General features: G+C 37.2%; 3 protein-coding genes across 7 annotated transcripts in view; all 3 read right to left on the bottom strand.

The window, feature by feature from the left end:
• Positions 1 to 6,259, bottom strand: part of LOC108713531 (chitinase-like protein PB1E7.04c) — a 13,155-nt gene extending 6,896 nt beyond the window's left edge. The window contains exons 1-5 of the mRNA XM_041591048.1: positions 6,214 to 6,259; positions 4,289 to 5,292; positions 3,430 to 3,488; positions 1,735 to 1,886; positions 1 to 1,001 (exon numbers count right to left, since the gene is read on the bottom strand). The exon at positions 1 to 1,001 is cut by the window's left edge and continues 450 nt beyond it. Coding sequence (XP_041446982.1) covers positions 1 to 1,001; positions 1,735 to 1,886; positions 3,430 to 3,488; positions 4,289 to 5,292; positions 6,214 to 6,259 — 2,262 coding nt within the window. The remainder of the gene's footprint in view (positions 1,002 to 1,734; positions 1,887 to 3,429; positions 3,489 to 4,288; positions 5,293 to 6,213) is intronic.
• A 9,956-nt stretch (positions 6,260 to 16,215) lies between these two features.
• Positions 16,216 to 39,034, bottom strand: LOC108713530 (thrombopoietin receptor). Of its 3 annotated transcripts, none has more exons than XM_041590425.1 (13): positions 38,694 to 39,034; positions 35,169 to 35,328; positions 28,847 to 29,016; positions 28,565 to 28,722; positions 27,851 to 28,004; positions 27,621 to 27,650; positions 26,728 to 26,827; positions 24,943 to 25,106; positions 22,507 to 22,649; positions 21,896 to 22,055; positions 21,126 to 21,213; positions 19,160 to 19,247; positions 16,216 to 18,065 (listed from the first exon to the last, which is right to left on the bottom strand). In XM_041590425.1, exons 1-13 carry the CDS (start codon positions 38,791 to 38,793, stop codon positions 17,799 to 17,801), a joined length of 1,782 nt encoding a protein of 593 aa, XP_041446359.1. In that variant the 5' UTR covers positions 38,794 to 39,034; the 3' UTR covers positions 16,216 to 17,798. The 3 variants fall into 3 exon arrangements, with proteins under 3 accessions (XP_041446359.1, XP_041446361.1, XP_041446360.1); XM_041590427.1 differs by lacking the exon at positions 38,694 to 39,034 and adding an exon at positions 37,419 to 37,535; XM_041590426.1 differs by lacking the exon at positions 27,621 to 27,650.
• Positions 39,035 to 41,447: 2,413 nt separating this feature from the next.
• Positions 41,448 to 71,060, bottom strand: tie1.L (tyrosine kinase with immunoglobulin like and EGF like domains 1 L homeolog). Of its 3 annotated transcripts, none has more exons than XM_018258298.2 (22): positions 70,543 to 71,060; positions 66,074 to 66,358; positions 64,229 to 64,339; positions 63,909 to 64,064; positions 62,599 to 62,730; positions 61,712 to 61,852; positions 60,384 to 60,512; positions 60,155 to 60,300; positions 58,901 to 59,045; positions 57,630 to 57,788; positions 56,394 to 56,531; positions 55,822 to 56,112; positions 52,060 to 52,253; positions 50,261 to 50,471; positions 49,504 to 49,614; positions 48,845 to 49,035; positions 47,838 to 47,951; positions 46,844 to 46,914; positions 46,404 to 46,444; positions 46,186 to 46,282; positions 43,954 to 44,053; positions 41,448 to 41,949 (listed from the first exon to the last, which is right to left on the bottom strand). In XM_018258298.2, exons 1-22 carry the CDS (start codon positions 70,601 to 70,603, stop codon positions 41,881 to 41,883), a joined length of 3,093 nt encoding a protein of 1,030 aa, XP_018113787.1. In that variant the 5' UTR covers positions 70,604 to 71,060; the 3' UTR covers positions 41,448 to 41,880. The 3 variants fall into 3 exon arrangements, with proteins under 3 accessions (XP_018113787.1, XP_041446357.1, XP_041446358.1); XM_041590423.1 differs by lacking the exon at positions 70,543 to 71,060 and adding an exon at positions 66,496 to 66,529; XM_041590424.1 differs by lacking the exon at positions 55,822 to 56,112.
• Between the last annotated feature and the right edge of the window lie 1,029 nt (positions 71,061 to 72,089).

Genomic DNA, 72,089 nt, shown 5'->3' with positions numbered 1-72,089 from the left:
GCTGATGCTTATTGTAGATTCAGATGTAAGGCTAGCTGTAGATGAAATGTTGCTTTTAGATGTTGATCCGGTAGATGAAGAGTTAATATCTTGAGTTGGGACAGTATCAGAAGAGTTGCATGTAGCTGATGTATTGCTTGTATTGGATGGATAGTTAGGACTTATCATTGTGCTACTTTGATCTGTTTGATTTTTAATGGTTGTAGGGCTGGTCTTTAATGGGCTGGTAGTTGGAAAAATATGTATTGATGTGAAATTTTGAGATGAAGACTTGGTTATGAGTTCAGTTCTGTATTCATCTGTGATATTTATAGTGACTTCAATGCTGGTTTGAGATTGGATGCTAATATTTTTTCTTTCAAATGCAGAACTATTAAAAGGTATAGTGACCATTTCAGTGGTGTCCTTGATTTTTGGTGAAGTGTTGGAATCAGATGAGGGACTAGTATGTTGCAGGCTGCTCATTGTTGGACTCTTATCAATAAAAGTGAATGTTTTAGAAGAAGCACTGATGCTAGTTGGTTCAGTCAATTTGCTGCTAGTTGATGCAGATATATCCTCTAATATGAATATTGTGGCATTGATTTTAGATGGACTGTTAGTATTTCGTAACATGTTGGTTTCAGATACAGAACTACTAGATGGTATGTTTTCATTCTCTGATACAGAGTCATAACTTAACGTTGCTTGAAATGTTGGACTGGTAGAAGGTGAACTGTCACCAGACTTTGCAGAAGTCAGTGAAATTGTGGTTTGAGAAAAAAAATGTGGAGGTGATACAGAGGCAGTTTCATATAATGTGCCGGTAGTTGATTGTAGTTGATGGTGTTTAAAGTTGGTAGTGGAGCTGGTACTTTGCAAGTTGTAGCTGGAGCTTAGAGCATCTTGAGATTCAGAAATAAGGGGTGCACTTGTATAAATTCCAGGTCTGGATATTGTAGGCTTTTCATAGGAGGCATTGGTAAAACTAGTGCTAGTTAATGCTGTAAATATTTTCTTTCCTAAAAATATAAACCAGCAATTAAATACATTATATTTATAGAAGCTAATTTAACTTGAAAAACTGCAGAAATATAAGTTTTATTTAAAAAAAATGCAAATTCCTTAGAAATCTATTACATTCAGACTGACCTGTGATGAAACATTAAAAGGCACATTTATCAAAGGTCAAATTTTGAATTCATGTTTTTAAAAACTCCCATGAACTCCCATAAACTTGAAATTTATTAAAAGAATCGCATTTGTAAAACTTGAATCGAATTCGAATCAGATTCGATTTGAGTTTTAAAAACTCGATTTGAGTATTTTCTCAGAAAAAAACTCGAATGTAAGGAAGATTGCAAACAACTCCAAATTGATCCCAGGAGGTCTCCCATTGACATAAACAGTAATTCGGCAGGTTTTAGGTGGCGAATAGTCGAATTAGAGTTCATAAAGGGCCATAATATGATAAATCTCGAAAAATTGAATTTGAATGTTAAAAAAACTCAAATCTAATTTTAACAATTCCCTAGTCAAATTTGACGGTTTTGATCATAAAAAAACATTAGAATTTGAAATTCGAATTTTCAATTCGACCCTTGATAAATCTGCCCCTTACAGTTCAGAGAAACACACATGAATGAGTAAATAAATGACAAATAAGGACTTTGCAGATCTCTAATAGTTATAACACAGATAAAGCAGTATACTGTATGAACCAACAATTGTATAAAAAGATCATTTGTAACTTACCATTAAATGTAATACTAGAAACATCCAACTTTAGGTTTCCTATTGTACCATTTTTGAAAGTATCAATTAGAACTTGAATAAAGTCTTTCCTCAATTGGGTATTTGTATGGATGGTAAACATTATGAGCATTTCCACAATCACTGATCCTTGTCTGAAACAGAATGTGACAGGACATAATTAATGCAGAAATGTATACATAATTGGAAATAGATGTAGTGATGTAGTTAATTTCTAGATCCCGTATATGTCTTTCTGCATATTAGGTTTGCAGTTTCCCCAAAGTAAGGTGGACCATATCTGTACACAGTTACTATGCCATGCTGATGTGCCTTCAAAGCACTTTGAAATGACCTGTGTGTTCAGAGGCTTCCAAAACAATTTCCTCCATATTTTCTACTGTGAGATTATCGCTAACTACAAGGATTCGCAGTGATTCTTATTCTGTATTGTAAAAGGCAAGGAAACTGGCGATTTATTACTAGTCTGTATGAGGGGGTAGGCACTTACAGGAAACAAGTAACACATATGCAAGTGTTCTAAGTATACAACCATACTGCTTGCCTGTACCATAGGCAAATGATTAGTGATGAACCAATTGTTTCACTAGGTTTGGATTTGAGGTGAAATTCTGCAGTTCACCATGACAATTCTCGCCCCCAAAATATTTTGAGCCAAAAAAAAAAAAGTTGCCACAAAACAAAAGGCCATAGACTTCAATGTAGTGCTTAGAATGCAAACACATGTACAATACTGTGGTATACAGTACATTCAGCCACAAGTGAGCCTGTTTGTACTGCTCTCATTGCCAGTATGGTTTTTATTATCTTGAGAGCAGGTTCTGTCAGCAGGCATTGCCGGTAGGGAAAGTACTTCTGGGGTTATACATACACTTCAGGTAATACAAGGTTATATAATATGAGTTAAAATGTGGAATAATACCAAATATTTAGAAAATATTTAGAAATAGTTTCTCTTACTCTAGTATGGAAATATGGATTCATTACAAATATGACACCATTATTTGACATAAAAACATACTAGGTACACAGGCAAAAGGGTATGTGCTTTTTAGAACTTTTTTATTGCTGACAATGCCCCTTTCAAGGTGAATAATAATCTAATAGTGACAGCCTTAATAAACATGAGTACTGCAATTATTTAACATATATTGAAAGCAGATGCTCCACATGGTTCCTTCCACACAGTTAATATCCTATCATGCTTAGGGACAAAAATACTGCATTTTTGCTACCATGTCTAGAGGATGAGAACTCCGTGATTCTGATGTAAAGCTACATTGCATATTCCTCTGCTGTGCAATCCACACCTTGTAATGGAATATAATTCTACCATTTGCTTCTTCAGATCTGAACATGTCCTCCCCACATGGTTTTGCATCACTGATAAAAGAAACTTCTTTTGGCTGCAAGAGGCTGTTAGCAGTGAGCCCAGAACAAGCCAAAATATATAACTGTTAAAGGGCGCACAATTTCCTGTTATGATAAAATAAAAAGCAGGGCTTGTCCATAATTATCACTGTTTGTATATTTTATCCATGGGCTCAAGATCTGGAAAACATGTCAAATTATTGTAATTGGATCAAATTGAATGTTTCTTCTTTTCAGTGATCTTGCAATTATTGCTTTAGCAGCTATCATGGAAAGGACTTTGCTTCTCTTACAACTTGTACTTACCTGAACTTAATTACTTCCACTATAGTTCCACTGTAGAGTGTTCGAAATTTCTCTTCAACCTGTCCGTAAAGAGAATAGGACTTAATAGGTTGGATATAAACCATTGTATTGATTACTTTATAAAAGCAGTGCTTTTCTATATTAGTGAATTCTCTACCTAAGTATGTCTTCACATGCAGGTGATAAGATGTCACTGCCCTTGCAGTATTCCATGATAATCGTGTTGCTGGCACTATGAGATAATGAAATCTATAAGAAACCAGGGATGCACCGAATTCGAGATTTGGCCAGGATTCTGCCTTTTTCAGCAGGATTCGGATGAATCCTTGTGCCTGCCCAAACCGAATCCTAATTTGCATTTGTAAATTAGGGGCGGGTAGGGAAACCACGTGACTTTTAATCACAAAAGAAGAATTTTTTAGACTTCTTCCTTTCCTGTCCCTAATTTGCATATGCAAATTTGGATTCAGATTTGATTTGGTATTCGGCCAAATCTTTCACCAAGGATTCAGGGACTTGGCCGAATCCCAAATAGTGGATTTGGTGCATTCCTATAAGATACATTGGAAGGTGGGGCCTGTCCACTGGTTAAACGGCTGTGATATACTGCACTTTAGTACAAGTCAAGAAATCTTTGTATGTGCACAAAGGAGTGCAAAATGGTTTCACTTGAGTTTGTAATCCAAGTTAACAATATTCCGATTTTTTTTGTTTTTGGCTGAATAGGAAAACCTCTGAAAGAAGTGGTAAAATATTTTACTATTTTTTTTTTTGTAATATTTTACTATTTTACAGTATAACATACTACCATAAACCCTCTAGTATAGTTAACTTTTTTTGCAGGAAATCTTGCACTTACCAGATTTTTAATGTACATTTTCAGATCCTGATATTCATTAGAAGAAGGATCACCCAAACTCTCTGAATAATTCAAGTTAAGAATTTTAAAATCCAAATAATTTGAATTCTCAAAACTAATACTACTGAACTGCTGCACATAACTTGATTGAAAAGCAGCACTTATTGCGGCAAATGATCTATTTGGCAGATATTTGGATTCAGATCTGGGAATAACAGGACAAGAAGCACTTGATTCAGATGGTAACATTTTTAAAGACATATCATGAGATTCTAGGTGGTATTTTATTGGGCTAAAACTGGATTCTACATGGAATCTGGTTTTTGATCCAAAATTGAATTTTGTTTGATAATGGTTGGCTAGTACAGAAGAATATTTAGATGAAAAGTTGAGTCTAAGCAAAAAATTTGATTGAAACTGGCTTGTGGGTGTGTGGGTAGAATTGGGTTTATATGGGTTGGTGAATGAAGAACTGGGTGCAAATAAAGAGCTTTCCTCAAACTGAGAATTAGATTTGCATGTATGTCTGGTTGCAGATAAAGAGTTCTTTGTTAGTTCCACAGTGAATTTAGATGATAATCCATTGGTGAAAACAAAACTTTGATCAGAAGAAGTTTGCGCATCAAGGTCATACCCAGAACCTGACAAGGCATTGCTTTTTAAACTGTATTTATCTTTGGTTATAGCTGTTGGTTCAGTGCTGAGCTCAGTAAGTGAGCTGCTTGTAGTTGGAGAACTTGATTGATATGTAAAATGTTGTATCTGAGTTGATTCTAGGAATTCTGTAGCCAAAGCAGTTCCAATACTAGATTCCACTGTGACATGAGATAAATCAGCAGTTCTTTCACTGCCACCACTATTAACCGAATATATTAAGTTGGAAGTGATTACTGCAGTTGTATACTGTAACTGTGCAATAGTTGCTAAATCAATTGTTATCACAATCGGAGTTGTGCTTCCATTTCTTGATGCCCCATGTGTAAATAGATTTGTTACTGGTGTATCTAAAGAAAAAAGTATATAAAAATGAAAAGTTATAAATGTTCAGTCCCTACACATAAGCGTATCTAAAGCTAAGATCTTAAGCAATCATCACTACATGCAGGAAACAGTGTTTAGAGTATTGAAATGAGTTGCCAGTCCTTTTTCCAAAAAAATGTAAAACACAAGCTGCTGCTATTATTAGATAATAGATTAGAGAGATTAGATAATAGATGTGACAATTCAGTTGGTTAGAAACCAGCTTTTTGCCAAACATTCCACATGCACTCGGATACAAAGGCACAATTCCAGAATATAAACCAGAATATAAGTTTTAGGAAACCTGTGTGAATTAGAGACTGATTATGGGTGGCAATTTAGACATTCTGAAGAATTAAATATAGTGAATAGGGCATTTTACTGCATTGACCAATAGTTACACTTTACAGCATTTTATCTCCAACATGCTCTATGAACGCAGGAAAAAATGTTCATCTGTCTTTCCTATGGGATTGTACTTGTCGTACAGGAAAATGCATTTTATGAGACACACCACTGCTTCCTGCCTCTTTTTTAGGAATGGCTGTCTGATCATCAAGTGTAAATCATAAATTTACATTCTAGGATTATTGTTTTTTGGCCAAGTGCTGCTGAATTAACATGCTCATGAACGTATTAACATTTTGCATGGTTAAAGATTCCCATCAATGCTTTCCCAGGTTGAGAATGCCATTTAGTTTCTCTATAACAGCCACCTGCAAATTAAAGAAGCATGTTTATGGACTGCAAGAAGAAATGTGAAATTACTTGTGCTACCAGTCATTGAGTTATGTAAGAAACTGGATAGAAAATGAGGAGTGGTTTTCTCACTGATATCGCAAATTAGAGTACCCCCAGTACTGCAATGTTACTATTATAACTGCCCAAAAAATGTTTTTTCTTACCTGTCAAAAACAGAAGCCACACAAATAAGTGTGAATTCCAGTCCATATTCAGAATAGAAGCTCTGCTTTTATTGCTAGGAGCCAACAGAATCTACACAAAGCCAATGGGAAAAAAGGATTTACAGGATAATTTTCTACATTTCTTCCAACTTACGATACATTACTCCTTTCTTATTATATAACACAATGCATTGATTCCAGCTTATAACAGTATCACACAAAAGAACATTTTACATTTACTGATAAAACCGTTACTATGGAGCCATTAATGAACAAAAACAAGACTTATTAGAAATAAGTCTAGAAACTATTTAAAATTAGATCTATTGCCACATATGATAACATTTAATTATCAGTATGATTTATTTACGCAATAAAGGCCAGGACGATATTGAGTATATTCCATGTAAAATGTTGATAACAAGGATTATACCATTATAATACACAAAAGCCATGAATATCCTGTAAATTATATCCTTATAAACGGTGAGTTCTGATGTCATCAGTTATAAACTGTGAGTAGTGATGTCATTTCTGTCACATGACTCACTGAAACTTGTGTATTATAATAAATAAAGTACCCCCAGTTGTAAGATATGAGGATATTAGAAGTTACCTCGGAGTTCCATGACCTGTATAAAAACACTCGGCCTTCGGCCTCGTGTTTTTATATGGTCATGAAACTCCTCGGTAACTTATAATATCCTTATATTTTACAAGAGGGGGTACTTTATTCACTATATATACATACATACTGATTATTGTATTACAGCTATAATATTGTTTGTCCACTTACCTGCCAGGGATGATAAAATCAACAGTGCTAACACTAAAGGTGTATTTACTTACCCAGCACTGTGTGGAAAATGCACAAATTGATTATTTCTTTCCCCCTTGAATTTCAGCATCATCCCAGCTATTCACTGAGTTATGCCCAATGCATCAAAACACATGAAATGTACTTTGTACCATGAATTTGGTGCAGGTTGCAATTAACATTTTCATTTGTTTGTCAGTCTGTAGTACCTATTAATACAACCCAATGAAGGTTCCCCACCCAGCTTGAATGGGCACATGTATGCACAATTCATCAGAAGTATGATGCCAGGGGATACTTTAACCCATTATAGTTTTTTAAACCTTTCCTTGCTCATTTAAGTAGAGATTTGTTCTTGCATAGCTATAAAGCAAAACACACACACACACACACACACACACACACACATATATATATATATATATATATATATATATATATATATATATATATTGTCATTTGGTGCTAGTAGTCCCAAAAACCAAGCATTCTCACATTTCATAATGAGTAAGGTACCTGAAAGAAATAGAACTGTTGGAGATACCTTGCTCCTGTGTCACCAAAAAAGAGATGGGGTTATACTGTGGCTTCTTGCTTTGTAGCATGTCTTTTATGGGCAAGAAATTAAATGTTCTGTAGACTTGCCAGTGAAATTTGTTTAACAAAACTTTACCTATTTGAGTCATTGTTTTCCTCTATCTTTATGCAAATTAAGAAAAGCTGGTGTATTTCCTGGAAAAAAATAATGTTTACTCTCCGTATTGGGGTCATCACCAGGATTTCTCTTCTTTTCAGCTTTCATATATATATGTGTGTGTGCCTTGTTCGGTAATGCTACAATTTTATTCTTATTGTTACTTTTTATTACTTATTCTTTTCAGAGAGTCTAGCCTTTCATTGAGACCACTGCTAGGCTGAGAGTATAAATAGGACAACTAATGAAAACCAATTGCAGATGATCTCAATAAATCACTGTCTACATCATAACAAAAATTTATGTAAAGGTAAATGACTCTATTAATACAAAAGAAAGCTTAGTTTACCAGGGAGGCTTGATTTTTTTCCCCCAGAAAGCTGTCATTCCTACCTCTGAGAGGGAAATTATAACACAAATAAAATATTTTTCATAAGAGAAAATGCAAGCGAAGGGCACAATACAAGCATTAATCAAAATGGAAGCCAAGTGTTTATGTTGTTTACCTAATACAAAGCATTTTCCAAAGTACAAATGTGCCATAACCACTTAGTTGCCAAAAAGATTAATAATGCAGTTCACCAAACACAATGGTTAAGGAAAAATTTGACTTGTGAGATTATAGCATAAATTTACTGTTAGCCCCAGTTATAGCCCTAGAAGGGGTTAAAGTAGCAGTGGATAACATTTTTTTCTTTTTTGGGAAGCTAAAAGTAACCTTGAAGCTTTTCTGCTTATGAGAACTTCATACATAAACATACAGCTGTAATGTTCCTGTCTAATCTGTATTCTTCTGTTTTTAAAACTCTGTAAATATTTTTCTTTTGCCCTCTCACCAGAAAGGTGTATTAAACGCCCCATTTCAGGGTATTTTCTTTAAAATGTCACTTTGTTGAATGTTTTCTTCACATTTTTACCCATTTGCCTGTTTGTTGATGTGCTGTATTGATCCAAGTTCGATTGCTTTTTCATTCTGTTTACCCAGAAATTAGCATTTCCCTGGGATTTTTCAAGCTCAACTGTCTAAAAGATTTGGCTTGCATCAAATAGATAACTGATAATATTCCTTAGAGAAAAGGAGGTCTACAGATGAAACATCCAGAATTTTTGATCAGGACTCATTCAGAATTCAGTTGCTTTATACATACTGCACTGGCAGACACTTCACTGTACTGTAGGGTGATCTGATCTTTGATCAGAAGCCCATATGTCCTGATTAACCAGCCTGCTGTGTGAGGATGTACATTCATGTGACTGCAGAAAACAGTGAGTCCTTGTTCTATGAATGGGTGATATCATATGTACAGGTAAAGTCATATTGAGACAATCTATTCCTGCATAAATGATTGAGTAAAAGAGGAAGGTAGTTGTTCAGAATAGCATTTATTTGTATTTATTACCATTGACCTTGGAGGAAAAAGGGAAATAAACATTGTCAGCTGCATGCATCAGACATATTAACATTTGGCAGAACCCTTCACTGTGAGATAATGCATAGTTAAAGAGGTCATCTTTCATGATGGGTGAGAAAAGGCTCCTTCCATTTTAAATAAAAAAAACACAACTTACTACAAGAATGTAATGTTAATGTTTTGTACTCCTATTTATTGCCAGTGGGGTGGGGGTAGGGTTGAAGGTTTCAAGGGCCTCAGCAAAAAAATGATTTATCACACCACATTACAACCTTAAAGGAGAAGGAAAGCTACGGAGGCATTTTAATGGCAATAGATTAGCTGCAATAGTGCAAGCTAGAAATCTATATTTATTCTGTAAAATGCTTTGCCATACCTGAGTAAAAAGCTCTAGAAGCTCTCTGTTTGTTTAGGATAACAGCTGCAGCTCTTGCCCAGGCCAATTAGGTTTTATAGAGAATTCAACCCTCACCCCGTAGACCCCCTCCCCCCAGCCTAACTGACCCCCCGGGGGAAATGCCCCATACCTTATACTTACCCCTCGGCACAGATTCTGGCATCGGAGTTCCACACAGCCATGCTGCTACCCTAATGTTGTAATAAACCTCATCTATACCTATCTGGAGTGCTGCCTGAATTGCTTATTGTGATCTATATCACAGCTGGGATGCTGGTGGCTGAGCACACGGAGGTTGTGGAGCTGACTGAAGGGACACGGCGTGGTGGGGTGAGTCTTTAGCGGTCACTATATTATTGACTTTTCGTTATTTATCAAAGGTCGAATTTTAGCGATTTTTTATACCTCAGTTGAACTCACAGCTCGAATGATTTCTAATTTAAGAAAAAACTTGAATGGAAAAAACTTGAATCAGTGAGTTCAGGGTTAGCAACCCAAAACCCCAATTGATCAAGTTTTCCGCTGGAAAAAACTTGAATTGATCTAGTTTTCGGGCAAAACTCTCTGAAAAAACTCGAACATCATGAAGACTGTTAACATCTTTAAAGGGTTCAAGGGACCTCTGCCATTGACTCCTACATGATCCTGACAGGTTTTAGCTGGTGTATTTTCGAATTTGAGCTATTTCCAGGATAGGGTATAATAAATCTAGAAAAAATGTAGGTTTTTTTTTTACCTGAAAAATTGATTTTTGACCAAAAAATAACGTGGAGAACTTACATTTTTGTGCAAAACACAACTCAACCTTTAATACATCTGCCCCATAATGTTCTTGAGGTGTCAGTAGCCATGGCAACCCCTAATGTTGCATAATATACTTAGGGGTATTCTCAGACAATCCCTGTCACTGTACATAATGTACTTGGGGTGTCTAGACAATCTCTTTCATTGTATATAATATTGCATTGCAAGGGATCCTATTAGGATATGCTATAAGGATGTGCTTACTATACCTGTAGCAATAGATTCTCTGCTTATTGTATAGTAAACTGTAATTTCTCTGTATAAAGTTTCACAAACAATTAAGTCTTTGTTAATACACAACTGCAGATTTTCGGCATGTGTAGGAATTGCAGGAGAATAGATTTAAAGTGGACCTGTCACCCAGACACTTAAATCGGTATAATAAAAGTCCTTTTCAAATTAAACATGAAATCCAATTTCTATTTTTTATTTAAGCATTCATAGCTGTTGTAAGCTCATTTAAAAATCTCAGCTGTCAATTAAATATTGTCTGCCCCTCCTCTATGCCCGTGGCATAGAGGCGGGGCAGACAATTACTTTCACTTTCCATTCAGCACTTCCTACATGTCACTGCTCTCCCCACATTCCCCCAGTTCTCTTTACCATATAATTGTGTAGCCAGGGCATGGGGATGGACATCGGGTCCCCCATTCTGCTGCACAAACAAGATTCTCAGATGATACAAGGCTTGTCTTAATAACAGTGTCCACAAAATGGCTGCTGTCTGCTTGTTATAATTCCCCTTTAATAGTACTGCTGCTGTAGTTTAGGGAATCATTTAATGTGCCTTTTGTATGGTCTAAGGGTCCAGCTGCTGTAATTTCCCTGCATGGCACAAACAATTTCTAAGAATTATTGCATACTTTTAACAAACAAATTCTGAGTTTTCTTATCTTTTTTGAACAACAGAAATGCTTACTACATGAGAAAATAAATATTAATGTTTAATCATGTGCATTTAGTAGTCTACTTATTTTAAAACATAACAAGTAGAATGCAATTATTAGTTCCCTTGGGCCTGTGGTTAAAGGTTAAAGCCAGTTGTGTCTGTTTGTGCTAGTCTAGTAACCTAATTATTCACATGTGAATGCAAGTAAAGTTAGGGAGGGCAAAGGTTGTGAGTAGTGCTTTTAAGGGGAATGTTTACCTTAAAGTTAACTTTTAGTATAATGTAGAGAGTGCTTTGCAGTTGCTTTTCATTTTAAATTTTTTGTAGTTTTTTAATTATTTAGCAGCTCTCCAGTTTTGCAATTTCAGATGTCTGGTTGCTAGGGTCCAACTTACCTTGGCAACCATGCATTGGTTTGAATAAGAAACTGGAATATGAATAGGAGAGGGCCTGAAAGATAAGTAATAAAAAGTACCAAAACAATACATTTGTAATACTACAGAGCATTTGTTTTCATTTGGGGTCAGTGACCCCCATTTGAAAGCTCGACAGGGTCAAAAGAAGAAGCAAATAATTTAAAAAACTATACAAAAAGAAATAATGAAGACCAATTGAAAAGTTGCTTAAATTGGCCATATTATAACATACTAACAGTTAACTTAAAGGTGAACCACCCCTTTAAATGTGGTATGCAAGGGATTAAATGTTAACTTCCAAGTATTATGCACTTCACTAGACTGTATAACAGAAGCAAGAAGTTTGTGAATTAAAAAAAATGGGATAAACGTATCGATATTATCATATAACATAATTAGTATACCTGTATACATCAAGAAGGGACTGTGACCTCTGTTCTCAACAGGTATTTCAAGTGTAACATCTGACATCTGTCAATAAGGGCCTTTCATGATGTAAAAAGGGAGGCCAATGACAAAATAGTGCTTAGTGATGAAACAAGGAAGCATATAAAGCAGATTACAGAGACACCACCTGTCTGCTACATACAATGCTGTTCTAACATCTGTACCCCAGCGGTTTCAGAACACTTTACACATCCATTCATGCAAATCTCACAAGTAACAGCTGTTTCTAGGAGTTGCATGATACCTTGGTAATCCTATCACAGTAACCCCACATAATCACACCACTGTGAGGTTCAGATGTCACTTCTCTGAAAAGTTACAATTGCCATTGTGATTGGATTAGTGGAAGAGTTTATATGTAGAGGATTTCCCACACCAGTCAGTTGAAACGAAGAAGCTGCTCGGATAAGTAGTGAAACGTCTTCAATGATTACTCAGCAAGTCCAGTTGTTTCAGAATTACTTATACTAAATATACCATGACCATTTCCCCAGGGGGGCAGCTAGGTTTGGGGGAGAGGAGGGAGGGGGTCTATGTAGGGTAGGGGGTTGGTTTTTTTTTTAGTTAACTGTTGAATTCTCCTTTAAGTGTTGATCAAAGCTTATTTGCTAGTTAAGCAGTTCAAATAGTTTATTCATTACTAAAGTACTGAGCTGTCAGAGGCAAAGAGGAGAAGCTCCTCTCTAAAATTGAAGCTGTGACTCCAAGTTAAGCAATAGCATTTGCAGGCTCAGTCTTTGGCCAGTTATGCAATATCTGTATTCCAAGGTCATGTCTTCCATCTAGCCAGCACTTGTGGCCTGAGTGGCAAGATACAATAGATGTCTAGCACCCCTTAAAGCGCACCTGTGGCATGAAAAATGTTTCTCGATGCACGTAGTCTGGGCTAACAAGAGAAGCCCCCTAAGAAGGCCCTCTCCCTTGCACTGTATGGGAGCTCCCAGTTGGCCATGTTGGGACACTCTTGCTCATTATGTGCATGCTTGTAACGCATCTGGGGAGATTTAGCTTATCCTTCATTCATTATTTATAGTACCAGTGGGATGCTACAAACACTCATCTGAATGATGTGTCTAGCTTCTGCACTGCAGTGGGAAAACTCCACGCAAAAGAGACTTTCATCACATTTAGTGGTCACATTTCATCACAAGTAGTGATGGGCTGGTCAGGAAAAACTCAACCCTCCTCCAACCCTATCTTGCAAAACTTTAACCTGCACCAGACCCTCACCTGAAAAATGGTGTTATTGTAAGACCCATACTTTTGTCTTCCTGCTCTCTATACTACACTACAGCACAGGCAGAGAAGAAGTTTACTTCCCCACTCTGAACTGCACCCAAACTCAACCCACATTTGTCACCCAGATTTCAACCCAGACCCACCAAATCTTTCCGGTCAGTGGCGTAACTAGAGTGCTCCACCCTCCCGTCCCACCCAGACTCCGCCCATGTCCCCCCCGACACCACTCACGCAACACCCAAGACTTTCTGTCGATCGGCGATCTTTTTTCTATTGTCGCTCGAAATCGCCTAGCGAGGCAATTTGAGCGACAGTAGAGAAAAGATCGCCGCGTGTGTTTTTACGCTGGCGATTTTTCGCGATTCCCCATAGACGCCAGCGCAAAAGTTTCCCCAGCGATTGCGGCGCTATCGCCTAGTGTGGCCTTAGCCTAAAGAGAGTGGCTGGGAGGAGGGAGTTTTCTTATTAGCTATTGAGGAAGCAGACCCCACAGTCTGGGCCCACCTGCGACTGTGGGGTCTTCTTCCTCCATAGTTATAGTTACAGAGATCAGTCAACAAATGTACTTTTAAGGTGATTGATTAGATTAGAAATCATATAATTTACTATTTACCTGTCAGACGGACAAATTATAATTATATATAATATCAATTAACTTTTTTTTTTTAAAAAAAAAGGGTTACTCTTTCTTATATATGGCATGGTTAAAATGCAAATTTCATGCCACGTAAAAAAAATATACTATATAGTGGGTATAAAATCAGCTTTGATCGTGCTCAGCATTTCACATTTTATGGATGGAAGTCATTAACTGTTCTTATTTAACTTACAGCATTGTCTTTAAATAGTTACACTGATCTCCTCTTTTGAGCAATATTTACAAAAAAAATCATGTTAATGCAGGAAAAAAACTGTTATGTCAGCAATGTAATGTCTAATACAATTATGGAAACATAAACATTGCCTAGATGAAGTTAGAGCCTTTAATTGTGTAATTTCCTTTTTATTAGTAAGTGACTTTTCTAACATCTTTCTTCACAAAATGTAAATTACACATAAAAAACACTGTGAAGCTCACTAATAAAGTTTTAACAACCGCTATGGATTTTACAGTTTGCCAATATAAAACCACAATGATCTATGAATCTACTGCAGAATGCTGACACATTGCAATTACGCTACAGATTTCTGATTAAATTACACTAACAGAATCCTGTTGTTCTAAAAAGCTTATTAATGGGTGGATATTGCTACATGATAAAGAATCAATAGTCATTCTACAAATTTTATTAATAGAATCCTGTTGTTCTAAAAGGCTTATTAATGGGTGGATATTGCTACATGATAAAGAATCAATATTCATCCTACAAAATGTTACCAAATGCATGTTATAAAAAGTAAAAATGCATCTACAGTATATACAGAAACACAAGTTGTACTTTCAGTCCTGACACCCTAAAACTGACCGCTTCATGGCATTACCTTTGAGATTGATTGAAGTCCATGAGGTTTTGGGTTAACTCACCCTCATAACTGATTCTCATGTAATCACATGGCCTGAATCCAAGGGTTTGATTGGCCAAAAATAGTTTATTACAGTAGGTGAGGCTGGAGCAGGCCTAGACAATTTATCATCCCTCCCAGGGGGAAATATTTGCTGTTAAGAACACTCATATTTATGAGTAATACAAAAAACTGTATTATTTTCTTTCATCTTAAATAATAGCAGGTGTATTTTGATATGTGCATCATGGCCAGGGTTGTCAAACTTTATATCTGATGTATCTTACTGGGTGAGGATAGTTTGATTATTAAGATGAAGTGCTAGTATTTCAATGACCAGATAAAATGATTCAGTCATTTTTTTTCTAATGTAGAGCAGGTTTGAAATTGTGCAAGAGGCATAAATATGTCATACTGACGTATATGGTCCAACAAACATTTGATTCTTTCGTCCAAAAGTAAGCCATAGAGTGGAAAGCATTTTAAGATGCTTTGAGGTCTTGAAAAGTCTATGAATATGATGTCTTCTTGGTAATTGGCATATGTTAGAGCAGTGATCCCCAATCAGTGGCTTCCAAGCAACATATTGCTCACCAACCCCATGTATGTTGCTCCCAGTGGCCTTAAAGCAGGTGCTTATTTTTTAATTCATGCCTTGGAGGCAAGTTTTGGTTGCATAGATCCTCTTATATGCTATTGTGTACTTCGACTAGGCCAAAATTCTATTTGAATCTAAAAAGAATTAGACTATTCGAATATCGAAATTTATCATGTACTGTCTCTTTAAAACTTCGACTTCGACCATTCGCCATCTAAAACTTGCCGAATTGTTGTTTTAGCCTATGGTGGACCTCCTAGAACCGATTTGGAATCATTTGGTGGACTTTGAAAAATCAAAGTTTTTTGGGGCAAATCTTTCGATTCGGATTCGATTACCCTAAGGGGCAGATTTATCAAGGGTCGATTTTTGAAGTAATGGGATTTTTTTGAACTCCCACCAATCGAAATTTTATAAAAAAAATCAAAGTTTTTAACTTCAGGGGGAGTATGGTTTTTATTCCAATCGAAGTTTTACCACATTTGATCGAATTTGAATCAAAGGATTTGCCCAAAGAACTTTACATTTTCAAAGTCCACCAAATGACTCCAAATAGGTTCTAGGTCTAGGAGGTCCCCCATTGGCTAAAACAGCAATTCCGTAGGTTATAGATGGACGAATGGTCGAAGTCGAAGAGACAGTACGTGATAAATTTCGATATTCGAATAGTCACATTTTTTTAAAATTCAAATTGAAATTTGGCCTATTCGATAGTCAAAGTACACAAAAATAGCTTGAAATTGGAATTATTTTGCTTCAAATTTTAAATTCGACCCTTGATAAATCTGCCCCTAAGTGTAATTTGCTTCTTATGGTTATTCATTCACGTGGCTCAAGCTTAATACTAAGTACTCTAACAGCTGGCTTGTGTATTTTTGAGTGTAGGCACAGGATTAAAACTCTCGGCATGTCATCATCTCATGATGATTTGACGCATTTATAAAAAAAAACAAAAACATTTATGGCTTTTATGGCATTTATGAATATTTGTCTTTTGTTTTCATTGTGAGACATTTAGGAATTGTTTAATACTGATGCTGCCATCTGCTGGAAAAATAGTTTCAGCACTATACACACACTAAAACACTGGCTTTAACATTAAGGGATGGCTAAAAAATCAAAGGTAGCAACACAACTGATGCAAATTCTATCATTGCAGCCCTGAGGATGATTTAAATAATCATATTCCTGCCTATTTAGCCACTATGTAGTTGTAATGTACTGTAGCAATCAGTGGCATAATTAATTAATTTCAGGCCCCCAAAATGTTTACAGGTTGACTTTGTTTTACCAATATTTATTGAACTTGGCATAAATGAGGTCCTCATGGGACCCGTATATCTCCTGGGCCCCCTGCTTCCTCCAGGGTCTGCTTTCTCTATGGTAGCAATATCACTGTCATGGGGTTTATGACTGGGGTGACCACAGGCAAAAAACACATATTACAAGGCTTGAACAAATGAACTTTAGGTGTGTCCTGGCCTACCAGGATACCAGGATTAGTCTGGCCACTCTGGACTGAGTGGGAAGGTATGGGCCCTTTCCTGGAGCATGGTGCATAATTGTTGCTCATTAGTTAGTTCAGGATCAGGGAAAAGGCAGATGCACATTGCATAAAAACAGGTATACTGCCAAAAAGAACCTCATTTAGGCTTGCAGTGCACATGCCTACCAAATCAAAGCACTTACTGTATTTGGCATCCTGGGGACCTTTTTTCAAGCTTGTGTTGCATCCTAACTCTTTTTACATTTGATAGCTCATGGGTAAAAAAAGGGTTGGCCCCTGCTCTACAGTCTGTCTGTATCACTGCATTATTTATAACAAACCACACACAGAAAACACAATTGTCCTAATAGCATTATTCCTGCTTCTGTCTTGCTAGTGGTTGCTGGGCTCTTGACATAAAATTTTCTTCAGGGCCTTTGCTGCCCGAGTTCAACATCGAATGTGTCTTAACTGTAATATATATATATAACTTACCTCTTAAAACCATGGTATAAACTACCACTCACCGAAGCTGAGAGAACACTGGTCATATACAGACGTCATAAGTTTCTAAAAACAATTCACATGGATGGTAGCATGTTTTTGGAATTATTTTATAGATCTACCATTTATATTTTTTGTATTACCAAAATAATAATTTGATATATAGAAAGTCTGGGTTAAATCTGAACATAACCAAAAGAACCATTACAATGCACTATGTACATGTGAAGCTTAAAAACACATTTTCATAAAAAAAAAAATTAAATTTTCCTTTCATAGTCTTAATCAATTCCACTGTTTCGATACTTGTGTAAGTGTAATAACACACTCTGTGACATGTTTGAGCTGGATAAACTGTGCTGTTTGCACAGATATGATTTCACTGGTTCCATGAAGTGGGGAAATAAGTCTGGTTGGTAATGCCACTGGAAGGCTGCTCGAGGCTCACTGTGTTTAGGTTTGGACTGAGTAAGAGCAAGCCGATTTTTGGCCAGTACTCTTCATTCTGGTAGGTCGGAGGGGAGAGCTGAACGTAATCCCGAGATACTTGCTGGGTTTCAATAGGAAGCACCTCATCGCCAAGAATCTCCAGACGTGAAGACTGGGGGGGTTCTTCTATAGGCTTCTCATACAGAGTAGAGCTAGGCTAGGGTCACAATAAATCAAAAACATTTGACATCTGAACTACAATTCACAAAAGGTTTGCACATCTTTATTTGTGTACCACTATCAATGAAAATAACACTGAACTAATGCCTAAGTTTGTTAGAGAGTTATGAGATTTAAGGGTCCCATAATTGTCAATGACTGATTTATATCTGATAGATATATCTTGTATATTGCTAACGTTAAACCTGTATACAAACACATAAGCAAGGTTTGTTTTTTTTCCAAAACACATCAGTTAATAGTGCTGCTCCGACAGAATTCGGTACTGAAATCCGTTTTTCAAAATATCAAATTCAATATTTAATTTTCATATCTGATCTGGGGCTAGACATGTTGTTTATTTTACATGTGCCCTCAGTCATGTGACTTTTGCTCTGATAAACTTCAGTCACTCTTTACTGCTGCATTGCAAGTTGGAGTGATATCACCCCTCTTCCTTTCACCCCCCAAGCAGCCCATCAGCAGAATAATAAAAATGCAACAAGATAACAGCTCATTGACACAAGACAACTGCCCCTTGGTAGATATAAGAGCATCACTAAATAGTAAAAATCCAAGTCCCACTGCAACTCCTTCTGTTACATTGAGTTGGAGATACAACAGTTTAATCTGATAGCAGTTCCATCATGAAATAATGGCTCAGATTAAAATTACCTGTGATGGCAGCCTACACACCAATATTACAGCTAAAAAAGAATATACTTGTTGGTTTAGGACCAAGATTTTATATGGTAGAGTGAATTATCTGTAATGTAAACAGTGTAATTTAGAAATAAAAACTATGCCATAAAAATCATGACAAAATCTATTTAATAACTGGCTATTATGAAACTAAAATGTTATCTGTTTTTGTACAGACTGTGACTTATTCCTCCTGCCCATTTGAAAAGCTGCTGTAGCTTTAAATCAAACCTGCAAAATCTACATCCGACAGTCGTGTCTCGTCGAATCAACGCTGCGACACCATGCGACAATTCTATCTCTTACCTTACCCTTATACTATCAGCTGTGTTGGTAGGGGATCATAGGGAATAGCGTTTACTGGATGAATAGACAAATGAATGTAAATACCTGGTACTGTTTCTGGATTTCTGTTAAGAAAGTGTCCAGGACACGGTGTAGATTTGGCAACGGAGGCCATAATTTATCCTTTAACTTTCTGAAAACCAAAGATAGAGGCAGAACATTCAAACAATGAAATACATTACAAAGAGAAGGTGCAAATATAGAAATAGATTTCATGTGGAATGCTGAGCTCTCTATAGGTTTAAGGAAAACTAAATTGAAAATCGCTGGCGACACCAAATGTTCGGCATCCCCAGTGATTTTAATTGCTTGTTGATTTCTTATTCCTCATCTGTCTTCTCTGTTCTAGACAGGCACATGCACAGTAAATTGACTTTTTTTGTCTAAGTTTGGCTTTCACTTTACTGAGCATGCACCTGTCTGGAACAGAGAAAAGTAGAAAAATGAAGAAGGAAATTCCCTACCCCCATATCTCAATGGCGGAGTTAGCTGTGCCTTTTGCTCTATGTTGTTCAAGGTTGCAGTGCATCCCACTGTTATTGACAGTCCCAATTTTGCAGCTCAATGCCCTATAAATGCACATTTCACTCAATTCATAGTCTTACTTCTACAGCCCCACAGTGTGCTTTTCTTCTTCCCATGAGAACTAGACATTACCCCCTTTGCACATTGCAAAAAAATGTCCCATAATAGGTACAGACAACATCTTAAAAATCTTTATTCACATACCACAGAAATGGTGTGCAAGGTGCACTTTTGGATGCAATCACCATGTTTGTATTCACACAATGCAGCATTTGTTTCAGAATTTCAGTGTTGTTGCAGTGGTCAGAGGGAGTTGCACATGGTTCATTTGCAGCCAATGTGGCAACATTTATGTAATTGCGCTCCCACTTCAACACAAATCAGACACAACTGCTCTGAAAGTTTTCTAAGTCTGGTTGTCACGCAGTCCCAGATTTGTGGGAAGCTCATGCAGGCCCAGACCTAGGCCAGCAAAGGGAGCAGCACGCTGGCTGCATCTGAACTGGAAACTAGGTGGGAGATTTTGACAGTTATTTGAATCTGTTGCCCACCTAGTCCCCAGTGGCAGCAAACAACACCAGCAGTAGCAGCGGGAGTAGGTGAGGGGGGTTTGAGCGGGGTTGCACACGGGGTGGTTGTGTGTGGGAGCGGGTGGTGTGAGGACTAGCCTAGGGGAGCACCACTTTTAAATCAGGCCCTTTGGTGTAGCTTTTTATTTAGAACAGGACACAGAGGAAGGCAGCAGTGCCAACTATACAAAAGTACATTGAGCGCATTTTGATACAAGTACCTGCAAACTGGGCTTTACGTTCAACTGAAAAATTATTGAGTCCACAACTGCTCTTGTGGTGTTACATATTAAAGGAAAACTATACCCCCAAAATGAAATCTTAAGCAACAGAAAGTTTATATCATATTAAGTGGCATATTAAAGAAACTTACCAAACTGGTCTATATATTTAAGTAAATATTGCCCTTTTACATCTCTTTCCTTGAGCCACCATTTTGTGATGGTCTGTGTGCTGCCTCAGAGATCACCTGACCAGAAATATTGCAACTCTAACTGTAAAAGGAAGAAGTGTGGAAGCAAAAGACACAATTGGCTCATGTGACCTAAGAAGTATCGTTTGTTTGGTTTGTTTGTGTGCACTGTGAATCGTACGATCTCAGGGGACGGCCCTTATTTTTTAAAATTGCAATATACTATTTATGATTACCCAATGGCACTACTAAAAAAAAAGTACATTATTATGAAAATGGTTTGTTTACACAAAGCAGGGTTTTACATATGAGCTGCGTTATGTAATATCTTTTTATAGAGACCCACATTGTTTGGGGGGTATAGTTTTCCTTTAATTGTACTAGTGTATTTATGAGAGAAAGTCAAAGGTCAAGGAGCAAATACATTTAATGCACTGATTTCCATCATCATTTTAGGTTATCTACATATATATATAATACCTATAGCTGGAGCAATCTCACTTACTTGAAACTGGATGGGAACACACAATAGGTAATCAGCGCAAACACAGGAATCAGTAATAGGGATATAGTAATTACGGGAATTATCCAGCCTGCAAAATGACCAAGGCACATATAAATAATGCATACCTGATTGAATCCATTTAATTTAACTTCCGATATTTGGATTTAAGATCCCCTTATTCAGGCACCGCATGGCCTCATTATCTTTAAACAGGGCTGCAGATACATGTGAATATAGCTTTATCGACTATTAAGCTAAGGTTCTATGAGTATCAAAGATTGCAAAAAAATAAAACAAAAATCCTTTTAAATCTGGACCTAAATGGCCTAGAGTCTGCCGTTCCTAAAATTACTTTTAACCCCTCTATGGAAAAAACAAACAAACAACCAATTAAGCATCTATTTATAAACACAATAAGACACAATGAAAATAATGCATAGAGTTATATAGCTGTGTAATGAATTTTGGCTGTGGTTTAATGGGATATAAAATTCTGGTGTGCAAGATCAAATACAAGGTAATGTTTTATTATTACAGAGAAAAACGAAACCATTTTATTTGTATAAAATGGAGTTTATGCGAGACAACCTTTCCGTAATTTGGAGCTTTCAGGCTAACGAATATACTTTCTGTCACTGCAATGTATGGTGTCCATTATGAAAAGTGAATCTTATAACTCATTTCTCTTATATAAGCAGGGGCTACATACCTCTCCCCACCTACCCCACAACAGGCCCGAGACAGTCATCATTATTTGAAACAATTCTCACCAGCACTTGCAGAAAGTTTTATGGTAACTGAAGGTGACCATGTGCCCCAGAATCCCTGCATTTTGTCTCCATCTGGCTTAGCTCTCATCTGCAGGGTGTATTGTAATCCTGGGGTGAGCTCGAGTATATCACACTGAATTCCTTGAGGAAACTGCAGAGTCTAGAGACAAACAGTAAATAGGTGTGAAGATTTTGCCTGGCTATTTACCCACTTACCCTCCATTTCTGTTTTTCTATTAGATATTCCCATATAAAAGTCATATATGGACCAAATCTTGCTACTTTCCAAAGTGGTATCTGGCTGAGTGCAGCCAGGTATTCATCCAGTATGTTTTCAAATTTGTTGGGCATAGACCATGTAGGGGGCTATTGATTATGTCCCCCTTCTCCCATTTGGTCTGCATAGGACCCTGTTAGGCGGATCATCTAAAGTTGCAATGATTTGCGTGATTGATAACCTGCAGGATGATTTCATATAATAGGGGCCTATGCAGACCAGTCAGAAAAAGACAGTATCAATCACTCTATATGTTTAATTGCATTGGAACTCCATATTCATTTGTTAGTAAATGAGCACAACTGTTAATTGATCTGTACACTTATTTGATTACCTTCCAGGTTGTGTTTCCACCCAATGAGTAGCGAACTTGATAGACCACATGTTTCGCTAGGCTGAGCTCAGAAATAGACCAGTTAAGTTCTAGTTTGCCACCTGACAGAGGTTTTACACTGAATTCTGGTGGGGGTGGAAGGACTAAGATAAAAAAAAAAAATATATTAGAAATAACGAATATTTTGTCATGCAACATAGTGCTTATCTGGACATAGAAACTTGTATTCAAACAGCAAGATATGTTCACGAAAATTTCAATATACAGAGAAAAGAACACTTATTTAACAGTTTTTTTGTGTTATGTGCTCATGGGAATTATTCTGCAAAGTATATAATGTTTGTTTAAATTCTGGAATACCTTCTTAATTTATATTTGTCAATTTTAATGAGAAGGATCTAGGGTTTTTTTTGTAGATAACAAGTTGTCTAATTCCAGGCAGTGTTATTCTGTGGCTACTAAAGCAAATAAAGTTCTGTCTTGTATAAAAAGGGCATTAACTCAAGAGATGAAAACATAATTATGCCTCTTTATAGGTCCCTGGTAAGGCCTCATCTGGAGTATACAGTGCAGTTTTGGACTCCAGTCCTTAAGAGGGATATAAATGAGCTGGAGAGAGTGCAGAGACGTGCAACTAAACTGGTTCGAGGGATGGAAGACTTAAATTATGAGGGTAGACTGTCAAGGTTGGGGTTGTTTTCTCTGGAAAAAAGGCGCTTGCGAGGGGACATGATTACACTTTACAAGTACATTAGAGGAAGTTATAGACAAATAGCAGGGGACTCTTTTACCCATAAAGTGGATCACCGTACCAGAGGCCACCCCTTTAGACTAGAAGAAAATAATTTTCATTTGAAGCAACGTAGGGGGTTCTTTACAGTGAGGTCAGTCAGGTTGTGGAATGCACTGCCGGGTGATGTTGTGATTCAGTTAATGCCTTTAAGAATGACTTGGATGATTTCTTGGACAGACAAAATATCAAAGGCTATTGTGATACTAAACTCTATAATTAGTATAGGTATGGGTATGGGTATATAGAATTTTTGTGAAAGTAGGGAGGGGTGTGTGTATGGATGCTGGGGTTTCATTTGGAGGAGTTGAACTTTATGGACTTTGTCTCTTTTCAATCCAATTTAACTATGTAACTATGTAATGTGGTTTAACTTGGAATGTTACCTTATCTTGGGGAACCTAAATATGGGTGTGAGGTTGTCAGGGCTGACCTGAGAGTAAATAGCACCCTGTGCTATATTTATTGGGTGTTACTTACAAGGAACAAAAACCACAAAAATGAAAGTTTATGAAAGTATTAAAATTATCATGGAGTGTTCCATGCACTGGTAAAACTGATCTGTTTGCTTCAGAAACACTACTATAATTCATATAAACAAGCTGCTAAATAGCAATGGTGGAAATTGAAAAAAAGGCTATATGGCACAGATTAAATAGTGGATAACAGATAACAGTATGTTCTACAGAGCTTCTCTGCTATCTTCTGTGTAACCTGAGCCTTTTCTCATTTGAATAGCTGCCCCCATGGCTACACAGCAGCATTTTTTGATGTTACTGGTCCACATAGGTCATATACAAAGTCTAGAAAGTACAGTTAGTAAAGTGCAGTATTCCTTTGATCTACTGTCATCTTGTAAAAGTAGTGCCCTAGGCATGTGCCTCTTCTGCCTACCCCTAGTTCCAAAGAAGCAAAAAAGTCAAGCAAAGAAGAAGCATTTGCCTAAAATTTATTCTGTAGGAGATGGTTTGGGTTTCTTGATAATAAATCTCCCTGTAGTACATTTTTCATATGTTTAGGTGGCCTTGCAACAGGTTATGTTGCTATGTTAAGCATATGTGAGAGCAGTGTGTGTGCTTTTAAGAGATGCTTAGTATTAAAGAGATGAGGGCCAATTTGTATATATGTAATATAAACAATATGTAACGATTTTTGCACTTTACACATATCCCCTCGGGATTTGTACCCATCAGCCATTCTGCAAGTGCAAGGGTTGGACCTTACCAGGGCTACTGAAAGCGGTAGCACTTGGGTGGCATGTTGTGTAACCTATATATTGTGAGTATTGTGCTCCCTACTGTAAAATGTAATGCTGTTGGGGGTCAGGTTGTCTATCAATCTCTGCAGCCCCCACAGTATGCTGACATTTCCCTTCTATGATCTCCCTATAAAGAATATATTTGAGCCTATAAGCATTATACCCAGCAGAGTGACTTGCCATTCTTGTACCAGTCACTTCAAATTTAATTCTAAGTCCTGGTTTCTACTCTATTTCTAGAGATTTTCACATACTCTGCATTGCATGCTACACTTTTTATAGGCATTCCCCAATGTCTCGAGCCACATGACACCCTCTGCCCAGGAAGTTTCCACCTTACCCTTTAAAAATCACATGGGGCAAGCTGTTTTAGGTAATTTATACTCACCAATGTGGTTAATCCAGAAAGGTTCCTTGTAGTACATTCTCCTTGGGTGATCAATGGATGATACATTCATTATCAAAGAGACTGCACTGTCACTTCTTGCCATGAACACACAGCTGCAGTTAATCATTGTAACAGATTCCATGCACGGCAGCCACTCCGATCCCCTATTATTAAATGTATAGTTATAATAGCTCAGAATGAATCATCCTACAATTAATTAAAGCAGCCATATTAAACAGTTATCTTTCTGAAAATACAATAGACACTCAAGAAAGCAATCCAATCCAAGATATTGTTGCATAACTGACAAACAGATGTAAGACTGATCATTATACAGAATGATGGATTGTTAACACGAAGACTGCTATCTTCTATATATTCTACAACCACCACCCAAGGCTTGGGTCCATAGGTGCCTATATATTAATATGGCCCTGGGATCAATTATCCAGGAACCAAAATCCAGAAATCTCCAAAGAATAGCAACACTATTTTCCATAGTGTCATGGTGAAAAAAAAACATTGTTTACACAAATGTAATAATAAGGCAGTACCTTGTACTTGATGTAAAGTAAACCAGCATAATACCATAATGATATTCAGGAGGGAAACTGAAGATGGAAATGCTGTATCTGTTGCATGTTTTTACTCTCAATTCTGCAAGTAGTGTAGTAGAATTCAAAATAGATTTTGGGGTGGCCCAAAAATGTCTCTGGTATTTCACTCACATACAACCATCGATTACCACTGCCTTGACCTTGTATTCACCCACTCTTGCAATATCCTTAACTTCTCCAGCTCATCCTTTTCTCTTTCCGGGCACTGTCTCTTATCTTTTAATATCACACTTCCTTCAGCCACCCCAATGGTGGTGCAATCTTAAAATGTCACTTGCAAAAGCTATGTAACATAAAGCTTTTTTTAAACTCCTTCCACTGCAGCCACATAGAGGCCTAGGGCATATTTTTTACTGCAGTCATATTTCAGAAGCATTATTGTAGCTAGATATCGCCCTAGTTCTGTTGCTGAAGAACATTCTCTTCATCTTCAAAATCAAACTTTTTCAAACCTGTTTTTGAAATTTCCCCAGTGTACATTCACCACATTCTCAATTCATAAAAGACACTAGAATGAATTTTCACCAAGAAAGATGTTTTAAGGTTGAGGCTGGTGAACTACCATTATAAAGATAGAACCGCCAATTTTGCAGCTCATTAACTACATCATCTTCTTCATGCTAATATACAACATAAATCATTAATATTTTATGTTGTGAATTCTTTAAATCATTTTCCCCACTACAATTGTTGTATTGCAACAATGTACTTATGATGTTTAATAAATATGAAATTTGTTATAAAAATACACCTGGTGAACTGAGATGAACTTTTGTGGAGTTAAAAATAAATAAGCCCCATAGTGGGAGGTTGACACCGCTGTCTTGGTGGATTATGACCTAGGCCCCTTGTATGTAGGATTCTAAACAATATTTACAATATTTAATCTATGCATAATAAATAATTAGCAGCTATATACCAATTTCTACCAATTTGGGTTTCTTAACACAAATGTACTGTATTTCTATAAAAATTCTTGACTTTCCCTGGTTGTTTTTTAAATGGATTACTAGAGTTCAGTCCACAGAGGAAAAGACTCTCAACAGAATGAGAATCCCAATGAGTGGTTTAGGAAGTGTTAGTTGACAACTTATTTTCTTTTTAAGTAATAGAAGCTATACGATAAATGTAACTTATAACAAGACAATAATACATTTTGCTGTCTTACCCATATTTATAAAAGAGTTGCTTATAATTTTCTGTATTTTTCCGCCAATTACAGCACACTGCAGACAGGTCTGGGGTAAAGCAATGTAACCCAATAACTTCTAAATAAAGCAGATAAGCACATTAGTGTGGCATACAGCAGGTTTATGATTTCATATGGAAGGCAGAACAATGACAGAGCTTTACAGTGGATTTTAAGGCAATAGCACAGGGTAAGAATTGTTGTCCACGATATATCACGAATCAGATCAGTATGACTTCAGACTATAACAACGGAGAGGAAAGAGAAAGAACCCCTCTTCTATCAAGTACCCCAAAGGTCCGTTTCAATTAATTGATTTCCAAATTTAACAACAACATTTCATTATCCTCTATGAATTATCACCAAGCTAGCATTGTGAATTAATTTATTGAATGGTAGGCAGATAATTAATCAGAATTTATTTAATCTGCTTTTTTATATGAATCTAATTAACTAGCACTTTTTAATTTACAAGCATTTAATTAATGGGATTCAATTAATTTATTCATGAATTGAATTAATAGCACTAGAACTTTATTTGATAAGTACAAATCCAGTTGGGGTGATGACAGTTTGGTGATAATTCATAGAGGATAATTAAATTTTGTTGTTAAATTTGGAAATCAATTAATTGAAACGGACCATTGGGGTACTTGATAGAAGAGGGGTTCTTTCTCTTTCCTCTCCGTTGTTATAGTCTAAAGTCATACTGATCTAATCAGACCTCGTCTTCTATTGAGGGGATAAATTGTAATCACATTTAAGGGTATCATTTAATTATTCAAATATCATGAGGTACCACAGGCAAAATTATGAACGTTGCAAGTATAAGGAAATAATAACCATATGGATGTAGATGCCAGTAGACTCACCAGTAAAGATGTTGGGGTTGGGTGTATGTGCTGTTAATAAAAGACAATGCAAACTAAAAAACTGTATGATGAGTCAAGCATTAACATAATTATTGCTACACATGTTTACTAGCTTCATATATCTCTTCTATCTTATACATTAGATTACATGTCCCATCTTTTTAGACATGCTGCAGTTATGTAAAATGCCAGTTTTAGTCAGTCATTTAACTGATTTTATTGCAAGCTACCTGTAGACTGTGGAGTTAAGAAACTGGCAAGTTCTGACCAAGACCCCCAAAACCCATCCAAAGGGCCATTTGGCTTGGTGCGGACCCGGAGATGATAGAGCTGACCAGGCTGGAGGTTATCAAGGCTGCAGAACTGATTTTCTGTTTGTAAGGTCTATTCAAGAAAGGAAACACAATGTTTGTTTATCTTGAAGATCATGAAGAGCTGACTATCCTTAAACACAATTGCCAAAGGAGTTGAAACAAACAACAAACTATATATACATACTCATCTTGAAACTATATTATGAACCAAATTTTATCTTGTTATTTTGCATTTCTATGATGCAGGTCATTGGAAGGCCAGGTGCTGATTTTTGCATTAAGACCAGATATACACAGTGGCGTAACTACCGGGGGAGCAGGGGATGTGATTGGGCCAGGTCCCGCACACCCTCAGGGCTCCCCGGCAACTTGAACGCCACAAATTCTGGGCTGATTCAGGGTGGTTCCGGGCGAATGGAGGGGGTGGGGGGCCCGGCTGCGCATCCCGCGCCAGGGCCTGTCCCCCTCTAGTTACGTTGCTACATATACCTGACTAAATGTAATGGTTTCTAAAGAATGATGTTTTGGAGCTAAATTGCTTATAGATTTTGACCTTCCCGCATGACCTTAAATCCGTATTAGCCTTTAATCTTTAAGCAGAGGTATTATTGCTTCAACAGAATGTCTTACTTGAATGTATTTTTCTGACAAACCCTCTGGCCAATATTGGACTTCATAAAAGAAGAAAACATGAAATTCATTATCTTCTGAGATCTTCCAGACAGCTTGAAAGGTATTGCCATTACCAGTCCAAAAAACATTGATATCTGTTGGATGATCTAGTAAACCTGAAGAAAAAAAGACTGCAATATAAGCATTCTAAAAAAAGTAAATGTATTTATAGGAAAGTGTTGCGATAGTCTTCTCCATAGATAGGCACTTTTTTTTCTGATCTGTAAATAATACACTTACCTACAGCTTCTACTGCTACTTTACGATTGTGGAGGGTTTTGTTCATACACATCTCCTTCACTTTTATAGTTAAATCATTAAACATAATTACATCCTTCTCTGGAAACTCACAGATATAGAGAGTGTGGTTTCCATTTTGTTTGGTGAGTGGACATTCACATTCTTCATCTCTGTGATGGGTATTGGAAAAAAAAAAGAATAGGTTTACTGAATCTAGCTCTTCTTTCTTATTTTAAGACTGATCATATAGGGTGTGGAATGTAAGGTTTATAATTGTCAGAAAAATATTCCATCCTCTAAATTTCAGAGTCGAAATCAACTAGGGCAGGGATCCCCAACCTTTTGAACCCGTGAGCAACATTCAGAAGTAAAAGGAGTTGGGGAGCAACACTAGCATGAAAAATGTTCTTGGGGTGCCAAATAAGTGGTGTGATTGGCCATTTAGTAGCCCCTATGTGGATTGTCACCCTACATTGAGGTTCTGTTTGGCAGAACATCTGGTTTTTATACAACCAAAACTTGCCACCAAGCTAGGAACTCATATATTAGTACCTGCTTTGAGGCCACTGGGAGCAACATCCAAGGGGCTGGAGAGCAACATGTTGCTCACGAGCTACTGGTTGGGGACCACTGAACTAGGGTTTAAGTGGTGTAAAATTACTTTTATTTAATGTATGTATCCATGACTTGTAAATGTCATCGGTATTATTAAAATCAATGCCATATTTGATGAATGATACACAAAACCCCAACCTACTAGGATCTGTTGTGAAGACTTTCCACTCTATGTTACTCAAAGACTGACCCCTGGCTAATTTTCTGCTGGATAGCCACCATCTCATCTGGTTCTTGATTTGAGGATGTATAAGTCAGGGCCAGGTGTCCTAGGCAACTTGGCTGACAAACTCACTCTACCCCCGCAGTTCCAGCCCTGGTATAATTATCCTCTTCGATTCAGTTCTATGTAAAATATTTCCACTGATTTGACTTCTGAATGCATATGTTTTAATATTTAGCTATATAAATATATTAGATAACTTGAAGTAAGTATAATCATAATCATCATTTATTTATATAGCACCAACAATTTATGCAGTGCTTTACATTGGATAACGAAAAGGGAGGCAGTAAATAACAAACAAGGGTTTATAGAGTACAATAGGATTAGAGGGTTAAGAGTTTAGAAACTAAAGGGTTAGGGTATAATTGAGATATAGGGATTTTAGAAACAAATTTGTGATTTATAATATGACTGATTAAGATACATTGAATAAGCTTCAATGGAGCATTAAAGTAGAAGCCAAGAGAAGTCTTGTAGATAAGAATGGGCTGAAGTCATGAGGAAAAGAGAGGCGAAGTTCAGAACAGAGCAAAGGTTGTGCGAGTGTATTTTGAAACCAGAGATGAAATATAGGGAGGGACTTCATTGTTCAGGGCCTTGAATGTGAGTATTAGTATTTTGAATTTGATTCTAGAGGAGAGTGGGAGCCAGTGAAGGGATCTGCATAGGGAAGCAGCTGATTTTGAGCAGTGACATAGATGAATGAGTCTAGCATCAGCATTTAGAACAGGCTGGAGTTGTGAAAAGCGACTTGGAATAGCTGCAAGGAGCAGGTTGCAGTAGTCAAGGTGGGAGATTATAAGAGACTGGATAAGTGTTTTGGTTGTATCTGAACTGAGGTACAGCTGGGCAATGTTGTGCAATTGCATACAACAAGATTTTGCGAGTGTTTCGTTGTGTGATGAAAAAGACAGATGAGAGTCTCAGATAATTCCTAGGCAGCATGCCTGTGTGGTCGAGTGAAAGGTGCTGTTGTTAACTATGATTGAGATCTGAGTGATAGGGGAGGATCTTGTAGGAAAGATACAATTTAAGGTGGCGCTGTGACATTGAGGAGGAGACAGCAGAAAGGTTGTCTGTAATTTGGGAAAGGACAGAAGGAGAGAGATCAGGAGTAGATAAGTAGAGTTGAGTGTCATCAGCATGAAGGTGATACTGAAGTCCAAACGACCAAATAAGTTTTCCTAGCGAAGAAGTATAGAGTGAGAATAGCAGAGGACCTAAGACAGAGCCTTGAGGAACTCCAACAGAGAGAGAGAACGTAGTAGAAGTAGAGTTAGAGAAAGCAACTTTAAAGGAACAGTCAGAAAGATAAGTTGTAAACCATGAAAGAGCAGTGTCACGAATGCCAGCTGAGTATAGAATGTGTAGGAGGAATTTGTCGTCAACTGTGTCAATGGCTGCAGAGAGATCTAGAAGGATGCATATGGAACAGTGACCTTTAGAGAAAGGTAAAGGTTGTGTAGGTTGCTAAGTGCAGGAGAGAGTGTATCAGAAATTGGATAAATGTGTTGAAAAGGTATGGGGTCATGGGAGCAGGTTGTGGGTTTTCAGCAGGCTAGTATTTGCTAACTTCATCTAGTGTTGCAGGAGTGAAGGAGTGCAAAGTGGATGTGAGTGGACTGCAAAATAATCTGAGATTGTTGTCAGATGATTTGCTCATTCTAATGAGATATATTTTTTGAGCAAGATCTTGGGCAGTTACATTAATGGGTAGAGGGGGCATAATAGAGAAATAAATGTGGCAAACAGTTGTTGTGGTTTAGAGGACAGAGTGGAGATTAAAAAAGAGAAGTACAGTTGTTTGGCTCTTGATTGTAGCAGGAGAGCATGAACCTGAAGTGGATGAAGTCAGGATCAGTTTGTGACTTTCTCTACTGTCATTCAGCTGATCTACTTCATCTTCTGAGGTACCAAGTTGAACTAGTGTGCCAGGGTTGGGGTTTAGCTGGTCTACTGTGATAGGTGGTAAAAGGAAGAAAGGTACAAGGGAGTCAAGAGTTATTGAAAGAGCATTGTTGTAGCATGAAGCTGCCATATTCAGACAAGAAAGGTTGTTAATGTGAGAGATCCTCTGTGCTGCTACTGTTGAAAATTGTTGTGGATCAAATGTGTTGAGGTTTCTGTACGTGTTGGTGGAGAGAGATGGTCCTGATAGCGCAGATAAAAGTGTTATCTGAAAGGAAAGTATGTGATGGTCAGATAGTGGGGAGGGGGAGTTAGTATGATTGCTAGGCTGAAACTAGTGGCAGAACATAAGATCAAGAGCATGACCCTCAATGTGAGTAGGAGAGTCAGTCCACTGAGAGAGACCAAAATAAGTTGTCAGCGAGAGGAGTTTAGAAGTATCTGAAGAAGCAGAGTTGAAAATGAGAATATTAAAGTCACCTGAAATGAGAGCTGATGTGCCGCTTGAGAGAAGGTATGGAAGCCAAGCTGCAAAGTGATCCAAGAAAGTAGAGTAGGGACCAGAGGGACAATATATGACAGTGACATGCAGAGAGATTGGAGAAAACAAGTGAAAGAAATAAAAGATGATGTGGCTAGAGTTTGAAACCTACATTTGGAGCAGAGAAGAAATCCAACCCCACCACCATAACAGTCTCCCGGTCTAGGGGTATGACTAAATGAGAAGCCTCCATAGGAGAGCACGGCAGGTAAAGCAGTGTTGGTAGGAAAGAGCCATGTTTCAGTGATAGCCAGAAGGTTACACGATTTGGATATAAATAGGTTGTGAACTGCTGTGTTTATTGCAAATTGATTGTGCGTTCCAGAGGGCACATGAGAAAGGACAAGAGGGTTATGGCTTTATGTGAATGAGGTTTGCAGGATTAAAGTGCCTATGGTCTTAGAGATTGGAGAAGACATTGACAAGTGCCTGTGTTTGGAAATAGCCGAGTGTAGGAACGATGAGAGAGTGGGACCAGGGTTTGGGGAGATATCCACAGCTGCAAGTAACAGTAATAAGGAAAGTGACACAAGGTGTGACCTAGATTTGAAAGTACAAGCATTGTAATGTTTGATGGGTTGAGAGGGGTTATTGAGTTAACAATGCAATACAGTGTGCTTAGACTGAGATAGCCTGATGGGAGCAGTGAAGAGCGGATTAGAATTTCATGATAGTTAGATGAATGTTGGAGGGCTGAGGATATATGCAGAAGTATACAGGAGAGAGGCAAACAGATGGCAATCAAATTAAACTTGGTGAAATGGATCTTGTTTACAGAAGTAATGAAGATAAGCAGTGATGACTGGATGCGATGTCCAATGCTTGCTGGGTGTCCCCAATGCAACTACTGATCCAACTGATTTCCAACTCTGTCTAACTCTATCGGGTTATTTATTAAAGGTCGAGTTTGTGAGTTTTTTTCTACCTCGAATAAACTCACAATTCAAACTAAATTTAATGTTTTCTTATTTATGAAAAAATTTGAATGACAAAAACTCAATTGAATGCAATTGTGTAAAAAACTCGAATACTCAGAATTTATCATATTTATAGGCTAAAAACCTTGAATACCTCGAATATATAGACTTGTTGAAAAACCAGCATAAAACACCCAAAAATCATGCCGGAAAAAAATCTTGGAAAGGTTAAAGGGACCTCTGTCATTGACTTTTACATGAATTCAACAGGTTTTAGCTGGAGTATTTTAGGATAACTTTTAGCAGCTTTAGGGCATAATATCCAGTTATCCAGAATGCCTAGGAACTGGAATTTTCCAGATAAGGGGTTATCTCTAATTTTGATCACCATACCTAAAGTCTACTAAAAAAAAATAATTGAAACATTAATTGAACAAGGATTGTTTTCCCTCAAAAAAGTATTCATCAAATCTTGGGATCAAGTATAAGGTACTGTTTTATTATTACAGAATATAAGGAAGTCATTTTTAATAATGTAATTATTTGATTAAATAGCTTTCTGGATAACAGGTTCCGGATAATGGATCCCATACCTGAATATAGCTTGTTTGGAATTATCCATACAGGCTCTAAACACTTGTTCACTGCCGTATTTATTTTTGTCTTATATAATATAATATTATTATTAGATATTAAAAACTTTTATAACATTTTTTTGCACTATTTTTTGGAATGAAAGCATTTTTTTCACGCATAATTTTTTTATATAGGCACATAAGAACTTTAAATGCACATGTCACTAGATACTGGATGTCAGCAGAAAGACAGGTTGTATAATATAAAATACTTATAAAATGGCAGTATTTTGAATGATTTTTTATATTGCACTAAAATGATGTCCATTGTATTTTTCTAACTATACTTTATTTTTACATATTGGCCTTTATATATTGTGGATACAGTATTGTGGTTTTAGTCTGACTGGAAGATTCATAATTTAGTCTCACTGTTTATTTTTTTTATATAGTTGTGAATAAAACTAAATCGTAGAAATGTCAACTGACGCAGAATTCTGGGGGAAATGGTGCATGGTGGGAAAAATATATGCTGATTGCATTCAAAATTGCACTAAATAAAAACTAGATATGCTGCAATATACTTATGGGCAGATTTATCAAGGGTCAAAGTGAAAATTCCAATTTCTATTTAAGAATTTTTGATTATTTATTTTAGTCTAATACAACTAGGGAATAGTTAAAATTTGATTCGAGTTTTTTAAAAAATTAGAATTTTGAAATGTATCATGTACTGGCCCTTTAAGAATTTGAATTTGACTATTCGCCACCTTAAACCTGGCGAATTGCTGTTTTAGCCTATTTGGCGGACGTTTTGGAATCAATTTGGAGACATCCTGAAAATCACGTTTTTTTTGGTGACAAAACTCAAATCTAATTTTATTTGAGTTTGTGAATTTGAAAAATTTCATTATCATTTTTCATTTTTTAAAATTTTGATTGGTCGTTTTTTTCAAATTTCGAGTTCATTGGAGTTTATGAACTTGAAATTGGACCCTTGATAAATCTGCCCCTTGATGTAGCTTTTGCAGTTATAGTGTCATGGAGAAGGTTGGGAAATAGGAGATAAAAGCTGCAAATAAGTGCTCCAGGTCTTAATGGTGAGGGGAAGGACTGGGCTAACTGACTATTTAGAAGTGACATCCTACACCCCCTCCTTCCAATTACAATTCATTTATCAACCCTGGACAAATTTGCCCATGGGCAGTTACCCTTAGCAACCAATCAGTGAATAGCTTTTTAAAGCCAGATGCAAGTAGAACAATGAATGCAGCAATTTGATTGGTTGCCATGGGCAAATATGCCCAGTGTTGATAAACGACCCCCAGTATGTTCCGTGCATTGCTGCTCTTCAGTGGCCATGGCCCACAGCATCACACCCAGTACCATTGCTTCATGTCCACTCTCAGCTATTTTCAAGAACATTCAAGGCTTTTCATTTTGATAAAAGCATCTTCTTGAATGACATATGCATTGGTCTAACATATAGATTGTGCCCGAAGTGGTAACTGTACCTGTCATTAGTCTCTTCTGCACTTACCCTCGTGAATAGAAAAAGCCATAAGGGGACGCATTATTCCCGTCATATTCAGCGATCATTTCATGTTTGGTATTCTTTACTTCCCAAAAACATGTAAGGTCTTTAAAGGACCGTGTAAAGCAATGAGGGATGTATGGATCACTGGATAACAGATCAATATCTGAAAAAGAAGAAAACATTGACTATTGCAAGCATTAGTGTTGTGGCAGGAAGACATTTCCAAAAACAGTTATAATTATAATCTGCAGCTCAAAATATTCGTCATTTGCACTCTATTACAAAGCCCTAACATCAGCAAGAAGATCTAATCCATTCATGTGTTAACTGCAATGGCATATATGAACAATGGAGGTTTAGAAGTTTTGCAGACTTCAGCATTGGTAGATTTTCAGGATAGCAAAGATAAGAAACATTTCAGTTTCAGTGCAAAATAAACAACTGAAACATTGCAAAGTTTGCAGATTAATATCTTTGTTTATAAAACACAATTTAGTAATAACTCAGATTACACTCAAATTAAAGTTGAAGGCACGCAGCACCTACTAATTTAATTGCAGACAAGTAATTATTGGCAACACATTTAATAAAGTGGCTATCCCTTACTTCTTGCCCACATGGTACTGTCCAGCCAGAGGGGCCCTTTAACTAACACTAGAAGCAGCTATTGGTGATATGGCTTTGTTTCTCCCTGTATGGTGAGCAATCTGGCCTTGTATCAACATTACACTCAGTAAAAGTAAATGTATAAAGAATTGCATAGATATAGAACTTTAGATACAGTATGATAATAATAATTCGAATAATACGAGTCAAAGAGATGTCAATCATATCAAACAGCGATGTCAGCAAAACACGTACGTTGTTTCAAACCATCCTATAACCATGGAAACAGAATACTCCATAACGAGAAAAAAATATATCACACAGGGTAAAAATCATATACATCAACAATATCAGCCTCTGTAATACTTACACACTGCAATTCACTGCAGACATTTACACCATAAGCAAAAGAACAATGTAAGGCAAGGTATTGGTAAACATACAAAGGGAACTTGTAGGTGGCCAAATTATTCAGTTTCAAATTCAAATTTTTTCAAATCCTGGATCCGAAAAGGAAATTGCACCTAAACTTTATTTTTCTCGCTATCGTGATTTTGTTTTCTTGATGGTTGCAAGATTTAGGAAAAACGTGTATCTTGTAATTGCATTGCTCCATGGATTTTTTAACAACAAAAGAACATGCAGATTGAATGCTGCAGTTACAATTCAGTTGCCAAATTTTTCATTTTTTTTTATAGATTTTTTTCTTTAGATAAACTTGCTCCTCAATATACTATATTCATATATAATTGTGTACCCTTTTTATAGAGAAAGGAGCAGTGCAGTTACCAAAATGATAATCTAATACTTTAGCTCTGTAAACACAAAAAAACACAAACTGTACAGCTCTCATCTGAGACGTTTATAATGGCATCAATCTAAGGGTATTAATGAAGGAGAGAACAGCTAATGCAATGCTGCAAGTATGCCACCATTGAGGAGAAGAACCTGAATGCCTCTCGTTCAGTTGAAGCGATAGATTGGCACCTATTGAAAATTCTCCACTCCACAAGGAGAACTTTTTGGCCAGGTTTGTTTTTCTGATACCATATTAAATATGTATATATAGGGGTAAACAAAACAGCATGAATCTAATTTTCAGGGAAAATATTAACTCCATTTCCCAGAAAAAACTCTTTAAAGTATTTTAAAAATGCAGCATTTTGTTTTTTAAAACATAATTTGATATTTCTTATACCTCAACAAGAGAATAATTTGCCTGAACTTCTGTGATCTTGAAGTCTTTGGGAGATTATAACTTGACTGCTGGGTAAAGGATCCCTGCCTGAGAGATTCATGAGCATTAATAGATGCATCTACAACTGGAAGTGCATTTCCTATTAATATCAGATGGAAGCAGTTGCAGATGGAAAAGGCATAGTGACTGTATTAGGTGTCCCTGAGAGCTACACATCAGTCAAAATGTATTTGTCACAAGTTTTTGGAAATATAGTAATATAGTATGGTACTAATAATAGTCTATTTGTATTGTTTCTAGCATAATAAACAACATAACTTTAGTGTTCTGCTACCCCAACTTTATTTATCCGCTACACCCATGCACACAATGATATTACAAGCTCTTCAGAACTGAGAAATAATCTATGTGTTGACTGACAATAAAAAACTCAATTGCAATAAACTCACTGAAAGTTTAGTCAGCCCCAGATCCTTCCAGCAGATGCAAGTACAAGTATGAGACCTGTTTCCAGAATGCTCTGGACCTAAGGATTTCCGTGGTAACAGATCTTTCCGTAATTCGGATCTTCATACCTGAAAGGAGAAGGAAAGTCGTTTAGCACTTGGGGTGCCAAATATTAGGCACCCTTAGGTGATTGTATTTACTTACCTGAAACCCTGGGCTGGTGCTCCTACCAGCAGAAAACTGCACCGGACCAGGGTTATACCAGAGAGCACCACGGATCAATCATCTTCCGGCTTCTTCCTTAAAATTTCCCTGGGAAGGAGCATGCGCAGTAGAGTGAAAAAGTAAACTTTTTTGTTAAAGTTCGGCTTTTTGTACTACTTTGCATGCGCAGACGCGCGAAGAAAGAAGAAGCCGGAAGAGGATCGCTCCATGGAGCTCACTGGTATAACCCTGAGCTGGTGCAGTTTTCTGCTGATAGGAGCACCAACCCAGGGTTTAATCAATACAATCACTTAGGGGTGCCTAACATTTGGCACCCCAAGTGCTAAACGACTTTCCTTCTCCTTTAAGTCTACTGGAAAGGCTTCAGCTGTTTTTTCTCCTCTCTCTAACTCAGCAATTATGCAGGTTTCCTTTAGACAAAACGGTTGAACTTGATGGAAATGTTTCTTTTTTCAGCCTCATCTACTGTGTTATGTTATATTAGTTTTATTTCAAATAGCTGTAGCTTGAGATAGTCGCTGGAAGAAAAACTCGCAGGCATTTTATCAGTACAGTAACCTGAAGCCACAAATCAGACGTTTGCTTTAATGAATAGATCTGTGCTGGTCATCAACATGTTGTCTGGTTGCCAGGTTACTGGACTGGCACAAAACTGCACCTGTGTTAGTGAATTGCCCCGTGCTTTTCATATCCCCATGCTACTTGGTAAAATTGTATCTTCATTTTCATATTGGCATCAACAAGAAGTTTTGAAATATTAACAGAAGAAAGGAGGAAGTAAAAGCATATTATATTACAGCATTTATGGCACTCGCATTTCAACACGACAACATTTACCTTATACCAATCTGTAAAATATAGATTTATTTAAAGGACAGTAGCCAGAGGAATTTCCTATCTTTTTGAAACACAATATATAATCAATCCCATAAGCTAATTAGCGTTTAAAGAATTAACATTGATTCTATGATAAAACTTTGGAGGACCCTATAATAAATTCATTTGGCATATACATTGAACAGCGTCAGCATAATAAAAACACATTTCTGTACCTTGTTCTGTAACAGGTGACCGAGGTGTGAGCTGCATGGTGAAAGGTAGAAAAACACACACATATGGCATTATCTTTTCACAGGGGTTGTGGAATACCATCTTGCTGGAGAACCTCCTGTCCCTTTGGTTGCTTTGCTGGGCTTATTGCTCTGCCAAGACTTATCTTGCCCCTTAACCTGGAGCCTCAGGAAATGTATTTCTTGAGAGGTGGGAGGGGGGCCCAAACCACCAGTGTGTGGTGAACTGCATCTGACAATGACATGACCAGTACAGGCAGTGCATCCTGTTGGTGGCGGCCGCAAAGGCTGAAAGTAAGGAACTGTAATAGCAGGAACCAGGGAGGGGAATAAAAGACAGAGACATCGGCTGCCAAGGATAAGAGTGTGAATGTCATTTTTCTAAATTCTTTTGTTACTACAGTGATCCCGGTTGCCTATAGCCCCTCAAAAAGTTATTTTTACTTTCAGAAAGTTCTGCAAGCATTGAACAATAATGCTGCAGTAGGAGAGGAGACATTGTTAGCAACAATTCACAAATGTGCACACCCACCTATAAGAATAGGCACACCCTTTTTTATAGTAATAGGTGCTGCTAAAGATCACAAGTCTGGGTTACTGTTACAGCTGACCCACAGGAAAAAAGATAGAGAGAGAGAGATGCAATTACAGGAGTGTTTTAAAGGCATAGAGCCGTTTAAAGGGGAACTAAAGTCTAAAATAGAATAATGCTGGAAATGCTGTATTTTGTATACTAAACATAAACATGAACTTAGTGCACCAGAAGCCTAATTAAACAAATGATTTATGTTTTCAAAGTTGGCCACAGGGGTCTGTCATCTTGTAACTTTGTTAAACATCTTTGCAAGACCAAGACTGTGCACATGCTCAGTGTGGTCTGGGCTTCAGTTGGGAGGTTAAGTTTAGGGATTGTCATAAACTATCAAAAAAGCATAATTTCTGCCATAGAAGCCAATACAGCAAGACTGTTTAATAATCAGAATATACAGACTGAACTGGGTCTGTGGATACAAATCTCTACATGATCGCCAGCTGCTTTATAGGGAAACAAACAAAGCTGCTCGAGTTCTGAGAAGTAAGGTGGGGGGGCTCCCCGCTGCCATTTGAAAGTATGATCAGTTTCCCTGCAGAGCATTTAGGGACTGTCTGAAGCTTCCTATCTGCAGCTGTCAGAGCAAGTAAAACGAAGGGGGAATTTCACTGCATACAATCAGGTTTATTATAAAAATGGTACACATGTTTTATATTAAAGAATATTGGAGATAGATTTCTTTTTCCATTAAAGAAAGTAAAAATGGGATTTTATTTTCTTGCCTTTACATCCCCTTTAATGTAATAAGATATGTTGGAACTTAGATGGCAATGCAGCAACCAGTGTACATTGCAGAGCTTATTATACTGTCTGTAAATTAGATTGTAAATTCTGCAGGGGCAGGAGTCTCCTTTCTCTTGTCTCCTAACACTTGACACCTAATTTTGAATGAAAGTGTATTTTTGTATTTATTTTTATTGTACTAGCTAAGGTATCTAAGAAATGTTAAAATAATAGGATTAAAAAAAAAGCACTCTGCATTTTAAAGTGATAGCACTGCTGAGGAGTCCTCTAATGCTATGGACCAGTGTCATATATCAGATATGATGCCAGGGCCTTGTAACAGAGCTCAGCATCTGTAAAAAAAAACAAAAAACCCTAAATGTATGGTTTCTCCTTTGCAGTAAGGATCTGCTGTACTCATGGAACATTGCAATCTGATTGGTCGATTGGGCAAGCATGTGATTGCAGGGTAATGAGATGACAGATTGAAGCTCAGCTCAGGTACATGTTTTGTTGCATTTGGATGTACCCTGTGGAATGCTGATATCTGGTAGGATGGTGGGCCATTTTGTCAGGAGGATTAAAGTTTTGCATAGTCACTGATTTTCTCCAAGATTAGAGGATTGTCCCTGAAAACTTTTGTTGCATTCTGTGTACAAAACAAAGATATGTGGTAATATAAAATAACAAGTGGGGACAGGTAATCGAGATATGTTTTTTAAAACAAAACTATCAGTACAAGGAGCGAATGATACCCAAGAAATGTTGGTCATACCATGTTCAAACACCCTACAAACCCTCTTGTTTATACATAAGATTATTGTATTGATCCCTGTCTATATCATTATGGTATTGTTTTAATGCTGCTGTGTATACAAGCAGCCCAAAATAAATAATAATAAAAAAACATACATTTTTGCACGTCATTGAACATCCCTTAAAAAAACAACTTACCATAAACTTACCCTAATTTAGTTTGTAACTTAGTTTAATAGTTCTTTCTCACAGATGTGTTAATTCAACATCAGCTGCTTTTCACATAGTGAATGGTTAAAGCCACTATTTGTTTTATCTCCTCCAATATAAAAGAATAGCCCACATAGTGAAGTTCTGTGGAACTCCAGGCCCCATGTGGATTAAAAGCCACTTACAGAAGATATTCAAGTCACATGCACAGCAGCAGTGGGGTTAAATAATCACATAATTGTTAGTTGTAGTTTTTCATAATGACATAAAAATAAAATACATTTTTAAATACAATGATATGGTCCTTGTGATCCCAAACCATGACATTAAACCAAACTTAATCCCAACATCTTCAACACCCCAAATTTATAAACTTATTTATACACCAGATTTGACACTATTTTCTACTGATATTGCATATTCCATTTCCAAAGAATAGAAACAAAGACACTGGATACAAAAAGAAATTCACTTTATTCATACAATTAGTACAAAATGAATACGTAGTGCTGAAATGTACTTGATGCCTGTACATGAGGAGCGGGGGAGGAGGGGTTAAAAAAAAGACCAATCAAGAGTTTGTACAATATAAACCTTGTTGTTTGTGGCAGTGTTGAGCTGTACAGGAGGGATAGCCACACACGCTTATCGCACACTTACAGACACTCACACTTTTAATAGACACGCTTACATAAACAAAGAGATATGGGCTGTTAGAATTGACATGTTCATGCTTTCTGAGTTCATTGCCCTAGTAAAGTGACTTTATAGGAAGATCACAACAAAAGCCTGTGAATCCTGCCATCAGCTTTGTTGTGCTGTACAATCCACCACACAGTGGGTGAAGATTCAGTCTATGTCTCATCATTTTTCACATATTGTAGATTATTATTCTTCCGCTGTGGCATCAATTCCGGCATAAGTAAAATTCTCAAAGAGTGCCATGTTTACATATGCCTGATAAATGAGAACAAAAGACAACACAATGACAATATGTAAGTTTAAACATGGCTATGTACTAAATTCCTCCCCCCAGTAATTGTAATGTGAATCAGAAATTTTCAAATATTTTGATGCACCAAAGATACGAAAGTGATAATTATTCCTTCAAAAATATGTCTTTACTTATATTTAAACTGGGTTAGACTTGTTTTCAGGCTTTTATTTGCATTCATTGTGACCTTTAATGGAATGTATGGGCAGCTTTAACCCTGCTCAAAAGAAATCGGAAGTCTCTCTGTTTTTTATTCCCTGATTTTCAGAGCAAGACACTGCACTACACTGTTTCTGTTCTGGAAAAACCAATAAAAAGAATGTAGAACAGTTGAACTTCCCTGACAAAGGAAGCCCACTGACCCCATAAAATGTTACAAAGTGTGTGACTGAGTTTATTCATTTTCTTGTCTGGTAGTTCATTAGAAAAGGTTCAGCATCAGGTTCACTAGAAGTGTGTCTCTATGGTTTATGTGTGTGCAGAGGGGCGCACTTCCTGTAATGGCCAACACCAAGGTCTTTGTTACTGACCAGCAACTCCATGGGGGGAATTCACAAAAGTGGAGATAGCCCATTTTTGGAGTGAAAGTGGTGGTAAACGGAAGTAAAATACTTTCTCCATATTCACAAACGGAAATCCGCCTAAATTCCGACTCAAATGCCACTTTTCATATTTTAGTGAAAGAAAGACAGTTTATAGACACTTTTATGAATTTGTCTTTCAAACTACATAAAAATAGTGCAAAAACGACATTTAAACAACATTTCCCTGACATTTTAAAAATGGAGTAAAGCTCAGTATAACTATTCCCAGTGTCTCAGATCAATTCTAAGATAAATTGCGTTGCTTTATTTCACCCAGTCTTCATTTCACACCTCTTGTAGATGCCCCATTAGGGATGTAGCGAACCGCCGATAATGTGTTCGCGAACGCCGTTCGCGAACACCGGCAAAAAATGCGAACAGTTCGCGAACAGTTCGCGAACTTCGAACATCCGAAAATCGTTCGATTCGAACGATCGAAGGATTTTAATCGTTCGATCGAACGATTTTCGTTCGAATCGAACGAAAATCGTTCGATTTTAGCGACCGAATGGTCGAATGGTCGAACGATTTTGACGCGAACGCCTATTGGCGAACGTCGCGCGACGTTCGCCGCAGAACAGTCCGCGACATCCCTATGCCCCATTGGGGAATTATTATAATATTAATAGGGATTAGCATTTATAGTCAGGGCACACGTTTCTCTTTTTCCCTATAGGTGTAAAAGCCTCATTAACAAAACAAGTAAAACACTGATTAAACAAAAAAAGTATATTTTATACAATTTGATATGCAAAACGTTTTTAACTCACGTGCGTTATTTTACTAGTTTTAGCTTAATAAATGAGGCAATATTAGCAATTTGAGCAAATATATTATTTTAATGAAAAGTAAAGACTCCCAGCCATTTTTTTTAGTTTTAGCAGCAATTAGACACTTGTCATGAGATAATAAAACTTATTTCTGATACAAATCCCTAAATTATGCAAAATAGTATTTATTGTATTTAGACCCTTATATCTTGTTACAGAAGTGGAATTCACAAGTGGAGATAGAGGTTTGTGAATTTGATGGCAAATCTGACACTTTTATCTCCACTTTTATTTTGTCTCAATATCACCACTTTTGTGAACTCCCCCCATGTCTCTTCATTCAGCTAGGTGGAAGGTGAACTGATAATGCTTGTACATGTGGCATAAAATATATACAGAGGCATATAATAAATAATATAACAAGAGGCTAATGGAAAAAAACATGCAAGCAGTATACCTGTCTGGGCTTCAGCTTAGAAGCAACAGTAGGTCCGTTACAGACAAAATAGTTTTTTAAGAATGACCCAAGAAATTATTAATTAACCAGTCCTTAAAATGTGTTGCCTAAAAACATTCTGGATAACTGATAACCAAGATATTTTTGCACACATACCTTTCTGGCATCTAGCATGCGGGTAATATGTATTGATATCTGACTGAAAGTAGGTCTTTCATATGGACGGTCTCTCCAGCATTGCTTCATCAGTTCATACCTAATTCAAGGAAACATTTAGGTTATTTACCAAACTCTGAATACAAAAATCATGGAAAATTCAGATTTTTTTTTTAACCAAATTTTTTCGAAATGTATTATACCCCGAGGCTGAAAAAAGTCTGAATCCAAAAATCGGCCATCTCCAACCTGTCGGGTCCTGTAGATGGCAAAGGTCCCATTTCAATATCATGGTCCGCGCTGAGTTTCGGCCAAAAATCTGTTGTTTTTTTTCAAATTTTGGCACCAAAAGTCAGATTTTGGCAGGAAAATCTGACTTTTTTTCAGATTTTTTGCCCGAACCGATTTTAGCGAGATTTTTATATGATAAATAAGGTCCAATCGGAGTTGAAGTTTAGAGTTGGAGTTTTTAAATAGAAATAATGAGATAAATTTGGACTTTGATAAATAACCCCCTTATTATTTATCTAGACATAGATAGAGACAAAATTACAGCAATGCCATTGCTTCTTTTAGAGAATGTTTATTACTGTAAAAGACAGGAATTTACAAACATTACCATAGTTATACCATGTAAAAAAACCACAACCTATTAAAGGAGAATTCTCTCCCTGAATCAGTTGTACAGGCTGATACATTAGATAGCTTTAAGACGGGGTTGGATGGCTTTTTAGCAAGTGAAGGAATACAGGGTTATGGGAAATAGCTCATAGTACAAGTTGATTCAGGGACTAGTCCGATTGCCATTTTGGAGTCAGGAAGGAATTTTTTCCCCCTCTGAGACAAATTGGAGAGGCTTCAGATGGGTTTTTCTTCTGCCTTCCTCTGAATGAACTGGCAGTTAGGCAGGTTAAAAAAAAGTTAAAAGGTTGAACTTGATGGATGTGTCTTTTTTCAACCTAACTTACTATGTTACTGTGTTAGTTGTAAAAATAAAATATGCCTCAAAAACAGTAATATTGCATTAGCAATGATGATTTTGATAAAAAAAAATATTTATATAGTTCTTTTAAAAAGCAAAGGGACTTGTACGGATTGTATGACGGAGTGCATTTTCTAAAACTGTGGTTACTGTTTACTTCCATGCATTATATAGAACAAGCCTAAAATATTTTTGTTTAACTACTATGATTAGTCATGCTACATAGGACTTGGGGTGTGTCAGGTATTATTGTTTTTAAGAGGCAGTACCAGTGGCATAATGGATGGGCCCAGTGCACTGCAGCTCCTAACCATCTGTCTCCACCCACTTGCGTACTACTCCTGCCCCTCTCTCCCAGGCAGCTCGCTTACCTACTTCAACACAGGGGGAGCGGGGGATGGGAGCAGGCATGCGGGTGGAGAAACGGCAGGTAGAAGCTGCAATGCACCAAACCCCTCAGAAATATATATGTAAGGGGGCCTGGTGCGAAATTGTTATGCCACTGGGAAGTCCCATAGTCTGCCCCCCCCATTCCCAGTACTCCCCCATGATCGGAGGGGTCTGCTTCCTCTATAGTTATGTCACTGGGCAGTTTCTCCCACATAAAAGTCTTGCTTTTTTCCCTTGGCAGCTTTAAGTACTTGCTACACTCCCAACCTCCCCACCCCTGTCATTCTTATGAATGAAAAATGAAAAACTGTTTGGTTTTTTTAGCTTGAAAATGCTTAAATGTGCATTTTTCAGCTGAAAACTGAATGTCACAGTTAGTGAAAGGTGGCTTTGACTCATATCAATAAGAGGCACAGAGTGTACTGGGTATGTCTTAGTTTTCTGGACTGCTTAGGTGCAGAATTACAAAGAAAAAAATACCGGCCTTCCTATTTTTATATGGATTTTCCCTATTAATAACATTGGGATCAGACTTAATTTGTACCAGCCAGGCCTTTAAAATAATGGGCAGGTGGCAACCCCACATGTACTATGGATATCTGCTGGTTAAGGAATCAGTTTGGGCAAAAGAGAAAGCCAAACTATTAAAAAACTAATAAAAATAGCAAAATGAAAATGAAAACCAGTTGAAAAGTTACACAGAACAGGCCAATCTATAAGAAGACTATTATCTGCAGCTGGTTCATAAATCGTATTTATGTTTTAAACTTATTAATGGGAAATTAAATTAATGGGAAATATAAATGTATTGCATTCTGTCTTTTTTTGCTATATAGAATAGCAGGAGGGTGACAACTTACACTTCATCATCACAGTTCCTTGGTTTCTCCATTCTGTATCCCTGGGGAAGATTCTCATACAGTTCTGCACAAGTCATTCCACAATAAGGGGTTCCACCTGTGAAACACAACAAAGCAAATGTTTAGTAATTATCCAAAAAACTATATACTGTACTTATACCTGCAAGAATTCCAACTCCAAGTTTATTTAAATAAAGTGCAGTTTCCAAGTGACTTACCTAAACTTACAATCTCCCAGAGAAGAACCCCAAAGGACCAACTGCAAAATACATGAAAGCTATTAGACTGCAGAAATAAAATGTTTCCCAAAAGATAACAATATATGCCTATATGAATATGTAACAGTGCTTTGTTTCAGGTGCCACTGTGTGCACAGAAGAATTGGAAGCTTTAGGAGACCATTTTCTGTTGTTAAACAGTATTGGCTTCTGTCAATCCCTTATAAGCATTGAAACTGTTTTTACATCATGATTATGACCAATAGTGTTTCTCAATGTAAGTAAAATATCAGTAATTCTCAGTAAACCATCAGAGGAGGTCAGCCATTTTACTTTTTTTTAATATATCATTTAAATATCAACCCTGACATGTAAGTGCAGATCATTTTATCAGAATAAATATTCCTGCTAGTTTTTCGCTTTCAAAAAGTATTACTTACACATCACTTTTTGTAGTATAGACGCTGTAGTTAAGGGATTCAATGGCCATCCAGCGAACTGGCAGGCGTCCCTGGAACAAAAAATAAAGCTCCAATTCAACCTACAATGAATTTATGCCATAAGCTCTATTTACAAAGAAAACATTTACATTCATGAACAGAGCATAATTAGGATGTATAAGAGTGTTTTGTTAAACAACTGAGGGTCCCTCTGTCCCCACAGCCTGAGTCATCATCTTGCTGCAACAATGGCATAAGAATGTTTTTGTGAAGGCTTTACGTGATGTCATTATAATTTATTACCTACTTTTTTAACTCCATGTGCAGAAATAAAATGGCTGGCGTTTGCCTCTAAAATACTGCTATACAAAATTTGTAAACTGTTTAATGTTTATCGATTTTTTTTTAAACTAGGGATGCACCGAATCCATTATTTGGGATTCGGCTGAATCCCCGAATCCTTGGTGAAAGATTCGGCCGAATACCGAACCGAATCCTAATTTGCATATGCAAATTAGGGGCATGAAAGGAAAAAGTGGAAAAAAATCTCGTAATTTCCCTACCCGCCCCTAATTTACATATACAAATTAGGATTTGGATTCGGTTCGGCCAGGCACAAGGATTCGGCCGAATCTGAATCCTGCTGAAAAAGACCGAATCCTGGCCGAACCGAATCCTGGATTCGGTGCATCCCCAATTTTAACCCCTTTATGTTTTTTTTTAATACGGCAACTATGGAGTAGGGTTAAAAGTAAGGTAATACTTTTATAACTTGTTATAGCTTAAATAGCGAGAGCGATCAAGAAATATTTCAGTTTATACACACGGAAGAAAATGAATGCAGAAATACAGCAGTTGATGCATTAGTAATGCACTTCATGTTGCATACTGCCACACTATTCTGTGTTGTGCAGTGGAAACACCCTTCCACTTGCCAGACATTCTGAAGGAATCAGATATACAGGACTCTAAGCCATAAAAGTATAACCCATACCATAGTTTTTTTCACGTACACCTCCTCTCCTCTTGAAAGTCCAAAATCTGCAATTTTTGTCACTAAATTCTCCCCAACAAGAACATTTCTGGCAGCCAGGTCTCTGTGAATAAACTTGAAAACAACAATGATTATTTGGAAAATGAAGATACTATTATGCAAAAGATGCTCATGTTTTATGCCAATCTAACAATCACGTAATCGTTAATTATCGCCATGTATGTCAATGATACAAACTCCATCTCTTATGTATTCTAGGAACCCCTAATTAAAATGTACAAGGATATGGCATGGAACTCCTAACTACAGTCTCCAGTATTCCTCCAATATGACACAAATTAAAACATGTAAGTACGTAAAACAAGGAATTTAAAGGGGACCTGTCACCCAGACATAAAAAGCTGTATAATAAAAGACCTTTTCAAATTAAACATGAAATCCCAAATCTTTTTTAATGAAAACATCCATACCTGTTATAAACTTGTTATAAACTTGTTTAAAAGTCTCAGCTGTAATAATTTATATTGCCTGCCCCGCCTCTATGCCTTAGGCATACAAGCATGGCAGGCAATTACTTTCACTTTCCATTCAGCACTTCCTAGATGTCACTGCCCTCCTCGCATTCCCCCTCCCTCCTCAATATCTAATTGTGTAGCCAGGGAATTATACATCAGTTTAGATTAAGGATATTTAGTTGTACACATCTAAACCAGAATCCTATGACCTGCAAAGGCAAAGTCTACTAACCTCTTGGATGCCAAATATCACACATGGATTCATTATAAATAAATTTTATGTTGATCTTCGCCAAAAATGTTATAAGGGTATTATGGGAGTTGGAGTTCTGTAACAACCTAATATTTAGGAAACGTCTTAGTGACTTCAGTTATTCTTATAATTTACCTATAGAGGAGCATTATGACTTTAAAATGTATGTTTATATCATCAGTAAACTTAGATATTCTGCTAAGTGCAATGTACACATTCAGCTCAGAAGAATGGCCTACCTGTTTTTCGCTGAGGTACTGCATTCCTTTTGCTACATCAGAGGCAAACTGAAGTAATTGTTGGGAGGTTAGTGTGGAAGCCGTCCTATGCTCCTTGGCAAATACAGGGTCTGTCTCAAGAACTCGACTCTTCCGTAAGAAGTCAAGGAGGTTCCCATAAGGAGCATACTCAGTAGCAATATAGAGGTAGCCTGATTAGAAAAAGCAAACAAATTGCTAATTTCCATTATTTTCTGATAGATAAAACAATGATTATTTAGAAAGAAAATCTCACAGACAAAATAATTACATTATTTTCAAAAATGTAATTTTTAAATAAAAGCCTCAAACTTGTCCTAAGGAAAATCTATGCATGCTGTACACTTAGTAGGCAGCTCTGTATTGTCACCTGATCTAAAAACATCATTACATAAAACAGGGAATGGTGTGTACAAAATGTAGCTCTCATGGAGACCTGTGCACTAGATATGGTCCCACTTATGTTGTGTTGCTTGGTAGAAGGCACAAACCCTCAAGGCAGGTTCGTACTAGTACTCCGAGGTTCAAGTAGGAAGACCTCCAAGACTAACAAGACCATGATCATTGCACAGACTGCCCATTCTTTCCAGAAAGCAGCTGTAGTTCAAGTGCAGGTGAATGATAATGATATGTCATATTACCTCTGTTCTCACAGGCTCCCAGAAGGTTGATGACATTAGGGTGATGACCCAGTTTACATAAGACTTCCAGTTCCCCTGCAAAGTCCCTGTGATCATTTTCAGATGCAAATTCTGGAATAATGACATTTATAAAATGTATTGATGAAACAGAAAAATATGAATTGTCATAAAGTTTATAGGTAAATGTATAATGCAATCTCTAAGTGCTTGTTTTCCAAGTGTAAGTCACCTATTTTCCACCACACCAGTGGAACTGCCACTTATCATGCAAGCTTAAAGGAACTGAATGCTACATTCTTGCTACATGTCCTGCTACTGTGAAGGGTACTATGTCAGAACTTGAGTGTTGTGAATGCGTCCTGCACACTGCATGCAGAAATTACTCTGATGAAGGATGGCTTGACTGCACAAAACATTGCACAATTGTTACACTCTCTATGGACCAAATAAAATTGGGAAACACCAGTTTCATTAATTTGTGTGTGTGGTTGATGCATACTAAGCCAGAACTGCATCCCTTTTGCTCGCTGAATAATCCTGAGGCTGTAAGGAAAAAGGCCCACAGGATAAATGCCATTCTTACTTAATATATATATAACAAGGGAAACCCCATCCTGCTATATTCCAATAAATAAACTGGACAAAGATTCATATTAGTTGAATTGTGACACTTGGGTTCGATTCAGGCAACCTTTGTGTCATATAATCACTTCAAGCATTGATTCTGCACAATGATTACACTGGTATTATTCCATACCTTTTAGCATTTTGACAGCTGCATTCATCTTCTGTCCATCCTTTTTAATCATGGCTTTAATGACTTGACCAAAATTCCCCTCTCCGATTACATCTTCAAATTTGATGTCCTCCCATACCAAAACAGGATACGAGAAAGGCTCTATCTGGGGCCTTGGGTGACGACTGAGGGTCAGTGTTCCAGAACTGAACTGCAAAATGGTTTCCTCTCCCTTTCCATAAAATATCAGAGATGCTAATCAGCATTTAAAGACTATGGAGGAATACATATTAATTTTAACATACCTTTTTTTCCAGTACCAGCCCTTTACTGTTTTATTTATGTGCAATAGCAGGTCATTTATTTTCCATTTAAATTACATATATGTCGATATTATTTATGTAACATAGGAAATTTCATACTTTGCACCTAAAAATAAGGACACGTCTTTCTGCTTCTATTAAGCAACATAAACTACATTAACATTATTAAGCAGATTAAATCAGTTTTAAAGGGGTGGTTCACCTTTACGTTTACTTTTAGTATGTCATAGAATGGCTAATTCTGAGCAACTTTTTAATTGGTCTTTATCATTTCTTTTGTATAGTTTTTGAATTATGTGCCTTTTTCTAATGAATCTTTCCAGATTTCAAATAGGGGTCACTGACCCCATCTAAAAAACAAATGCTCTGTAAAGCTACACATGTATAGTTATTGCTGCTTTATTACTCATCTTTCTATTCAGACCCTCTCCTATTTATATTCCAGTCTGAAATCAGTGCATGGTTGATAGGGCTATTTGAACCCTAGCAACCAGATTGCGGAAATTGCAATCTGTAGAGCTGCTGAATAAAAAGCGAAATAAATCAAAAAACTTAATTAATAAAACATGAAAACCATTTGTAAAATCTCTCAGAATATCACTCTCTACATCATAAAATAAAAATAATGAATAACCCCTTTAAATTATTTGATATTACATTTTTCTGTCCAGTCTTAAACCTGAAAAAAACCCATTTAGCAAATAAATGTTGCCTTTACATCCAAAATAAAAACTTTGCATGGAAAAAAGATGTTAATCTGAGGACAAGAGATGACATTTTCTTCTATATTGTAGAACACACCCCTTATATATTCAGCAGTTTTCTGATATTAAAGAAAACATTTAATATATGTAAAGGCACTTTTGATATGTAGCTGGCACTATGGCTTTGTATGTGGTCTTGAACTTGAAAAAACTGGCTGGAATTTAGAGATTAAATTCTAACATTATCATGCTTTATAGTACTTTAGAGAGAGAAGAGAGAAATACATAAACAAGACAAAACAGTATGTTAGCTCCCTCTAAATACTGGGGCTCATTTATCAACACAGTGCAAATTTTCCCATGGGCAGTTACCCATAGCAACCAATCAATGATTAGATTTTTAAAGCCAGCTGCAAGGAGAACAATGAATACAGCAATCTGATTGGTTGCCATGGGTTACTGCCCATGGGCGAAATTGCCCAGTGTTTATAAATGACCTCCACTGAGTGTATTATTCCGGTGGCTGCTGTATGTAATACAGTACCAGTGTTGCTTTTATCTTTTTACCTTTGCTGACAACATAACATCATTAACATCATTAGAGTAACATAACATCATGCCCCATATTAACCCCTATTTGCGAAAGGGGATACAAACTGCTATGCAGCATTTAGCTAACTTTTTTTTTTTTTCATTTTTACACTATTGGTACTATTTACTTAATTTGTAAGCGGAATACTTTACTACAAGTATAAATAATCGTTTTTTTTATTGAAAAAGAAATAGCACTTACTGATCCTGACTGGTAGGTGAACATTCTTCTACGGTGGAAAAAATTCTTTTTAATACAGAAGAGAGCAAGCAGGGCGAGGATGATAGTGAAGCATGTGATTGACACAGAGCCAATTATGGCCAGGATGAGCTGGTGACCTGACCCAGAAGGACGAGGGTTCCGGCTTTCCATGCTTGGTGGTTGACTCCCTATCTCTAGCAAAAGAAAGGGAACAGAGGGTTCATGTATTTTCACAGAGAACAGAGCAATAAACATGTTCAGCTGCAGGACATGTTGGTAAAAATAATACACATAGGGGGTTATTTATCAAAGACCGAATTTATTTCAGTATTCTCTGCTACAAACTCCGATCAAATCTGCTTGGGTTTTTTACACTTATTTATTATTACATTTTCCCAAAAATTTGCTTTGCAGTAAAAAAAAAACAGGTTTTCACTTTTTTGGGGATTTTTTCATCCGATTTTCACAATTTTTTTGGAATTTTCACCCGAAAACTTTGGGGTATTGCACGAAACCCATCACACATCGACAAATCATTGGGACTTCTCCCATTGACTTATATGCAACCTCAACAGGTCTAAGATTCTGGATTTTCAGATTCGGACTTTTCCATCCACGGGGTTTAATAAATTCCGAAAAATTTGTGATTTTTCTAAAGTCTGATTTTATTAAAAGAAATCATTGTGTTTATTGCATAGTAAATAACCCCCATACTGTTGTATAACATACCTTACATACAAGTAATACAGCTTTGAAAAAATAGTTATAACCGTTACAGTAAGGTTTTTTTCCCTAATTACATAATATGGGGCAGTTTAGATGGCATGGTGGAAGATCATAGCAGGACCATGCTGGCACTTATGTTTGCACATATGTAGAATGTTAATGTTTTTTTATTTAATTTCCCTCTGCTAGTTTATCTCCCTGATCTGGGCTGTGCAAAACCAGATCTGTACTTCAATATCTGAATAGGAACCCAAATAAAATGGCAACTGGCATTGCCAAATAGTGGTAAATAAGACCTTTTATCAGACTGAAATACAAACTTATTTAGACCATCCTAAGCCAGTGATTAAGTCTGTGAGTTTATTGGTTATTTTTACATGTCATCTGCATCTTCAGTATACAGTATACCCCACTTTAATTGTACAATGCTGTAGAATATGTTGGCTCTTTATCAATATGTGGTGTTATTAGTAATAATAATGCACATCTTTATTTGAAGATTTCCTGCTGACTCGTTTCATACGAACACTTTCACTGCTAGGTGGCGCAGCAACTCTTTCATAGTGCAACTGTCAAACAATTACCTTTTTTTCCCATTTAAATATATGAAGCAAAAAGTGTAGAACATTTGGTCAGCAACACAGGTTCTACAGTACAAACAAGGTCCAACAACTCTAGGAAATAAAAAACATTTAGAAATGATTTTAATTATAATATTCATGTCTGAATAAAGCCTGTTATTTGCCTGAATTTTGTAATTTGTGGGCAGGACCTCACTTCTGTCTGACAACAGCTGGCGCCCTTAGGCGGCTTACATGATGTCCCTCCCTGCACTTACCTTTCCTGGGGGGGGGTCCAGGGGTTTGACAATCAGAAATTTGCCTCATAAAGTTACCAGGAGCAGCTTTTTGTTGCCCCTGGTAACATGTGAGGCGAGTTTCTCAACTTGCCTCATTGTTGCAACCCCTGTCAAGCACTAAGGCCTCTTCTGATTTGGCCAGCTTGTGCCAAATAACATTTTTGGGCCAAAATCTTGGGGGAAATGCCCAGCAGATTTAGAGAAATTTCAAGTATGTCAGTTTTTTTAGCATTTGGTTTATTTTACAGAAAAATATTGTAAATAATTTTATTTCAAAGAATCTAGAGGTATAAAAAAGATAATGGAGCACACCAGTTACTGAATAAAGGTATATCCTTTGACCCTACTGCATTAAGGTATAAAAATGCTCTTACCCACACTGTGCGATGTCGATTGCACAGAAAGGCTCCAGTCCCCAGGTACCCTTGAATTTGCCCGTACTCGAAACTGGTAAAAAGTGCTGGCATTCAGGCCACTCATAATAAACCAAGTTTGATTCTGGTTTTCAGTGTCTGCCCACTGAGGCTCCCCTGGAATCCCTACTGGACGGCTCTCAACTGTATAGTTAATGATACCACCATTGGGGTCATCAGGGGGCAACCATCTTAGCTTTATGCTATCCCTGGAGAAAGCCTCAGCACATAGGTCCTTAGGTGGAGACGGACCTGCAGAGATATTGGCTGTTACTCTAACTCTGCCCCTTGCAGTTAACAATTAATAAGCTGTACAGACTGAATCACATGATTGCCAACTGTAACATATTTCCAGTGACTGTCACTATAATTTAGCTCTTTGTTCCAGGAAATGTTTTACTCTAATATTCCAAGTTTACTATGTTGCGAGTGTGACATGTGTATTAGCTTTACATTGGCATACATTTGCGTCTTTTTAATCTTTTCTATACTACACCAATTGATGCAGCAGCAATTTTAGCATCTCATTATCTATGTCATGATATTTGTGCTAAATTGCTAATATACCAGACACACTATTGCTTTGGTGTTAATTCACCTGCACATTTTCTCATTACTGTTGTATGGAAAAATATGCTGATGTAATTATGCAAAGTATTTACTCCAGCAAAATTGTGCCACATTGTGCTCTCAATGGCATAATTATGACGGTAAGTAAATATGCAAGGCTGAAGCTAAAATACACCTGACCTATAGATGCAAAATTTGGCATAGTCAGCCAAAGAAAAAGATGTGCACTTTAGTAAATATGTCCCTATGAGCCTTTGGTCTTGACAGTCACAATATTTTTATTATTGACACATTAATCAAAGCTGATACCCAAGTCACATTGTCAGAATGTGTTTGAAAAACTATACAGCATTGTACACTAAAGGGCCAGCTCGAGCAATCATAAAGCAAACCCTGCATGAGTTAAGGAACTTACATGGGGTTTTAGGGAAAAAACCTCATTAGTTGAGGTGCTGTATTTTTTTCCAAGATGGCTTTCTTAAATAAGATAAAGGTTAGCACCTTATAGCTGCTGAGCTTTTTATTATTTAGAAAAGCCACTTGGGGAAAAATATTTCAACTACTGAGGTTTTGTTTCCCCAAAACCCTGCATGATTTCCTTAACTCAAGCTGGGTTTTCTTTATGATTGCTCAAGCCAAAAGACTTGAGCAATCATAAACCAGCCTCTAATACTCCATGATATGTATCACATGTGGGGAGAAAGACAATTATTTTGGATGTATTTGACGAGTCGTTCCAGTGCAGAAAGTAAATAGCTAAATCTAACTACTTTTAACTCTACGATGAGGGGCATGCATTGTTACCACTCATAAAGAGTTAACGATAGATGATAAAACTGTCCTTAGGAGTATTTCAAAACAGTATGAACCAGTTTTATTGCTAATGCACTGTGCAGGGCTACTGTCAGTAATCATAGGACCACATATTACTAGGTTAGCAGGGCTCGTTCGCCAAAGGGTCTTTATTAATAGCCCTGTTGACAAGGACACCAATGTAGAAAAATTCCCCGTGCATGCATGGTAATGCCTTGATCTTCCTGGCCACACCATGCAAATTACACTTTTGCTTTTTCCCCTTGGAGTATCCCATGATTGCAACCATTTCTGATGTCTAAAGACATATATCATCAAAGAAAACAATCCTATATGTCTTCAACAGTTCTGCAATTTGCTTTAAGTGTATGTCTGACTTACCCTTGCTGTTGATGGTGACCACAAAAGGTTCTGAAGGAGGCCCTAAATTACTGCAGTGGTATATGAGGACCCTCAAAGTGTATTCTTTATTGGTGCTTAGGCCATAGACTTTTCTAGACAGCACATTCATATTTGTGATATTCTCCTGCCGAATAAGATGGTTTTCTGGATGATAAATTCGCAGCAGGAAGCCATTACCAATAACTGAACTTAAAGGCAGGTTCCAACTGATGTACAATGTATTTGTATCTTCCACTGCATGACCCTTAATGACTGGTTTCACTGTTGGCTCTAATTAGAAAATAAAAAAACTTAATTGGTATTGCATGAACCTGATAGCTTCAATTTATAAATGATCTACATCTTTTCATTCAGGATTATAAACCCAGGACAGGGTAACTTTATTTAGTAATAAAGCTCTTATTTCTGCTATAAAGTAGTTTAGGGTAACAAGTAGTGGATACCTTGCCAAATTCTTATCTGGGATCCTATAGGCCTATATTTACATGCTTTGTCCAGCTCTTCCATTGCAAGGCTCATAAACCTACCACAAACTGTTGCTTAACTCTTACCCTGGCAGTCAGTCTCCATGACAGCCAATGGTCCTAATGGGCCTTCTCCTCCTGGACCTGGCCGGCTCAACTGTGCTTGTATCAGATATGTGGTTACAGGTTTCAGTTTCTGTAGAGTGATATTTTCTTTCTGTTTCACTGTTGTGAAAAATACAAAAGTTGAATTTAAGACATTTCTGCTATGCTGTAATCTAAGCAATAGAAGTACAGTGTCAATTCAAACACCATATTCTCTGTCACCATATTTTTCAGTATTTAATACCTTTCAGCTCTATGTTATCATTTACATCAGTCCCATGGCATAAGCAGTATTTTTTATTTACAACCGCTGTTATGTTTTTGTTTTTGGAATATTTTCCTATGCACTTACCCTTTTTCCCCACTGCCACATTTCTGCTGCCTGTTGCAACTCAGCATGCACATTTATGTGGAAGTAATAACAAAGTTTATCCCAAGTTAAGTGAGATGGCTGCTTATTGGGCATTTGTCTTTAACATTTTATCTGCAGTCAGAAATATTTGACTGGTGTGGGTTGCAGGCACTTTTTTGACACCAAAGATATACCTTCATTGTACCATGTTATACCACTTATTTCAAAATCTGTATTTGCCCTGACATACTGCAGAAAAAAAATATATCATACTCCAAATGCACTATGTTGGTGCTGCAATGAAGAAATAGAATCTATGTTATACATCTGGTGGAGCTGCAAAAAGCTGAAAGAATTTTGGGACAAGGTGTTTGAGGGAATTAATATAATATCGGGGGTGCCTATAGAGAAAAACCCAAGTATTGGTTTATTAACAATGATCCCAGGTTCAAAGACAAAGTATAAATATTCTCTAATTGGGTACTGTTTAGGGGCTGCAAGAATGGTGATACCTAGACATTGGAAATCTATATCACCTCCCACATTTAGCAAATGGATTTCTGAAATGGGGCAGGTAATGCGTATGGAGGAATTATTATCATATTTACATGATAAAAAAACTGTATATGTCAAGACTTGGGCAGCACGGGTTATGTTTTGGGGATCAGACACTATTAAAAATATATAAATGGACAGAAGCAATCTTTTAAAAGAGTACATATTGTAGAATACCAGAATGAGCAATAAGGTGAGTTTGGCCTAGTACAAGTTTCTTTCTTTTCTTTTCTGTCTTATTCCTTCTTAGCAAATTATTATTTATTTATTAACTCAGAAATTAGTAGTATACAGTATTTGATGTTTCTTACCTATAATATGCTCCCATGGAGAATCACTATCCCTAGATTTGTAAAGTAGTTTGATTGATTTGATGGGTCCATCACCATAAAAAGTGCGCAGTGGAGCAAGGGTCAGTTGTTGACTCTGTCGATCCAACAAAAGTGGTGGCTCTATAGGCTTAGGCGGTACTAAGGAATGAAAAAGACATAGTATAATAGGAGGTGTGTGTCGGATTTATCCTCCTATAGTCCTCCAGGGATATAAGATTCTCGTCCACGGTGAGTAAGTTCCTCTTGGATTTAAATAAATACTTACTCAAATCGAGCCTGGCCCCGAAATTCCCCCTGGGCCTGACTTGAACCAAACAGATTCTCTTAGGAAATTCACCAGACAGCTTTATTTGAGGTATATATTAATACAGAGTATTACAATACAGAGTATTAAATAATAGCTCACACATCCTGAAAGCTCGTGAGGACATTGGGGGACATTTCATTAATATTACATACAACCATTTAACCATTTCTTCCCTTGTGGGGCTGGTCCTGTGACATCCAATCATCGTCCTTGGTTTAACAAAACTATGCCTCCCTGTCCATTTTAAGTATAATCCTTCCTGACCCAAGTATAGTCCAAATAAGTACATCTGCAGTGCTAGCACGGTGTCCAGAATGGTATCTGTGCAGTGGGTGTGTTTTTGAGGCTATAAGTATCTTTCTCAACCTTGCACTTGTGACTTTGAGCATACCTCCTAACTGTCCCTTTTTTGGAGGGACAGTCCCTCTTTTGACAGCTCAACCTGCAGTCCCTCATTTGTACTGGAAAGTCCCTATTTTCTCTGCACTGAACAGTCAGAAAAAGAAACAAAGTTTCTCACTTAATTGGCTTTTAGCAGAGAGCACAGAACAGCTAACAGGTGCAAATAAGATACTTTGAGACACAAAAAAACAGTTGAGTAGATAAGGAGAATTATTTTCAAACTTTCATAACCTGACAAATTTTGTAAAATGAACATGGTAATTAGGGAGTGTGGCTACAGAAAGGGGTGTGGTCAAAAACATTTGCTGTGCTACATGCGGAAAATTTTTTTTGTCTCTCATTTACTTCCAAAATGTTGGGAGGTATGCTTTGAGGCAACAGATCTATTCCCTGTTCTGTGTAAACATTCTACAACCCTAATTAGTAAATCCTAATCTAAAACCCTGATATCCACAGTGTGCATGAAAGAATGCATTCACTTCATTACAGTTTATAAGCAAATAAATAATTTATTTGTTTAACAAGAAATGGCTTCCCTTACCTTTAACATAAACTTGGAATTTGCGACTGTCTTGTCCACCAGTAGTGAATACACGGCATTCCCACAACCCATTGTCTGTCAGAGTAAGTGACTGCACAGTGAACTCACACGTACTGCGCTCCCGATCTAACACTGCTTTACTAGCCTGAGAGAGTGGTGGGCCAAAAAAAATGGCAAAGTAAACCAAAGAGTGGACTTTGTACATAAATAATGAAATGAAACATTTGTAGAAAGCAACCTTACTAATTAAAACAAAAGTATTTTCGTGACCCTCGTTTGTTGTACTCTACTGATATATCAACTAATCGAGGTACTGCTACACATATCTGGAAACTAACTTGGCCAATAAATGTTTGATCAAATCTATAGGAGCATAATGAATAAGAGTGAATATATAAATTACTTTTATGGTATTGCACTGCTATGCCATGCCAGTAAATAAACCCTTTAAACACATTTACTTGGCCTCCTAATGCACCTCAACCACTTAATCTTCTCTGGCACAGCATATGCCACCCTGGTGTGCAGGATTCTAATGTGCATGAGCATCAAATTCCTTGGACTGTAAGAAAGCATAGTGCCCATGTCTCCTCAAGTCCTGGATGCAGAGGAGGAAAGTACATTTTGGAAAAACAGGGGGTTTTATGTTGCTATAGGACTGTAGGCCACTGTGGCACCGCTGGGAAAACATTGAACCTTTAAGGATCTGCTTTTGTGCAATACTGTTAAGAACAACATACAAACACATGCAAAAATAAATGAGTGCATAACATTTTAGGGGTCATTTACAAATGCCCTAACTGATGGATGTGGAATTTTGAGGGGGGGGATGAGTAGGGGACAGGATAGGAAACTGTGTGAACACTTGCATCCAAGGCATACCTTCTCACCTTGCATTGCACAAGTTAGTTATGGGGCAGGATCTGTGTTACTTCTGTTGCTCCTCTCACTTGCTTACATGGACAAATAGCACAAAAGTAACATTGTACTGTATGCCAGGTCAAGGGCAGGAATAAGTATGGGAATCTTGTAATCCTGACCACTTGAGCACCACTCCACACAGAAATGTTGTGCCCACATCATTAAACTAGAACCTCAGTCTTCACTTTTACTTTCCTACACCCCCATTTACTTGCGTGATCGTCAGACTGTTTCACATCAATGTCTGGAAAATGATTCCCTAAATTTTAATACAAATGATTACCAATTCTTCTGATTACTAATAATTATATAAAAACGGAGCAAATAACTCACAGCCAATACAGAGCCATCAGGACGGCGAAGCTCAATGCTTTCACGGGAGGGCTGAGGGTTGCCAGAAGATGCACAGGTTAATACCGCAGTGGAATTCAAATTAAACTCAACTGCATTTGGAAGATCTATGATCTTGGGTATCCTGTCTGCAAGGTACAATACACAACATATCACCATGGTCCCAATTACATAAACTTGGATACTGGATATAAAGAGGTTTCACTGTTACCTGATTTCTCACAGTGCTGTCCATGCCATCCTGAAGGGCATAAACAGCCACTAAAACTGTTGCAAGAGCCACCATTTTTACACTGACAATGCAAGGCACAATTTGCCCCATATTTCTCAGGAGGACAAGCTGTAATTACAAGATGTCAATTAATGCATGAATGGTGGAATAAGCCCTGGTCAAAGCTGATATAGAAAGGGCATCTTAATACACTGGATCAGATTAATATCAATTGAGAAAAATATTATTTTATGGTTTATCACGTGAAAACTAATAGACCAAATTTGAGAATAAAAATAATTTTCTAATAATTCAGCTGTTGACTGAGCTACAATCACTTGTGCCCAGCTTTATAAACAGATTTAAGAAAGCCTGATACATACAAAACACAAGTAAACTGTTGATTTTACAAGAAGGGAGTAGATAACATCCCATAATTCCCAGGAAATAAGGCTGTCTAAGTAACTAAAGGGGTTGTTCGCCTTTAAGGGTATAGCCACACTGGGCGTTTTGGGGAGATTTGGTCGCCTCGTCTTTGCGGCAACCAATCTCCCCAAATGTCATCCCTCACTCTGCGCCGGCTAAAATGAAAAATGGCCGCGATAATCACACGCGGCGGTTTGTGCCTCACAAGGAAACTTCGGGCGACTTCGGAAAACGAATCGATGCGTACGATTAGCGCCAGCGATTTTTCTAGCTTTCAAATGGGGGTCACTGACCCCATCTACAACAATGCTCTGTAAGGCTACACATTTATACTTTTCACTCCTTTCTATTACTTTACTCATCCTTCTTTTCAGGACCTCTCCTATTCATATTCCAGTCTGTTATTCAAATCAATTTATGGTTTTCTAGGGTAATTTAGACCCTAGCAACCAGATTGCTGAAATTGTAAACTGAAGAGCTGATTAAAAATACTAAAAACAAAAACTACAAATAATAAAAAATGAAAACCAACCGCAAATTGTCTCAGAATATAACTCTACATCATACTTAAACTTAATTTAAAGGTAAACAACCCCTTTAAGGATTAAATTAACCTTTTTATTCATTATTGTACATATTACATAAACATATAAATATGGTTTCTTATAATATAAAAAAATTCTACCAGGATGCATAAACCCTTTGTTACATTTTATCGCACACAGGTGGCTTGGGATTTTATTTCTTTATCTTTTTTAAAAGAGCCCTAATTAGTGGTGTCTTTATCCGGCTGGACTATGTTCTGCTAATTGTTATAGCTTACTTCATTAGATCAAATTTTTTACAAATTTGAGGCCATAAAGTTTCATGTGGCTACTGGTAACTTATGAAATATTTCTTACATTTCTGACAATGTGAACCTGTCCAACCACTTCCACAGGAGCAGCCGTATGGATCTGGAAGACAAAAGGTACGCCCTCTGCAGCCATGCTCCCCCTTACACATTTCCTGGCAGTTTCTGCCAAAGTTTCCTTCTCTGCAGGCTAATAAAAAAAACTTTATGCAATACAAAGCAGAAAACTATTTATTATTGAACTCTGTGTCAATGCATAGTTTTTACGTGGAAGGTACAACATACAGAATCCTTGTGCAAATGTTCAGGCACTGATAATATAAAATTGACTTTAAAGTACCTGTTACAATAACAGAACATTTCTTAAGCCATTATTGAAGCCATATGTAATAGCATTGAAGGGCGACATTCAAAATGGTTATCTTTTTGCTCTTTGCCATTAGCAACAACCATAAAGAGTAACATGACTGTATGGAAACTACACGGTTTTCTTTAGTTAATAGAAAGGGGTTTTGACAGACACCTTTATCACTTTTTTCCTTGCTACAGGCATATTGTAAATATGTAAAAAAAAAAGGCCTTGAAATCATTAAGAAATAAATACAGAAATGCAGTTAACCAGATGAAAATTCATAATACCAACTTGTTATTTTCTCAACTTAAGCTCATGGCAACAGCAATTTATGTTTATGGATCTGCACACACAGAATTTTTTTGCAGTGTATGTTAATTGCAAGAGTGCGGTGGATTTAAAACACAACTTCAAAAGCTCATGGAACATATTGCATTTTCTCTGCTTGTGGAGAAAGCAAAGATGTGGCCCTGTTTTTTGCCCATCCATTTATGTCACAAATATGCCCAATGTTTGCATAGACAGACATGAGAAGGCCAAACCAACAGGGAAAATTATGGCAGAGAAAATATCAATGTACATACCCTTCTCACATCGTGTTCCCATAAAACCTGGAGCGCATATACACTCTCCACTGCTGTCGTGACATATTCCACCATTTAAACACTCACGACAATCCTTCTGACAGGATGGGCCCCATTTATTATCTGGACATCCTATAAAAAGAGGAAAAGCACAGGAAACTGTTGTTATACAGAAATCTAACAATAAACAGCGAATAAAAGCAGCTACTATACAGATGATTTGTGCCTAACATTTGGCACCGCCAAGTGGAAATAAATTTATAGCAACATCTATTCTCTTAAAAAATGTTTCGTGTAAAACAAAAAGAGCATAATTTAATCACAAACTACATATATTTAAGAAACTCCTCCATGTCTACTGTTTTCTTAGTTTCTACTTTGGTCTAAGAACTGAATTTGAATTTGTTTTAAGGAAAATTCTAACAGAATACTTTTTTTATGTGTAGGGTTTGGGTCCTAACTAATTATTCCTCTTTTTTTAATCTTTACCTTTAATTTATTTCTTGAATTTGTCATAAGGAACATGCCAAGAGCTCATCACAGGAAACGCACCCACTTTTCGTTAATGCCTATGGATTTTTAGAAGCATATTTATTGATGGGCGAAAGTTAAGAGTTTGCCATTTGATAAATACGCTTCTTAAAATCACATAGGAATGAATAGAAAGTTCACCATTTATGAAATGGTGAATTGTATGTAACTTTGACCCATAGAAAAATATTCTTCTAAAAATCCCATAGGAATAAATAAAAAGCGAGTATGTATTTCTGCGGTAAGCTCTAATTTTCAGAGTTTGATAAATCTGCACCTGCGTGTCTATGAAGGGTTTCAACTCTTTCTTATTTCCCTTTCCTGTCTTTCTTTTACCGTTGACTTATCGCATTTTTTATTCCTTAACTTCGCTGTCCTACATTATATAATAAAAAACAGGCACCCTCATGGTTTGTCAGAAAAGCATTTTATTAAAATTTAGTGATTGATAATGTTACAGAAAATTGTCTCCTGATAAAATTACCCATATCTGTGTGTGTACAGAAATGTGTCAGTGCTATATAAATACCAGAAAATAAATAGTTAATTGCGTATGGAAAAGAAATGGGCTTAACCTTCCTTCATACCCTCTCCACTTCTGTATCCATCTTTTTTTGCCATATGCATTGACGTTGCATTTTATAAATAAACATCTTATTTAAAAATATGGATTGTTGTTTTCTTAATTCTTCAGCCAAAGCATTGTGTTCATTGATTTATCAATAGAACTCTGTTACTGACAATTGGAGAGAACAAATACAGTACAATTCTTTTCTGACCTCTGACAATGAGCCGAAAGAAGGCATTGTTGAGAGGGCTTGCTCCCATGAAACCAGCACTGTAAATCCCTGCATGAGATACTTTCACCGCCTGCATGTTTAGTTGGGCAGTTTTATCAGTCACTTCCCCTTTGTAGGTGGTGTGAAACATGGTTCCTTAAATATAAAGATATGATGTTGTTACATACATAAACTATTCACCTCAGAGAGAATTTTCATTAACGTGTATAATTGTTTGTACATTACAAAGCACCTTGCAAGAAACAGGGTACAACAAATAAATTAAGACCCTATTTGAAGCTATAAGGTAATTTACTTACCATTGTATTTCCATAAGATGTCTGCAAGTTCATGCCTGTTTATCTTAGCTTCCAACGTTACATCACTGTTTACACTTACTGTCACAGTAACTTTGACTGGAATCAGATCAGCTGAAGGTAAAGATGAGAACAGTTGTTTATCCTCTGAGTAAGGGTAAGCTAAACTGCTGACGTATAGGTTTATTTATGGTGCATTGCATGTAGTAGGTCTTGTTGGCATATGTATAGACAGTAAGGATCTGCGGTTTTCTGGATAATGGTTGTAACAGTTACAACTTTTAAATATACAGTAATCCCACTTTAAAATCTGAAAAAATGCCAGCGTTTTGTCTTTTTTTATGACTTTTTGGCATACAGGATATGATGTCACTGACAAGATTGTTGAGGATGTAGCTTCATCTTATCAGTTTGCCAGGTATAAGTATCATTCACCTGAGTGAAAATTCGCCTGGCGAATACGGCTCAAAACTTTGTTAGAGCTGAGCTCTTTCGCTAGTGAATTGTCCTCTACGCTTATTAGTAAATTGCCAATGTCCCTGCCGATTGTCTTTTAGGCAAATTTTCTCAATCGACGGCCACTTTGCCCTTTAGTAAATTTGCCCCTATGTATTGTTTACACATTTATAAATAATACTCTGTTGTATGCTGTGACATTGAAGGTTTCATATACCATTTATTTGTTATAAGGAGATGAGTCATAGCAGAAGTATTTATAAGAGATATGCCATAATCACAATGCTCCAGTGCTGGTGGAGCCGATTTTTTGACAGTGGTACAACCATTTAAAGTTACCATCATTCAGGGTTGGACTGGGACAGCCGAACTCTGGGGAATAAACCCAGTGTGCCCAGATGGCCTAAACCCACTATTGCTGCTGTCCCCGACCTCCTTCCCTGGCCCCGATTGCGGCCACAAGCACAAAATGTACGCGCGTGGATGCTGAAAAAGGGGTTGCAGTTGGGGGCATTGATGCAGCAGCCCAGATGGGCCATAGGTCTAGGGTTGCCACCTGTCCTGATTTCACCCGAACAGCCCGGTTTTTGGAAGTGCTGCCCGGGTGAAAAGTTCCTATCCAGATTTCCAAATTAGGAAATCCAGACAGGACATTGCAGTTAATGACATGGTGATCAGCCAATCACTGATCGCCACGTCACCCGCCCCCAATATCACTGGCCCACCCCCCCACATTACCGGCCCGCCCTGCCCGTTTTCTAAAAAAAACAAAAAACCAGTGACAAACCTACATGGGCCCCCTAGTCTGACCCTGCCATCATTACTGTTTATAACTAGAACAAGTGTTTGGCTTCAGACTGTGTGCTGAGGGAACATGGAGCCAGTAGCAAAGTACTCACATATGATGCTGAAAGGTTTCTACAAATACATCTGTCAGCATTCCAGCTGCAACCTCACCACTCCCCAGTATCAGCACCACACATCGTATAATGCCTGTACATCACATAATAGGGATTTTAGCAATGAACAGCTACTACGTCTGTTTTCTCAGAACTATCTATTTTTTTCATTATTATTTCTGCAATTTGTGAGCTTTTTTTTCTTCGTTTTTGAAGTTTTAAATGTTCATTTATTAGTGTTTATGGCCCACCTATCCAGCCAAAAAACAAATAAGCGCAAACATTTAATATGAACAGATGAGGTAGCCATATAATTCTACATTATTTTAACAAAACATATTTATAAACAATAATACTATTGCAAGACAATAAATAGCTCCTTGTCCGTAATCAGTGGAAAAAGGTAAATTGTCCAAGTGCAGTTAAGCACCAAAGTTAGTAACTGAGTCCCAATTATCTTACAAAGAATATTAGGAATTAAATGAAAGCTTACCATTTGGGAAGTTATTTACGTAGAGTATTTCAGTCTGCTCAGCAGGCCCTTTTCCAGTACAGATGAGGACCCCAACTAGTTCATTTATTACAAATCCATGAGCACGCACATCATTTGAACCAGAGGCAATTTTAAATTGTGTTTTGGGTGTAGTACGTACAATACTGTTATCTCGCCTTATATGCAGGTCTGAGCCATGCATATCTCGTTCCCCTGTCACACACCGCAAGGAAAAGTCTGTTGCACGGGTTCCAAGTGACACCAAGGTGACATCAAGAACTGCTCCTGTTGGATAGAAAAGTCAGATCTTTTAAGTCACATCCCAAAACATGCAATTATATTTTTTACAAACTCTAATACCAAGCATTGGTTACTAATTAGTATGTAGGAAATTTGGGATCGAAATATACTTTCTTTATTACCTTATAACGCATTGGAATGATCAGCAGTCATGTTAAAGAAAGATGAGGAGCTGAGATGATATCAGAGAAACCTTTACATTTTCTTATGAAGCATGATGAAGTGCACCAGACATCTTTATCATTTTGGGGTCAGGGATGGGACAAGCTACTTGAGAAATAATGATCTGTGGTTTTGCAAAGACAGTGGGCCTCATTTAATAAGAGGGAGAACAGAAAAAAATGTATCTTTGCAATTCATACCTCCCAACTGGAGGGACAGTCCCCCTTTTGATAGCTCAACCTGCAGTCCCTTATTTGTACTGGAAAGTCCCTATTTTCTCTGCACTGAACAGTCAGAAAAAGAAACAAAGTTTCTCACTTAATTGGCTTTTAGCAGAGAGCACAGAACAGCTTACAGGTGCAAATAAGATACTTTGTAACAATTCTGAGACACAAAAAAACAGTTTAGATAAGGAGAAATATTTTCAAACTTTCATAACCTGCCAAATTTTGTAAAATGAACATGGTAATTAGGGGGTGTGGCCACAGAAAGGGGTGTGGTAAAAAAAAATGCTGTTCTACGTGCGGAAAAAAATTTTGTCCCTCTTTTTACTTCCAAAATGTTGGGAGGTATGGCCATTCAATACTTGAGCAATTCCTTTTTAGGATTAAGTATTGTAATGTGTCTAGAATGCCTATAAGGTATGTTTCTGAACTTTTACAGAAAGGAGCCTTGTACATTACATCAGCCACTGACCAAGCATAAAGCAAATGGTTCCATTAAGCTCTGTGTTTAAACATTATTTTTTTGCACCAATCTAACTGCTCATATATGGAAGTCATTAAGAGAATGATCACAGCATACATGCAAGTTCAAAGGGGAATAAATGTGCACATACTGAGACAATATAGACAGATTGCAGGGGATATGTTTTCACACATGAAAATCAGTTGACCACATACATGGACAGATAAGCTGCCGACTTATTCTGAAGGAATGCCCACGTATGACCTTTCATCATCACTTTATAGCTCAAAATATGTCCCTTGGTGGGACAGGAAGGCATTTCTGCATAAATGTCATTATATGAACTTGGGGTTCATATAATGACGCTGTGCCAATTCGCTCTAGTGCAGTAAACGATGACAACAAATCAGATTTTTGTTTTTAATTAAGATTTTCCCAACGTTAGTAAATGAGCTGATGAAGAAATATGAAGGGGGTGGGGCACTTCAGGTGTGAAAATTCTTTCTCACACTTCAGGTGTGAAATTTCTCTACAATGGGATTCCTTAGAAGGCTTGAGAAAACATTTAATGGAAGGCTTAATCTGATGGTACATGGTAGTGTAACTCCGCTCCAGCGATGACCTGTAGGAACAATAGGTTGTTCTGAGCTGAACCTAAGGACCAAACCCAAGTGTGCTGAGAGAAGAGACCCTATATGTAGAGAGGGGCTAAGGAATGTAAAGTTGGAAAAGCAATTCAAACTGATTAGCAATAACACTAACACATTGATCTACAAACTCATGAGATCACCACTTCATATACAATGTATCTAGCCAACTAGTTCAGGGACGCCTTGTATCAATGTATAAAACAGTATCAAAAACATAACTTTTAATGTAAATCCCATTAAAAACTTGGTAGCGCAGCCATATACAAACTCACAGCATATTAATCGCATAGCTGTGTGGGACAGTGTCCCTTAAATAACTTGTAATTAAAAACGAAGCGTAGGATGGTTCGGTAGTGGATATAATTGTATATTGGAAGTTTTACTAAGGTATCGGCGTTCTAGTTTGCCAAGGTAAGATTTCAAATTCTACTTTAAAGGCATCATGCCTCCAGTCCCCTTCCTTCCAAGCTTTCCTCCATGCAAATTCTACCTATCTACGTCGGGAAGAGTGGGAGCTATCCACACCACCTTCCACCTACACCGCCCAACGCGTTTCGCTGCCTAGCAGCTTCGTCAGGGGCATAAGTGAAGGCCACGCTGTCATTCCGGGTTTAAATAGGCCAGGTGCCGGCATCTCTCTTCGTCACAAGGTGTCTGACGTTACGCTGCGGTCACTTCCGGTTTTCACTAGTGCTTGCGCTTACTAATGTCGAAAGTCCAGAGATATAGCTTCATAGCCATTCATTTCAAATGTGGTTTGCCCTTACTTGGCTAGCATAATATCGCCCATTCGTTCAATCTCATACTATAATGCTAACTGGACTATTCTCCATATTATCCCCATTACTTGAAGCGTGCACCTATAGTGCCTATAAATTTTATCCTTTTTGGCTTACATAATCAGGCCTGGATTTGTGGAAAGGCCACCTAGTCCTGGGCCTAGGGTGGCAGGATTTTAGGGGGGCGGCATGCTGCCCAAACACACCCACATTGGTTCAAAAACACTGGGGATGCACTGGAGATACAATAATTTTTTGAATTTCCTGTGCACCAATCCCCATTACATAGTTACATAGTTACATAGTTAAATTGGGTTGAAAAAAGACAAAGTCCATCAAGTTCAACCCCTCCAAATGAAAACCCATTGCTCCAGTCCAGATGATGAAAGGGGAGGGGACAGGGGGTGACGAACGGCAGTGGGCCTAGGGGCGCCCACTATGTAAATCCAGCCCTGTACATAAGTAAATTCTACATCAGTACAGTGATATTTAAACATTTAATTTAGGTGCAAAGAATTTTTTGTTTGAGATCAAATTATTTATAAAGAATTAATTTTTATTTCAATTGAGTATTATATGTTTAATAAACTTATTTTTAATGAACTTATTTTTACTTTATGTACATTCCTGTATCTGGGGTTATGGTTTGTTGTGTGATATTCTTATAGAAATGGAGTGAAGGTAAAAACTTCATTCAATCCCAAAGGTGATTTGCTTTTCAACCAATATATCCATTGTGCCTCACATTGCAACAATTTCTTGTTTATATCACCTATTCTTGTGGTGGGTTTAATGTGTTCTACGCCAAAGAACTTCATTGCCGCTGTATTTCCATTGTGGAATTGGTTTATATGGTTGGCCACTGATGTGCTCTAAAATTCTACGTCTGAGTTCTCTTTTCGTTTTTCCAACATAGTTCTTGCCACATTCGCATTTCAATATATATATCTCCTGCTGTTTTACAGTTAATGTAATGTTTTATCTTATAATCTTTGATATAAGATCTACCTTTAACAGTAACTGGTTTTTTTTTTGGATCCAGGGGCATGCTTTGCATGATGCACATTTATAACATCCCATCGTTATATTTGATAACCAGGTAGGTTTAGTTGTATTGCTGTAATGGCTATAAGTCAGTCTATCTTTTAGGTTTCTACTCCGCCTGAAAGTGACTGTTGGCCTCATACCTATAACTTTTTATAGTTCCTCATCCTGTTGGAGGATGTGCCAATGTTTGGTGAGAATTTGTCTAATTTCCTCATGTTCTGCACTGAAATCCCCTATCACCCTGATGACTTTCGAATGTTCATTCATTTCATTGTCTCTGGTGTCTCTCCTGGGGACTAATAAGATATTTCTATCAGACTCAAGTGCTTTTTTATATACACAGCTATGCGATTAATATGCTGTGAGTTTGTATATGGCCGCGCTACCACGTTTTTAATGGGATTTACATTAAAACTTATGTTTTAGATACTGTTTGATACATTGATACAAGGCGTCCCTGAACTAGTTGGCTAGATACATTGTATATGAAGTGGTGATCTCATCAGTTTGTAGATCAATGTGTTTAGTGTTGTTGCTAATCAGTTTTAAAATATCACTTGACCAGAAGTGCTTTTGTCTGTGCATTATTTGTGCCCTCTTAAGAGAGTAGAAATGTAGGTCACACTATAAACACCTTTCATATTATTTTGCCTTCATATGTATGTTTAAAAGCCAGGTTAAAATCTCTGAAACCTCTGCATTTCTTATGTATCTTATTGATGATGAATGTGTATGGTGAAATAATTGAGTGTTACCTAGAAAATAAATGTGTATGTAAGTAAAAAACGTATTTTGAGGCTGTCAAACTATACTCAAGGAAATAATAATAAAAAAATGTTCTTACCAGTTTTAACTAAAAGCAAGGAGAAAAAGAACACAAAAGGCAGAAACAAATGCAAAACCATTGTTCTAAGTCAGAAGAGGAAAGATCCAGTCTGTTTGTCTTTTATCCCTCTCTCCAGGAAAGTATTCTCCTACTCCTACCAAACTATTATCATTCCATAGAGCATGTTTGGAACAGACGTTCCTGTGTCTCCTTCTCCGAAGTAAACAAGAAATCCCAAGATCAATACATGTATCCAGTTATCCTAGCCAGCAGCCAAATAATCACAGCAAATTTTAAGTCTATAATTCCAAGATCAGCGAGCTTGATTTACTGATTAAAGTAGTGTTTGTAAGCAGCACACAAGTTTCCAGGGACACGCTTCATATTATTTTTTCAATACTTTCATTCTCGTTGGGTATCACAGCATGATGTACATTCGTCAAGCTCCCGTTTTATTAATGGTTCCTGGCTCTCTTTTCCCACTTTTGTTTCAGTATTAGGTCTGCTTTTTGCTGAGGCTTTCCCACGTTCACCAGTCAACAACAGAGGAAAAGGCGTAGCTGAACTGGGAGTCACAGGAAATTCTGCTGAGCAGTCAGAGATGGCCTCTAGCTGAGGAAATCACAGTCAGAGTAACCCTGAGAAAAGAATATGACAAAACTAACCCTTTAAAGTTGTTGTTATATTTAACTCTCCTGCTTAACTTGGACAAAATATTGCATTTATTGGATCACCGACAGCAAGAGACGAATAACAAATTAAAATGGATTACAATTTTGGAGGACATCAGTGTCATACACTGAAAAAAGGAGCAATATTTTAGGTATTCCCTTTTCTGTAGTGAGAGTTAGTATAGAAGAGAGCTGTAGGCTGCAGACCTTACTTCCACAACAAAAGAACATTGTTAATGATAGAATATATTATAGGAGTTGTTCACATTTGAGTTAACTTTTAGGATGATGTAGATTGGTTTTAAATTTTTATTATTTGTGTTTTTTTTAGCTTTTTATTCAGCAGTTCACTAGTTTCCAATTCCATCAATCTTGTTGCTAGGGTCCAAATTAATCTGGCAACCATGTATTCATTTGAATAAGAGACTGGAATATGAATAGGAGAGTGCCTGGATAGGAAGATGAGTCATAATAAGTAGTAATAACAATACAGTAATAGTCTTGCTGAGCATTTGTTGTTGTTTTTTTAAAATGGGGTCTGTGACCCCTATTTGAAAGCTGCAAAGAGTAAGAAGAAAAAGGCAAATAATTCAAAAACTAAAAAACTATAAAAAAAATAAATAATGAAGATTAATTGAGCTAGGGGGAAGGCAGTTCGGGGAGATTAGTCGCCTGAAGAAGAGGTGATTTGTTGCCGGGCGCTAATCTCCCCGAATCTCCACGTGTGTCTCTGCCCTAAAAGTTAACTTAGAGTTGAACCACTCCTTTAATTTACAGTGTTTACCTATTCTTATAAAAGGAAGTTAATATAATGTGTCAATTACTTAGTAAACACAGAACCGCATAATTATGGTGTACCCTTTGTTTAATTCTGCAAAAATTCTGTATGAAAAT

The sequence above is a fragment of the Xenopus laevis genome, chromosome 4L, assembly GCF_017654675.1.
Source record: "Xenopus laevis strain J_2021 chromosome 4L, Xenopus_laevis_v10.1, whole genome shotgun sequence".
Lineage (NCBI taxonomy): Eukaryota > Metazoa > Chordata > Amphibia > Anura > Pipidae > Xenopus > Xenopus laevis.
The sequence above is the reverse complement of the archived record's forward strand: the minus strand, read 5'-3'. Positions and strand labels throughout refer to the sequence as shown.

Coding starts and splice junctions, on each gene's coding strand:
- LOC108713530 (XM_041590425.1), bottom strand. CDS start 38,793: ATGGTATTCCACAACCCCTGTGAAAAGATAATGCCATATGTGTGTGTT. Junction 26,828..27,620: donor CAACCCCAACATCTTTACTG/GTGAGTCTACTG, acceptor TGCTTTATTTAG/AAGTTATTGGGTTACATTGC. Junction 21,214..21,895: donor AAAACTTTCTGCAAGTGCTG/GTGAGAATTGTT, acceptor GTCATTTTGCAG/GCTGGATAATTCCCGTAATT.
- tie1.L (XM_018258298.2), bottom strand. CDS start 70,603: ATGGTTTTGCATTTGTTTCTGCCTTTTGTGTTCTTTTTCTCCTTGCTT. Junction 62,731..63,908: donor CTTTCGGCTCATTGTCAGAG/GTCAGAAAAGAA, acceptor CTCTTTTTATAG/GATGTCCAGATAATAAATGG. Junction 56,113..56,393: donor CATGGAGACTGACTGCCAGG/GTAAGAGTTAAG, acceptor TTTTCTAATTAG/AGCCAACAGTGAAACCAGTC.